General features: G+C 35.5%; 1 protein-coding gene across 1 annotated transcript; it reads left to right on the top strand.

The window, feature by feature from the left end:
- The first annotated feature begins 56346 nt into the window (after positions 1-56346).
- On the top strand, positions 56347-63149 carry LOC107917453 (putative white-brown complex homolog protein 30). Its single transcript, XM_016846807.2, has 14 exons — positions 56347-56913; positions 57039-57115; positions 57418-57690; positions 57859-57922; positions 57997-58143; positions 58301-58335; positions 58862-58935; positions 59203-60104; positions 60559-60855; positions 61126-61563; positions 61810-61958; positions 62039-62328; positions 62411-62544; positions 62802-63149. The coding sequence occupies exons 1-14, from the start codon at positions 56696-56698 to the stop codon at positions 62947-62949; spliced, it is 3246 nt and encodes a 1081-aa protein (XP_016702296.2). The 5' UTR covers positions 56347-56695; the 3' UTR covers positions 62950-63149.
- The last annotated feature ends 8940 nt before the right edge of the window (positions 63150-72089 follow it).

Below are 72089 nucleotides of genomic sequence, written 5' to 3'. Positions count from 1 at the left end.
CTTAATACTTGATTGAAAACTATTGTTGTAAGCGAATTCAATCAAAGGTACATACCGTTCCCATGAACCACTAAACTCAAGGATGCAGCATCTCAGCATATCCTCGAGTATCTGAATTATCCGCTCGGATTGACCATCGGTTTGGGGATGAAAAGCGGTGCTAAAATGCAGCTTGGTACCCAAAGCTTCTTGCAATTTCTTCCAAAATCGCGAGGTGAATCTCGGATCTCTATCCGACACGATAGAAATAGGTACTCCATGTAATCTCACAATCTAAGAAACATACAATTCGGCTAGTTTATCCAATGAAAAATCCGTACGCACGGGGATAAAGTGAGCCGACTTAGTCAGCCTATCAACAACAACCCAAATCGTATCCTTCTTACTTGCGGACAATGGCAGTCCGGACACAAAGTCCATTGTGACTCGGTCCCATTTCCACTCGGGTATCATGATCGGCTGAAGTAACCCTGAAGGCACTTGATGTTCCGCTTTCACTTGTTGACATATTAAACATCTCGAAACAAAGTCGGAGATGTCTCGTTTCATACCATGCCACCAAAACCGACGTTTCAAGTCGTTGTACATTTTCGTGCTCCCCGGGTGAATTGACATTCGGCTACAATGGGCTTCGTTCAGAATCATCGGAATGAGTTCCGAATTCCTTGGAACACACAAACGACTTCTAAACCTCAAACAACCATCATCATCAATCTGAAACTCCGATTTCTTGTTCGGAACACACTCAGCTCGTTTTGCAACCAATTCATCATCGACTTCCTGAGCTTCAAGAATTTGATGAGTCAATAATGGTTTGGCTTTTAATTCAGCTACTAACACATTGTTAGGTAGAACAGACAAGTGTACATTCATCGCTCGCAAAGCAAACAGTGATTTCCGGCTTAAGGCGTCCGCAACCACATTAGCCTTTCCCGGGTGGTAATCAATGACAAGCTCGTAATCTTTCAACAACTCAAGCCAACGTCTTTGTCGCAGATTCAAGTCTCGTTGAGTCATCAAATATTTGAGACTTTTGTGATCCGAAAACACATGGCACTTCTCACCAAACAAATAATGTCGCCATATTTTCAATGCAAACACAATGGCGGCTAGTTCGAGATCATGGGTCGGATAATTTCTCTCGTGTGGCTTCAATTGTCTTGACGCATAGGCCACAACTCGACCTTCTTGCATCAATACGCAACCCAACCCAAGTAGGGATGCGTCACTATAAATGACAAACTCTTTACCCGATTCGGGTTGCACCAAAATTGGAGCTTCAGTCAAATGAGTTTTCAGTTGATCGAAGCTTTTCTGACATTTCTCCGTCCATTCGAACTTAACATCCTTTTGAAGTAGCTTCGTCATTGGTGTGGCTATCATCGAGAAACCTTTGACAAATCGTCGGTAATAACCAGCGAGCCCTAGAAAGCTCCGGACTTCGGTAACATTACTCGGAGGCTTCCAGTTAAGTATGGCTGAAATTTTGCTCGGGTCAACTCGAATACCCGATGCGGATACCACATGACCCAAGAAGCTAACCTCTCTTAACCAGAACTCACACTTACTGAACTTAGCATATAACTGCTTATCCCGCAAAATTTGCAACACTTGCCTCAGATGCTCAGCATGTTCGGTCTCATCTCTTGAATAGACCAAGATGTCATCAATAAACACAACTACGAACCGATCCAAATACGGCCTGAAGATCCGATTCATCAAATCCATAAACACCACAGGGGCATTAGTGAGCCCGAACGGCATCACTAAGAACTCGTAGTGACCGTACCTCGTTCTGAAAGCAGTTTTGGGTACGTCCGAATCTCGAATCCGCAACTGATAATAACCCGATCTCAAATCTATCTTTGAAAACACCGATGCTCCCTTTAATTGATCGAACAGATCATCAATACGCGGTAACGGATACTTATTCTTTATCGTCACTTTATTCAGTTGACGATAGTCAATGCACAACCTCATGGTTCCGTCCTTCTTTTTCACGAACAATACTGGTGCACCCCAAGGTGAGAAACTCGGTCGAGCAAAACCTCTATCCGTCAATTCTTGCAACTGAGCTTTCAACTCTTTTAACTCGGTTAGTGCCATACGATACGGAGCGATCGAAATTGGCGTAGTTCCAGGTACAAGCTCAATACCAAACTCTACCTCTCGAACAGGTGGCAAACCCGGTAACTCTTCAGGAAAAACATCCGGGTATTCACAAACCACCGGCACCGATTCGGGTTTCTTTTCTAACTCCTTGTCATCAAGTACATACATGAGGTATGCTTCGCACCCTTTCCTTACATATTTCTGGGCCAACATTGCTGATATTACAGCTGGCAACCCCCTTAAGTCCGCAGACTCAACTCGGATTATTTCGTTATTTGCGCACCTCAAATCGATAGTCTTGCTTTTGCAATTCACAACCGCATCATGCGCGGTTAACCAATCCAAACCAAGAATAACATCAAACTCGTCGAACGGCAAAAGCATCAAATCGGCCGGAAAACAGGATTCTCGGATTATTAGAGGGCATCTCTTACACACTTTATCAACAAGTACGCATTGACCCAAAGGGTTTGATACTCGAATTACGAGCTCAGTAGACTCAACAGGTAGAGTCTTACTGGTTGCTAAGGTTTCGCATACATATGAATGAGTAGAACCAGGGTCAATCAATGCAATCACATTAGTATCAAAGAGAGTGAAGGTACCAGTGATGACGTCGGGGGAGGATGCCTCCTCTCGTGCGCGAATGGCATATGCTCTAGCAGGAGTACGGTTCTCGGCTCGATCGGCCGTATCAGAGGCCCCCCTCTGACTACCACCCCTGCCTCCTAAAATTCTCGGTGGTCTACCTCTAGATGTCACTCCACTAGGTCTTGCACCTTGAATCTTATTCTTCTCATCCAGCTCCGTGCAATCTCTAATGAAGTGGTCCTTCGAACCGCATCCGTAACAGGCCCTGCTAGTAGACTTGCCCCAACATTCACCTAGGTGTCGTCTTCCACATTGGGGACATTCAGGTTTCTCGTGACGATTATTGCCCACACTAGCTACCGAAGTAGCTCGGGAGCCCATCGATGGTCTTGCCCTGATGGAAATTCCCGCAGTCGCCCTTGACTTATTAATGTCCTCCCTGAACTTCTTTACAGCTGAGAACGGAGCTTTACCCGTCGATCTTTTACGATAATCTCTAGCTTCAAATTCAGCCTTCCTCTTCTCCTTTCCAAGTTCTTCCGCCTTGCAGGCTCGTTCGACTAGTGTTACGAATTCTTTTATTTCCAAAATACCCATTAGTAGCTTTAAATCTTCATTCAATCCTTCCTCGAATCTTTTGCACATAGCAACCTCATCAGGTACACACTCCCGGGCATACCTACTGAGTCTTACGAATTCATGTTCGTATTCAGATACAGTCATACGGCCTTGCTTGAGTTCCAAGAACTCCTTACGCTTCTGATCAATGAACCGTTGGCTAATAAATTTCTTTCAGAATTCCGTTTGAAAGAAGTCCCAAGTTACTCGCTCGTTTGGGACTATGGAAATCAAGGTCCTCCACCAATAGTAGGCTGAGTCTCGCAACAAAGATACAGCACATTTTAGACATTCGTCAGGTGTGCATGACAATTCATCGAACACCCGAATGGTGTTATCAAGCCAGAACTCGGCCCTTTCGGCATCATCAGTTACTATGGCATTGAACTCCTCGGCCCCACGCTTCCTAATCAAGTCTACAGGTGGCTTACTCAGCCTCACAGGATCAGCGACTGATGGCATTACAGGCTCTTGGGGTGGATTATTCAAATTTGGGAATTGTTGGACAGCCGGGTTGGTTCGGGCATATTGCGCGACCCACTCATTCATCATGGTAAAGAAGGCTTGTTTAGCCCCCTCACCTTGATTATTCGCAGATGACTGAGGTTCAACAGGCGGCGTCCCTTGTGCAGGAGCAGCCGCTACGCTCTCAACGTCATCCGCTAGGGTTCTTTCTACACCGGGATCCATTTACTAATCAAAACAAAAACATTTCAACCGTCAGAAGTCATCACCCTTTTAAACATTAACATTAAGGCATGTATAGCTAGACTCATACGTGCTATGGTAGTCCTAGAACCGACTAAACCATAGCTCTGATACCAATCAAATGTAACACCCCGAACCCGAAACCGACACCGGAGTCGAACACGAGGTGTTAACTGACTTTAACCCCTTATAAAATTTATTTTCCAGACACTGCCCAATCTGTGTACTAGTCGTTTTAAAAATCATATCTTGAGTTTCGTAACTCAAAAATCAGTTTCGTAATTTTTCCCAGAAACTAGACTCATTTGCCCATCTATGTATTTTTTTCTAGAATTTTTGGTTGGGCCAATTAGTACAGTTTATTAGTCAAAGTCTCCCATGTTGCAGGGGTCGACTACACTGATCTTTGCCCATTACGACTTGGATATCTCCCTGCACGGGGCTTCAATACTGATGCCGTTTGTTTCTATGAAAACTAGACTCAGACAGGAATCTATACATATATGGTACGACCCCTAATTATCTCTGGTTAATTTATAATGAATTTCCAAAGTCGGAGCAGGGAATCCAGAAACCGTTCTGGCCCTGTCCCACAAAAATCTGATTATCTCTTAATATACTGCCCATATGATCTTTTCGTTACTTCCTCATGAAAACAGACTCATCGAGCTTCGATTACATAATTTATTCATCAATTAATTCCACTCCTACTATTTTTAGTGATTTTTCAATCTCATGACACTGCTGCTGCCAGCATCTGTTACGAAAGTAACTAGGTCCATTTCATGCCTACCCTTGATCCAACTCAATCGAACATTCGTGCCATTTTCGCATGGCTTAAAGTTTACATGCCAAAGTTCAAACACAACGTAATAGCTTATACATGCCAAAATGTTCTTCTAAGCCAACTAAGAAGAAAGTACCAAAACTTGCTATCCGGTGTGATGACTTCGATGACGGCCCGATCACGCAAAAAGAGATGTGTCCAAGAAACCTAGAATAGGTGACAAGGAAACACCGAGTGAGTTTATAACTCAGTAAGTCATAAGCTATGCACTACCATCCATCAATAACATTATCACAAGAGAAAACAAAATGGAACGAGGCTAATTACTCCATCCATTCCGAACCATACCATAGTTCCTCCAACCTATCGATTCAATTTCATATCAATTCATGCATTCACATTCCATATACTCATCAATAGGACATTGAAGCATTTTCATAAATCAATTTATTTTCGTTACAATCAAACGACTAAACGGCCTTTCACCCATCCTACGATAAATTTTATGTACGTGACTTCAAGTATAGTTGTCACATAGGTTCAAACTTACCGAGCTCAACACCAAGTATAAGCATAGCACCTATTAGCCATGTACTCAAGACACTTTCCCGATCCGCTGTCCGCGATCGACTCAATAGTGTCGCACACATAGTGTCCATAATGATTCACGAATGTATATTGAGTCCGCACACTCAGTGCTATATAATCAACTCGCACACTTAGTGCTACGTAATAAAATCGCACACTTAGTGCTACATAGTCAAACTCACACACTTAGTGCCGCATGGTCAATTCGCACACTTAGTGCATCATATTCATTTCGCACACTTAGTGCAACATAGTCAAATCGCACACTTAGTGCTGTACAATTTAATCCCGCGCACTTAGCGCCAATCTCATGGTCATAAATGGTTATACCCGCACGTTTAGTGCCGAGATCAACAACTCAGTACATCTTACCTCTTTTCTTTTCATTCAACAATTTCATCATCACATACGTACATGCATATATATATATGTATATTTATTCATTCCATTCAGCATCAATACATAAACATTATGACCATTTGAAATAATACCAACTACATGCTTAATGACTTACCTTGTGTTGGGTAAGACGGTTCCAACTCGACTACTCAATGATCTTTTCCTTGCCTTTATCGGATCTAGTTCCCTTTTGCTCTTGAGCTTAAGTTCAACAAAATTTAAAATAGTCATTAATTGACTATTCAAGTATTACTTTCAGAATAATATATATATTGATTTGACCTTCACACATATAGATTATAGTAAGCTTTATAATAGTCAATAAATAAGTCATTGGCAAATTTTCATTAATGTTTACAACAAAATCACATATTCACTACGAGCTGTTTTCCTGAGCAGTAGTCGCTAAATTGTTTATAACTGGAGCTACAAAACTCCAAATCACTAGCCGTTAATTTTCCCTGAATATAGACTCGTATATCTTCCATCCATAAAATTTTCAGAATTTTTGGCTTGGCCAATCAATACCAGATTTTTCTTAAAGTTTCCCCTGTTTCACTGTTTGACTATTCTGACCACTCTTCACTACGAATCAAATTTCTCATTTTACAGAATTCAAAATGTGTTGTATTTGATCTCATTTGAAACTAGACTCATTAAGGAGTCTAAGCATATAAATTTTATCTTATAATAATTTTTGTACAATTTATAATGATTTCCTAAAAACAGAACAGGGAATCTAGTAGTCATTTTGACTCATCCCCACAATACTTCAAATATCTCAAGATCGGTAACTCTTTTGTTTTTATAGTTTCTTTTGTAAGAAAATAGACTCTTCAAGATTTAATGGCATAATTCACTCAGCTTCTAATTCAACTCCTACAAATTATGGCGATTTTCCAAAATCACCTTACTGCTGCTGTCCCCAAACAGATTATTACCAAATCAAATACTAACATTAGCATTTCACCTTAATAGCTAGCTTACCAAGCCTTAATTTAACATATTAATCTTTAACATATCTTTCACTTTTCATCAACAACTATCAAAAAGCTCAAGCACTCATCAATGGCAAAACACAAAATCATCATCAATCCACAAAATTGAACCATGGGTTTTTAGAACTCAAGTCAACTACTAAAACATGCATGCATCTCAAGAACAACATCAAACATACCTTAGTCTAGCAAACCACCATAGCCGATTTTCTCAAGCTCTTCCCCTTCCTTTCTTTCCTCTATTCGGCCAAAGGTGTTCAAGAATGAACACTTTTTTTTTTTTGTTTTCTTTCCTCAACTCACGGCAACAAGGGGGGGTATGGATGGGACCATTTTTTTTTCATCACCCTTCCTTTTCATTGTTTAATTAACATGCTCTTTATTTTATTTTTCTTAGCATACATCACTAGCATAACATGTTGGTGACATGTTTCCACCCATAGCATGGCCAGCCACTATGCTTTAATTTGGCTAATTTGACATGCAAGGACAAACACTTTCCCACATATATTAATGGGCCACTTGAACACTTGCCTAGCATATTTCTAAATTGTCTCACATAAGTCCCTACTAATAAATTCCACATACACTGACCAAATTAAAGTATGGAACTATCACACAAGCATTTACGCACATCATAAACACAGAATATAATCTTTAATTATTTATAAGACTCGGTTTTGTGGTCCCGAAACCACTTCCCGACTAGGGTCAATTTTGGGCTGTCACAATCATGTTCAATTTTATTTTTACTTAATCGATTTTCCCGTTGAACTCTTCGGAATAATAATTGATACTAAATTGCCTGCACATATTTTCACACTTGTAACCAAAGCTATCTGGTACGCATAGTAGCCTACACTTAGTACTACACATGCGCAATAACCCGGTATACGTAGTAGCCTGCACTTAGTACTACACACGTGACCTAACCATCTGATACACGTAGTAGCCTGCACTTAGTACTACACATGTGATCGAAGTTATCGGGTACGCATAGTAGCCTGCACTTAGTACTACACATGCGACCTCACAATGGATCATTCGTGTCGTTTTTATTCCTAAGGCTCAATCGGGAAATTCCTCACTGTCCAACATGTTACAAATTTATTCATAGTCTTTTTTTCAATTTTCAATTTATAACAAATAGTCAATCTATAGGTAGCCACATTACATATAATAGCAAAATATAATAAAATAAAAAGAATCGATAAATTATTTACGTACAAACTTGTCGAAATCTCATCAGGTACAACCGTGTAGCAATTCATACAACCCAGGTAATAGTAATTTAACACTCAATTCATGTAACAAAATTTTTTCCATTCAATTTCACATGACACAACAAGCATTACATTTTTTTTTTCTATCATACATACCATCCATCAACTTCTCTTAAACATATGAAATCATACAATTTATGCCATATCAATAGAGAATTACAATTCATGCATGGTATTGCATTATTATTAACACACGAACTTACCTCGATCCAGAAACGGCAATTTACCATTTTAGTCCATAACCTTGTATTTTCTCGATTTAAGCCTGAATCTCGATTTCCTTCATCTATAATATCACATTTAGCCTAATAATTAGTCACACTATTCATACGGGTCCAAAAATCATATTTTTAAAAATTTTCATTTTGACCCCTAAACTTTTGCATATTTGCACTTTTGCCCCAAGGTTCAGAAATTAAACTTAATCCTATTTTATTATGTTTTATGACATACTGATCATTTTTCCCTTCTATGGAAACATCAAATTCTCACTCTAACATGTACTTATGACTATTAGGTATTTTTACCGATTAAGCCCTTTTGCTCGTTTTCACTTAAAACCGAGTAGCACAAGTTGTCTAACATAATTTAAAACCTCATATTCTATCATAAAACACCAAAATACACAAATTTCACCTATGGATATTTTTCCAAATATGAACCCTAGGTTGAATTATTGCTAGCATAAGCTAAATCAATTTACCGAGACTCTAAAAACGTAAAAATCATTAAAAACGAGGCTAGAACAAGCTTACAATCGAGCTAGGAAGCTTGGAAACCCTAGCCATGGAGTCTCCCTTGGTATACACGTCCATGGTGAAGAAGATGAGCAAAATTGGCTTTTAATTTTGTATTTTAATTCATTTTACCCCTAAATGACCAAAATGCCCTTACTACTAAACTTTCCAAAAATTGTATTCATGTCCAATATTTGTCCATAAACTTTGAAATTGCTCAAATTCCTATTTAAGACCTCCTAATTAATTTTTCAAAGCAATTTCATACTAGAAACTTCTAGAATGCAAGTTTTGCAACTTATTCAATTTAGTCCTTAACTTCAAATTAAACACTTTATGCATAGAATTTCTTCACGAAATTTTCACACAATCATACAATCATATCATAGACTTCAAAATAATCATAAAATAATTATTTCTATCTCGAATTTGTGGTCATGAAACCACTATTCCGATTAGGCCCTAATTCGGGATATTACAATTCTCCCCCCTTTAGGGATTTTCGTCCCTGAAAATCTTACCAAAAAGTGGTCTTCACTTAGCTTCCTCAATTTCATATTTAGTGTTGAAGAAATTTCACTCAGGCGGTGCCTCCAATATATCTCTTTAATTTCTCATATATTCTGAAATTCATTATCAGAAGTCGATCCTTACTGTACTCTTTTAGTTTGCTACTCACTATCACATTTTCCTCTTTCCGCTACGGAAATAATTCTAATATAACCTCGAAAATAATCCTTTCTTCTAGTTACAAAACAATTCATCATGCCATCCTTTACTATTCATTCATTACGTTAATCAAAACCGTCTCAATTGCAGTAGCTCAAGTACCAAAATATCTCAATTGAAGACATTAACTATAATTGACTTACTTGAGAGAAGTAATCCACCATACCGATTGAAACTCGCACTTTTATCACTTATACCTTTACTGTTGTCAAACCTTACACAAAAATTAGAAAAATCCCAATACTGAAATCACCACATTACCCAAATCAAATCAGAAGTATAGTCATACTTGACATGATTATCACGAGCAGAAGAATACACTCCAAACATGAGTCATAATTGACAAATTACGGAATAAAGATAACAAGAAAACCGAATAAAGAATTCCAAGATAGAAAAACCCAGAATAAAGAAACCCAAGATACTATACTATGCAGGAAAATTGAAAACCAAACTCATAGGAAAATATAGAAGATCCCGATAATTCCTCAGAGAAAAGAAATCCAGTAGAAAACATCATTTAATCTCACTAGAATCAAATGCAACAAGAACAATGTATCTTCCCGTATATATACATATCAAATGGAGCATCAAGTAGAAGAAACAGAATCATAGTATCATACATATTCTCTCACCAATTTTTTTATCAAGCAGAATATAATGGAATGTCCGAAGGAATAGAGTAATAAAAATTATAAACCAGTCAGGCTACAAATGTTTTCGTCTAACATCAGGATTAGAAAACATCCCCATATAACAAAAATTTCTTCAAAAGATCAATAACCATAGAAATATTTCTGGGAACGGATAAACACATAGAACATCTTAGAAGAAACTACTAAAATCTGTCTAGCCGTAACTGTCACACTCAGATATTACACATTTCAGATATTTTTTTCCCAACTATTCCTGTTATCACAAATTTCATATTACTTTTCACTAAAGAAGACTAGTTCTGAATAAATTTTGATTTGCACTTTTCTCGACCTTGTACCTTACTAATTCGATTTATCAAAATAAATTTCTTCTCTAACTGGAAGAGTGCATAACTCCAATAATTCTTATGCTAATTTGATACTTTTCTAGCTTTGACTTTACTTATCAACTCATTCTTCAATCTCTAATCATATTTATAATTATTCTAGCACTGAACTCTTTGGTTTCTCAACCGGAAACTTATTCAGTGCAAATCTCATGAAATTCCATTATAAAACACCACTTTGGTAAGGGGGAAGGGTCGTAGGGCCTCTGACTCAACTCTCATATACACATACATGTAACACAGTTTTCATCATAGCAATCATATCTCAATCATGTCATTCATTTCGAGTAACTAACATTCATATTGGTTTAATGCCCACTTTCTAGTTATCTCATTTAGTCAAGTATAATTATGCATGCATCCTATGTTTTCTGGATAGCTTGACTTATCCATTCATCTACTCGAACAAATCATACTCATGACATCATATAAGGGTTAAACAAACATAGTTATTTGCATCACAATCGCAACTTTCATTTCGTGCATCATCATATACATATCATTACAATCACATAATTCAGTCCAAACATTTTAACATAGATAAATTCATTTCATTATAATCATTTATCTCATAAAAAATATCATTGACATTCATCAACATTCAACGTTCAATCAAGGCAATGACATTTTCATTCATATCATGATATTAGGAACTTTTACTCATACTTCTACGAATTTCTATTTATCCCGTTCATCTTATCAAGTAAGTCAAGTGCACTACATCATAAGAGAATCAAGCAAGTATGGATATTTATCACAACGTGACCTTTCATTTCACGTGTTATTACTTATATATTTATATATATATCATAAACTTTTATTCATACTTTTCTAAATTGACACTCATCATAATCGTAATTTTATTCAAACACCTTCGCATCAAATTGAACATGGTCAGTGCAGCTCGGTTGGAGAGTACCTCTATCTAAGCAAGACGGTGCTCATACGCGTCGGAAGACATCACACTATCACGGATCAGTGGCATGTATAGCTGGACTTTTACACATGCTAGGTTAGTCCGAGAACTGACTAAACCAGAGCTCTGATACCACTAAATCTAACACCCCTTACCCGTATCCAAGGCCGGAACAGAGTACGAGGCATTACAGACTTAACAATACACATAGACAAAAACGGGGCCATAAAATTTCATTTAATTCAAAACTTTTCGAACACATGCATAACAAACAAAGCTAACTATATCATCACATCAAAAAGTAAGACATAGCATGATTAATTAAACTTATAAACCATAATGGATAAGGACCACATCTCATGATCATATGCGATAACTCAATGCAGACTGATACGTAAGGTCAAAATCATAATAAAAATACATATCACAAACCAACTTCCTATACATGCCACTCACTTGATATTTCTAATATTTGAATTAATATTCCCAAAAATGATAGTTTGATAGTGTGATTTTGCCTCCGACGATCTCCAACCCCGAACCGGCCTGCCAATACTAAGGAAATGGAGAGGATGGGTAAGCTTTACGCTTAATAAGTTCATATGAAAATAATAAGCAATTACTACCATGCTTTTCAAGATAAAACACTATAATTGTACAATTACACATATTCAAGTTAAATGTGTTATCGAGTTACAATTACTAAATCATTCATATCTGAAGCTACAAAACTCCAAATTTAGTTTCATTAATTTTCCTTGAAACTAGATTCATATATATTTCTCCCGTAAAATTTCCAGAGTTTTTTTGGTTTAGACAATTAGTACAATTTATTAGTTAAAGTCTCCCCTATTTCAGAGTAGGACTACTCTGACCTCTATGCACTACAAACCAAATTTCTCCCTGTACAAAATTCCAACGACCATGCCGTTTGTTTCCCATAAAAATAGACTCAATAAGGAATCCATCCATGTAAGGTATGACTTTTAATAATTGTTTTACAATTTATGGTGAATTTATAAAGTCAGAATAGGGAATCTCGAATTCATTCAGACCCTGTTTCACAAGAATTCAAATATCACACAATATAGAATTCTTTTGCTTCCCATGTTTCTTTAATGTGAAAATAGACTCATTAAGCTTTATTTTCATATATTATTTGCATTTTTATTCAACTTCCAAAATTTTTAGTGAATTTTCAAAGTCATGCAACTGCTGCTGTCCAACACTGTTTTACCACTAAAATTCATTCTTACATAATTCCACTTAATCCATTTTGTCTTATCGAAATTCACCCAGTTATCGAGCACATTGCTAATAATTTTTCATAAACATATACCTACACTTATTCATCATATAATCATGTTCAATTGTATTTTTACTTAATCGATTTTCCCGTTGAACTCTTCGGAATAATAATTGATACTCAATTGTCTGCACATATTTTCACACTTGTAGCCAAAGCTATCTGGTACGCATAGTAGCCTGCACTTAGTACTACACACGTGACCGAACCATCTGATACACATAGTAGCCTGCACTTAGTACTACACACGTGATCGAAGTTATCGGGTACGCATAGTAGCCTGCACTTAGTACTACACATGCGACCTCACAATGGATCATTCGTATCGTTTTTATTCCGAAGGCTCAACCGGGAAATTCCTCACTTTCCAACATGTTACAAATTTATTCATAGTCTTTTTTTCAATTTTCAATTTACAACAAATAGTCAATCTATAGGTAGCCACATTTCATATGATAATAAAATATAATAAAATAAAAAGAATCGATAAATTATTTACGTGCAAACTTGTCGAAATCTCATCAGGTACAACCGTGCAGCAATTCATACAACCCAGGTAATAGTAATTTAACACTCAATTCATGTAACAAAAATTTTTCCATTCAATTTCACATGACACAACAAGCATTACAATTTGTTTTTTTCCATATCATACATACCATCCATCAACTATTAAATCATACAATTTATGCCATATCAATAGAGAATTACAATTCATGCATGGTATTGCATTATCATTAACACACGAACTTACCTCGATCCAAAAACGGCAATTTACCATTTTAGTCCATAACCTTGTATTTTCTCGATTTAAGCCTGAATCTCGATTTCCTTCATCTATAATATCACATTTAGCCTAATAATTAGTCACACTATTCATACGGGTCTAAAAATCATATTTTTAAAAATTTTCATTTTGACCCCTATACTTTTGCAGATTTGCACTTTTACCCCAAGGTTCAGAAATTCAACTTCATCCTATTGTCTTATGTTTTATGACATGCTGATCATTTTTCCCTTCTATGGCAACATCAAATTCTCACTCTAACATGTACTTATGACTATTAGGTATTTTTACCGATTAAGCCCTTTTGCTCGTTTTCACTTAAAACCGAGTAGCACAAGTTGTCTAACATAATTTAAAACCTTATATTCTATAATAAAACACCAAAATACACAACCTATGGGTATTTTTCCAAAGATGAACCCTAGGTTGAATTATTGCTAGCATAAGCTAAATCAAGTTACCGGGACTCTAAAAACGTAAAAATCATTAAAAACGAGGCTAGAACGAACTTACAATCGAGCTTGGAAGCTTGGAAACCCTAGCCATGGAGTCTCCCTTGGTATACGCGTCCATGGTGAAGAAGATGAGAAAAATTGGCTTTTAATTTTGTATTTTAATTCATTTTACCCCTAAATGACCAAAATGCCCTTACTACTAAACTTTCGAAAAATTCCATTCATGTCCAATATTTGTCCATAAACTTTGAAATTGCTCAAATTCCTATTTAAGACCTCATAATTAATATTTCAAAGCAATTTCATACTAGAAACTTCTAGAATGCAAGTTTTGCAACTTATTCAATTTAGTCCCTAACTTCAAATTAAGCATTTTATGCATAGAATTTCTTCACAAAATTTTCACACAATCATGCAATCATATCATAGACCTCAAAAAAATCATAAAATAATTATTTCTATCTCAGATTTGTGGTCACTAAACCACTATTCTGATTAGGCCCTAATTCGGGATATTACAGATATTTTAAGATAACTATAATAAAATCCTGTAAACATTAAAATAATAAGAAAATAAGAAAATTTTGCAGATTTGTGGTACTAAAACCACTATTCTGGTATTATTGAAAACGGGCTGTTACAACTCTCCCCCTAAAAGAATTTTCATCTTTGAAAATCTTACCAGGAAATAGGTTCAAGTATTGCACTTTCATAGCGTCTTCTAGTTCCCAGGTAGCCTCTTCTATTCCGTGTCATTTTTAGACAACTTTAACAAAAGCTATACGTTTCTTTCTCAATTCTTTAACTTCTCAAGCTAGAATTCTGATCAGTTCTTCACTATACGACATATCTGGCTGAATCTCAACATCTACAAGTGAAATCATGTGTGACTGATCTGATTGATACTATTGTAACATTGATATGTGAAGAAGATGCACATAGTTTTCAAACTATCACGTATCACAATGACTTTTTCTTTGGTTTCTCGGATCAAATCTATCACGTACCATACATTTTTGACCATAAAAACCCTAAACCCTAAACTTGTTTATTTAGAAAAAAATGGCTCATTATGTACCATTAAACATCAAGAACCATATGAAAACTTTCATGGCATAACCCTCAACCTTTAACAGTTTTACAAATTGAGGCTCGGGCTAGCTAGATTAAGCTAAAACAATCTAAAAAATAGAAAATTCATTAAAAACAGAGCTTAAAAACTCACCATGCAAGCATAGGAACTTGATCGAATGCCCTAGCTTGGTTTAATGGAGTATTTTTGGTGGTGGTAGGAAGAAATGAAGAAGATGAACATAGTTTTCTTTGTTTAATTTAGTTTTAATTACTCATTTGCCTTTTTGCCCTTTAAAAATTATCAAAACTTCAATAAAACCTCGCCATGAATATCCACTAACTATTCATATGGTGTAATTACAATCTGGAAATTAACTTAAAAGTTTCATAGCCATTTGACTGTTTTAACTAATTGAACTTTACTTTTATACTTTTTACGATTTAGTCTTTTTCACTTAATTAATCATGCAAACATCAAAATTTCATAATGAAATTTTAATACGACTCTAATAATATCCCCTAAAGATTAAAATAATAATTTTCTTTTTGGATTTGTGGTACAAAAACCACTATTCCCATACTACTGAAAACGGGCTATTACAACTCTCCCCTTAAAAGAATTTTTGTCCTTAAAAATCTTACTAGAAAATATGTTCAAGTATTGTACTTTCATAGCTTCTTTCAGTTTCTAGGTAGCCACTTCTATTCTGTGTCGTGTCTAGAGAACTATAACTAAAGTTATACTTTTATTTCTCAATTATTTAACTTCTCGGGCTAGAATTTTGATTAGTTCTTTATTATACGTCATATCTAGCTAAATCTCAACATCTACAGGTGAAATCACATATGAATGATACGATAGAAACTGTTGTAACATCGATACGAGAAGTACATTATGAATATGTTCAAACTATGATGGAAAATCCAATCGGTAAGCTACTAGACCAATCCTTTCAATGATCTCGTACGATCCAACAAATCGCGAACTAAGTTTTCCTTTCCGGCCAAATCGAAGAACTTTCTTCCAAGGTGATACTTTTAGAAATACTTTCTCGCCGACTTGAAATTCAATATCTTTTCTTTTCAAATCTACGTAAGAATTCTAACGATTAGAAGTAGCTTTCAAACTATCACGTACCATTTTGACTTTTTCATCAATTTCTCGAATCAAATCTAACACGTACCATACATTTTTTACCATACAAACTCTAAACTCTAATCTTGTTTATTTAGAAAAAATGACTCATAATCTACCATTAAACATCAAGAACCATACAAAAACATTCATGGCATAACCTTTAACCTCGAACAGTTTTACAAATTAACCCCCAGGATAGACAGATTAAGCTAAAACGATCTAAAAAACATAAAAATCATAAAAAAACGGGGCTTAAAAACTCACCATGCAAGCAAAGGAACTTGGCTGAATGTCGTAGCTTGGTTTAATGGAGTAATTTTGGTGGTGGTAGGAAGAAATGAAGAAGATGAACATAGTTTTCTTTTTTTTTTTAATTTAGTTTACCTTTTTACCCATTAAAATTTATCAAAATTGCAATAAAACCTTTCCATGAATATCCAGTAACTATTCAAATGGTCTAATTACCATCTAGACGTTCACTTAAAAGTTTCATAGCCATTTGACCTTTTTAACTAATGGAAATCAACTTTACACTTTTTATGATTTAGTCCTTTTCACTTAATTAATCATGGAGACATCAAAATTTCTTAACGATATTTTAATATGACTATAATAAAATCCTGTAAACATTAAAATAATAATAAAATAATAATTTTCTTATCAAATTTTTGGTACCGAAACCACTATTCCAATATTATTGAAAAACGGGTTGTTACAACTCTCCAGCTAAAAGAATTTTCGTTTCCGAAAATCTACCCAGGAAATAGGTTCAGGTATTGTACTTTCATAGTGTCTTCCAGTTCCTAGGTAGCCTCTTTTATTCCGTGTCATTTTTAGATAACTTTAACAAAAGCTATATGTTTCCTTCTCAACTCTTTAACTTCTCGAGCTAGAATTCTGATCAGTTCTTCACTATACGTCATATCTGGCTAAATCTCCACGTGTGACAGATCTGATCGATACTATCGTAACATCGATACGTGAAGAAGATGAACATAGTTTTCAAACTATCATGTATCACAATGATTTTTCTTCGATTTCTCGGATCAAATCTATCACGTACCATACATTTTTTACCATAAAAACCCTAAACCTTAAACTTGTTTATTTAGAAAAAAATGACTCATTACCTACCATTAAACATCAAGAAATATATGAAAACATTCATGGCATAACCCTCAATCTTTAATAGTTTTACAAATTTAGGCTCGAGCTAGCTAGATTAAGCTAAAACAATAAAAAAAATAGAAAATTCATTAAAAACGGGGCTTAAAAACTCACCATGCAAGCATAAGAAGTTGATCGAATGCCCTAGCTTGGTTTAATGGAGTATTTTGGTTGTGGTAGGAAGAAATGAAGAAGATCAACGTAGTTTTCTTTGTTTAATTTAGTTTTAATTACTCATTTACCTTTTTGCCCATTAAAAATTATCAAAATTTTAATAAAACCTTTCCATGATTATCCACTAACAATTAAAATGGTCTAATTACCATCTGGACATTCACTTAAAAGTTTCATAGCCATTTGACCCTTTTCATTAACGGAACACTACCTATACATTTTTGCGATTTAGTCCCTTTCATTTAATTAATCAAGAAAACATCAAATTTTCATAACAAAATTTTAATACGACTCAAATAATATCTCGTAAACATTAAAATAATAATAAAATAATAATTTTCTCATTGGATTTGTGCTAGCAAAACCACTCTTCCAATATTACTCAAAAGGAGTTGTTATAACTCTCCCCTAAAATAATTTTTTTCCTAGAAAATCTTACTAGAAATAGGTTCGGGTATTGCACTTTAATAGCTTCTTCTAGTTCCCAGGTAACCTCTTCTATTCTGTGTCATTTCCAAAGAACTTTAACTAAAGCTATAGTTTTATTTCTCAATTCTTTAACTTCTCGAGCTAGAATTATGATCAGTTCTTCACTATACGTCATATCTGGCTGAATCTCAACATCTACAAGTCAAATCACGTGTGAATGATCTTATCGATACTATCGTAACATCGATACGTAAAGAAGATGAACATAGTTTTTAAACTATCACGTACCACTTTGACTTTTTTTCGGTTTCTCGAATCAAATCTATCACGTACCATACACTTTCGACCATACAAACTCTAAACACTAAACTTGTTTATTTAGAAAAAAAGACTCATTACCTACCATTAAACATCAAGAACCATACAAAAATATTCATGGCATAACCTTCAATCTTTAGCAGTTTTACAAATTGAACCCTGGGCTAGCTATATTAAGCTAAAACGATCTAAAAAACATAAAATTCATTAAAAACAGTGCTTAAAAACTCACCATACAAACAACAGAACCTAATTGAATGACCTAGCTTGCTTTAATGGAGTATTTTTGGTGGTGGTAGGAAGAAATGAAGAAGATGAACATAGTTTTCTTTTTTTTTAATTTAGTTTTAATTACTCATTTACCTTTTTGCCCTTTAAAAATTATAAAAATTCAGTAAAACCTTTCCATGAATATCCACTAACTATTCAAATGGTCTAATTACCATCTGGGCATTCCCTTAAAAGTTTCATAGCCATTTGACCCTTTTACCTAATGGAACTCTACTTTTACAATTTTTACGGTTTAGTTCTTTTCACTTAATTAATAATGCAAACATCAAAATTTCTTAACAAAATTTTAATACGACTCAAATAATATCCCGTAAAAATTAAAATAATATTAAGTTAATAATTTTCTTATCAAATTTTTGGTATCGAAACCACTATTTTGTTATTACTGAAAATGGGCTATTGCAACTCTCCCCTAAAAGTATTTTCATCCCCAAAAATCTTACCAGAAAATAGGTTCAGGTATTGCACTTTAATAGCTTCTTCTAGTTCCCAGGTAGCCTCTTCTATTCCATGTCATTTCCAGAGAACATTAACTAAAGCTATACGTTTATTTCTCAATTCTTTAACTTCTCGAGCTAGAATTTTTATCAGTTCTTTACTATAGTCATATCTAGCTGAATCTCAGCATCTACAAGTGAAATCATGTTTTAATGATCTGATCGATATGGCCGTAAGATCTATACGTGAAATACATTATGAAACTTTTCTAATTCTGACGACAAATCCAATCGGTAAACTACTGGTCCAATCCTTTCAATGATCTCGTATAGTCTGATAAACCGTGAACTAATCTTTCCTTTCCGACTAAATTGAAGAACTTTCTTCCAAGGTGATACTTTAGAAATACTTTGTCGCTGACTTGAAATTCAATATCTTTTCTTTTGAAATCTGCATAAGATTTCTGACGATCAGAAGTTGCTTTCAAACTATCACGTACCACTTTGACTATTTCTTCGATTTCTCGAATCAAATCTATCATGTACCATACATTTTCAACCATACAAACCCTAAATCCTAAGCCCTAAACTTGTTTATTTAGATAAAATGAATCATAATCTACCATTAAACATCAAGAACCATACAAAAACATTCATGGCATAACCATCAACCTTTAACAGTTTTGCAAATTGAGCCCCATGCTAGCTTAGATTAAGCTAAGACGATCTAAAAAACATAAAAATCACAAAAAGGGGGCTTAAAAACTCACCATGGAAGCAAAGGAACTTGATCAAATGCCCTAGCTTGATTTAATGGAGTATTTCTACTGGTGGTAGGAAGAAATGAAGAAGATGAACATAGTTTCTTTGTTTAATTTAGTTTTAATTACTCATTTACCTTTTTTCCCTTTAAAAATTATCAAAATTTCAATAAAACCTCTCCATGAATATCCACTAACTATTTAAATAGTCTAATTACCATCTAGATATTCACTTAAAAGTTTCATAGCCATTTCACCTTTTATCTAATGGAACTCTACTTTTACACTTTTTTACGATTTACGCCTTTTCACTTAATTAATCATGGGAACAGTAAAATTCTTAACGAAATTTTAATACTACCATAACAATATCCCGTAAACATTAAAATAATAATAAATTTATAATTTTCTCGTCGGGTTTGTGGTACCAAAACCACTATTCCAATATTACTTAAAACCGGCTATTATAACTCTTCCCCTAAATGAATTTTTGTCCCCTAAAATCTTACCAGAAAATAGGTGCAGGTATTGTAATTTCATAACTTCTTCTAGTTCCCAGGTAGCCTCTTTTATCCTGTGTTGTTTCCAGAGAACTTTAACTAAAGCTATATTTTTATTTGTCAATTCTTTAACTTCTCGAGCTAGAATTTTGATCAGTTCTTCACTATACGTCATATATAGCTGAATCTCAACATCTACAGGTGAAATCACGTGTGAATGATCTGATCAATGCTTTCGTAACATCGATACGTGAAATACATTATGAATCTTTCTAACTCTGTCGGCAAAGCCAATCGGTAAGTTACTGGACTAAACCTTTCAATGACCTCGTATGGTCTAATAAACCACGAACTAAGATTTCCTTTCTGGCGAAATCGAAGAACTTTCTTCCATGGTGATACTTTTAGAAATATTGTGTCACCGACTTGAAATTCAATATCTTTTCTTTTCAAATCTGCGTAATATTTCTTACAGTCAGAAGTAGCTTTCAAACTATCACGTGCCACTTTGACTTTTTCTTTGGTTTCTCAAATCAAATATGTAACACCCCCTACCCGTGTCCAACACTGAAATAAGATACGGGCATTACTGGACTTAAACGCAAACAATCATGCAATCCGAGCTATAAAATTTCGTTCCAAATTAAAACCAAACGAATATATTCATAGTGTTTCTATTTTTGGCCTACGAGGCCCATAACATGCATTTAAAATGGTCCAGGACTAAACCGAGAACTCTGGAAAGTTCTGGGAAAACTTAGAAATTTTTCTCATAAAACAAGGTCACACGCCCGTGTGGACATAAGGGCATGCCCGTGTGTCATCAACACACTTGTGTCCTCAGGCCGTGTAACTCTCTGTTTATGATGTCATCTCATAATTTGAACCACACGGCAAGGCCACACGCCCGTGTCACCAAGCCGTGTCCTTCACACGGATGAGACACACAGCCGTGTCTCAGCTCGTGTGGCCAACACTTAGGCTATTTTCCAAGACTTCATGTTACCTACAATCCCTTTCATCTTTATACACTTCATAATCACAATTCATAGAAACATTTAATGATTAAAACACTATTTATTAAGACACTACAAGACGTGTAACATCCCAAAATAGGGCCTAGTCAGAATAGTGGTTTTGAGACCACAAATCCGACATCAAAATATTTATTTTATGATTATTATGAGGCCAATAATATGAGTATATGTATGTGTTAAAGTTTCATGATGAAATTCTAAGTATAAGATGTCCAATTGGAAATTAGGGACTGAATTGAATAATTTGCAAAACTTAGATTCTAGAAGCAATTTGTATGAAATTGCTATAGATTATGAATTATAAGGTCTTGGAGATCAATTTGCCCAATTTCTAAATTTTTTGACAAAAACGGGCTTGCATTGATGAAATTTTAAAGAAAGGGCATGAGGGCATTTTGGTCATTAGGCATTTTAATGAAATAAAAAGGGAAAAATAAAGCAAAAATATGCTCATCTTCTTCTTATAGCTGCCGAAATTTGGAGGACACCATATCTAGGGTTTCTACTAATTTCAAGCTCAATAGTAAGTTCTCCCAAGCCCCGTTTTTCATGTTCTTTATATTTTTGAAATCCTGGTAGTTTGCTTTCTCCATTTACCCATGCATGAGTTATTGGTATTTTGATGGATTATGGAAGAATATGAAAGATAAATGTGTGTTAAACATCTTTTCCAAGTTGGTTTTCATGAGAAACACTTATAGGAACTATTTTGCAAAAGATATAAATGTGTGGTAGAAATGAGGAAAATAATGAAAAATATAGGTTGCCATAAGAGAGAAAAATGTTCGGTTAGGCTTGGGTAAGATAGAAATTGCATGTGTTTCATTATACGAGCCTAGGGACTAAATCGTAAAGATGTGAAAGGTTAGGGGCAAAACGGTCTATGATAGCCCTAATTTGACCTTAGTAAAAAAGTGGTTGCGGGACCACAAAACTGAGTCACAAAATTATTTAAATGCTCTTTTCTATGTTTATTATATGTGAAGTATCTTGTCTTAATTTTGTCATTTGGATGTGAAATTATTAAAAAGGACTTATGTGTGAAACTTTGAAAATGTGATAGGTTAAATTGTAGTGGTCAAATAATGCATGGTTTAAAAAAATGTGGACTTGCATGTCAAATTCCCCACTTTTGAGATAGTGGCCGCCCATGATCATATTTGATACAAAATATATGTATTTTATATTAGTATTATAATAACTAAATGGTTTTATAATATAAAATAAAGATAAGTAAAATAGCTAAAGGGTGAAGAAAAAAATAGTGCTCATCTTTGTTTCTTCTTAGCCGAATTTAAAGAAAGAAACAGGAGCTAAGCCATTCGGTCACCTTTAAGCTTGAATTAAGGTAAGTAATTCATGGTAGTTCTTGAAATTTTAGCATATTTTAAGCTAGTTACTAAGTCCCTTACTTAGCCCATGTCAAAATTTTGAATTTTGTGGTGATATGAGCAATCGACCATAGAAGAATTTGAAGGGAATGGTTGTTGTCTTTATGTTTTAATGAGTAATTTTGGATGGGTGAAGTTTGAGCTAGTTAAATGTTCATATAGGTGGATTAGATGATAAGGGGAAATCGGCTTGTGTGTATGTGTAGTTGCCGAATGTGAATTTAGATAACATTTGAGTAATGTTTGCGTTTTAAAATGATGGAATGGAGATTTAAGCTTGATAAAATTTTGTTAAGAATGAATGAAAGAAATATGTGTATTCGGTTATGGATGATTGGATAATAAATTGGTGTGGATGCTTTGAATAAGATATGCACAATTATAAGTTGAATTTAAGGTTTGTTAATTTGTCCTTATCATTGCCGAATGAGTTTAATGGTTAAAGAAAATTGTTAAGAGCTTAGTTAATGTGCATTCTGTCATTTAGGATGAGTATACATTTGATAATGTTGTGATGCTTTGAAATGGAATTTAATTATTAAATGAGGTCTAAGCTTGTTGAATTTTGAGATGTGATTGGGAGCAAATTTGACATGAGCATATTTTGCTAATGACATGTTGATAAATGTTGAGTTATGGTACCATGATATTAACTTAGTTATCAAGTTGCCGAATGTGCTTATAAGTAAGTGAAGTTATGTTATAATTGAGCTAAGTGTGGCTAGTAAAGCCTATTTAGTTTTCTTGCTATATTTGACCATAAATATGTTTGAGTGATTTCAATTATAGCTTAATATTTAGTTAAGCATGATTGATGCTTTTAATTATATAGTTGTATAACTGAATTTGTTTTGGTTGAGCGTTATTTTGTTAAAGGATTGCTATTATTAAGCTTAAAGGCATTCAGTCATGAGATGGATTAAGGTGAATAAATGTGTAACACCCCAAACCCGGCCTAGATGTTATGACCAGATCCGGTGCGCCACATCGATGCGTTCAAAATGTTTCGTTTTACTTAGTTTGGAAAACTTAGTTGGCGTTGTAAAAGATACCTTTTAAAGCAGGTTAAGGTGAATAGAAGCTGTGCACCAGGTAGGAAACCAGGAAAAAAGAGGAGGTGAGTCTGTCGGACTGCTTAAGTACCAAGCTCCCTTCGGATCCAATCCTAGACATGCACACTACCATTGCCACACCTTAACGACTCGAATAATTTTGAGAAAACCGTCTGGTTATGTCTATCTTAAGAAAATGATTAAGTTTGAAAATGTTTGCTTAGCGGAAGTCTTACTTGTAATCGTGTTATTTTGAAATCCCTTGATGTTTTTGAAAACGCGTCCTAAAGCTAATCCATTTTCCTTAGTTATCGTAGTTTTTTTCATCATAATAAAATAAAATAATAAAAGTAAAACAAAACCATAAAAAATAATTAAAAGGCCTTATTACACCTAAAACCCAAAACCATAAATGAAATTAAAAGGACGTCCAGTTCACCAGAAAGAAACCAGGTTTGTAGAAACATGTGGCCAGTCCGAATCCCTCGCAGCTCCAAGCCCACTATGGTTGTGGATTACCTGCGAGGATGAAAATAAGGGGTGAGTTTTGGGAAACTCAGTGTGTAATTCAAACCCAACCATAGCCTAAATCAGTTCAAACCACAGAGACAGAATAAGTTGGCCTCAGCCCAGAACAGATATCAGAATAAAGCCCGTAGGCCCAGAACAGACCAGAACAGATAATCATGCTTATGCAGAAACCCAACCATATCTAACCACATACACCCCCATACCATCCTTTCACCATGTGGGGAGACTACTCGACCCACCCAACCGCTACACGCCACAGAAATATGCAGCATGGCTGCCAGATACAGAAAATGTGACAGAGTCACCAGATACAGATATTTTGTGGCAGTGCCACCAGAACAGATAATTTGTGGCAGGGCCACCAGAACAGATAATTTGTGGCATAGCCACCAGGACGCTTCCTCCATAATATAACCCATGTCCCCATGCAACAGATATACATTCATGGCATACATCATACAGATTTAATTCATCATGCTTTTCAGACAAAATTAACCCTAGGGGTATAAAGGTTATTTTGCACACATAGGGGTATAATGGTAATTTTGCATACATAGGGGTATTCTAGTAAATCTAAATATTTCTAAGGTATTCATGCATATCGTAGCCATTACGTTTAGCCAGAAACACTTACCGAGCGTTCTTACCGAATTGGGCCTGTTGGCCCATTAACCCAGTTTTGGCCCATTAAGCCCAAAATATCGAAACGCACGAAATCGCGCGTACCACAGTTTTATCACTTCCGATTACCAGTAATAATTACCCATACGTCTTACGAGCATTCGCACACTCGCAAGTGCCGAAAATACCGATTTTTTGGCATTTCAGCTTTTTGGCTTTTGCCGATCTAGCCTATGAAAGGGTGTCAGTTACACACCTATTTTTGGGATTTCCTCGACGAGATCTACACCCGAACTGCCTACAATTGAATCACTTAATATTACTCCAAATATCAAAAATACAATTGAGTATCTAGTCCCTTACCACATTCAGCCAAACATGCCAAAAACCCTTATTGCTCTTACCTTACTGCCGAAAGATGGTTAACTCCAAAGATCCGATCGTTCCACCTGTCCAAGCCCTTGATCAACCGCCTCTAAATCACGCTATTACCAAAACAAAATAGTTATTACGACCCCTCAGGGTTACAAGTCCAAATCGACAACCTCCCTAACTTTTAGGGATTTCGGCTTTTCTTAAAATATGTAAGAAGACTAAGTTTTGGCGAAGACTTACCACTGATTCTTTAGTGACTGATTCCAATGAGTTTCCCACTCGATCCCGATGTAGATCTAAGCCCTCAGATGATAACAAAAGTCGAGCTTTCAGTGACTTTAGTATTCGGCCAAGTCCCTTTTAATGTGGGGTTTTTGGCTTTTCACAACTTGTGTTTAGAAAGGTAAAACGAGAGGGTCTTGCTATGGTCTTGTCGTCAAAACTTGAGGTTTTAAAGGGCTGGTGAATCGGCCACAAATGATGAAGGGAAGAGATGTGGTTTTGGTTATAAGAAATCGGCACAAAAAGAATAAGCTTTCGGGATTTCGGCTTTTTATGATGTTCGGCTTATAAGGCTAAAAATAAAAAGATTAAGGATGTGATAAAGAGTAAAGAGATAAAAGGGTTCGACTATGGAGAAGGAAGAGGAGAAGGTAGATGGAGAAAAATAAATAAAGAAAAGAGGAGAAGAAAAAATGATCAGAATTTCGGCACAACACACCCCAAATGCCGAAATTCCCACTACTACAATACCTAGCCGAATTTCCCATGCTAGAGTCCCTTGGCCGGCCACCTCTTGCTCCTTGATCAGCTCCTAGATTTCCTCCCTTATCTTTATCCTTATTCAATCCCCTTACCTTCTTAAACTCTTCCTGACAGACTTTTATTTCAGTTCCATTACTTCTCTTTCCTGTACATAAAAAATTAATCACTTAATTTGCTGTCATTGTGACTTGAACCTGGGTCCTCCCCAAGCTTCCACACGCCACTAACATCCTTCCCAGTGGCGTCACATGCCACTTAACCACTTGCTTCCTTGTGATCCATTTTTCACAAATAATTCCTAAAAAGCCCAATTTATCAGAACCCCTTTCCCCTACAGATTTAAAATTAATTAAAACTACCGGGTTTTATCCTAAACTTGGGCCTTCTAGAGGCCCACCATCATGATTAATCCTACACATAACAAGCAGAACACAGAATTTTAAATTTTACAACCTTTACAGAATTCCCGGAAATTTGGGGCGTTACAAAATGTTTATTTGTTTGCTTGAATTAAGCTCAAGAGCAAAGGGAGCCAAATTCGGATAAGGGGAAAGCAAAAGTAGTTGATTAATCAACCCGTAATTGTTCAATGACATTCAAGGTAAGTTCTTAAGTGTTTAAGCTTGATTCTTTTTATATGCCTAAGAGTTAATTAATATGGCAAAGAGAATGTTAATTTTATTTAGTTAATGTGCCGAATATGTAATGATTTAAGGCTATAAGCCGATTATGGCTATTATGCTTAAGTTGAATTGGATTTGGAAATTTGATGCACTAAATGAGTGTTACAATGAATAAACTATGCCGTATATGTGCTGGAAGAGATATCACGATTTTTGATTATTAAATATCTAAAGGAAACCATGATGTGTATAAAATTATTATTAGTCATATGTGGTAACCGAATGTGGCTTGGTACTAAAGTGATTAAATGTGAACTTCACTAAGGTAAATGTTAGTGATCGATGATATAAGTTATACATTATAATATATATTCGGGTTTCAAACCTAGCAGGCCTTGTGCCGGTGATGAATTTTGGGCTTTGAGCCTAGCAGGTGTAATACCGGTGAAATGATATCGGACTTAAAGGTCTAGCAGGCTTATTGCCGGTGATGAAATCAGGTTATTACCTAGCAAGCAAGTTGCCGATGAATTATTAAAAGTGTGGTGTTATAAGACTATGGGCTAATACGATATGTGGATTCGTTCCGTAAAGTAAATTATTCAGGTACGAACAACCTAATTATGTACATGTGAATTAAATGAATTTAATGATTGATGTGAACCGAACATATGAGAAATGGTTTCATGTTTATGTTCAACTATAAGACCTTGTGTTAGATCGGCAATTGAATTTGTGTAATATTTTAAGTTGACCAGGTATATGTTATATACCTATATACATGTTAGATTGATCAGAATTGAATCATGGATGTGAAATGAGAAGTTTATGTGAAGATGTTATTTATCTGAAATAGAATTTATGGTGACCTTGTAATCATAGGTTCATGCTTGTGATGAATAAAAATGTGATGAAATTGAATGGTGATATACATGTTTAAATAATATGAATGCAAAGAACGTGTGAAAGAGTAATTTTGTAATAAATCTGCTTGGGATAGCAGCAGTAACGTGATTTTTAAAAATCACCATAAATTGTGGGAGTTTAGTTAGAGGTTGAATAAATTATATAATTAAAGCTTAATGAGTCTAGTTTCTTATAAAAGAAACTATGTAAGCAAAAAAATTGCTGATAATGAGATATTTGAAGTGATGTGGGATAGAGTCAAAATGACTTCTAGATCCCCTGTTTTGTTTTTATAAAATCATTATAAATTGTACAAAAATGGTCATAAGATAAAATTTATATGAATATACTCCTTAATGAGTCTAGTTTCAAATTAAATAAACAAGAACATATTTTGAATTCTGTACAATGAGAAATTTGATTCGTAGTTAATAGTGGTTAGAATAGTCAAACAGTGAAACAGGGGAAACTTTAAGAAAATCTGGTATTGAAAATTCTGAAAATTTTATGGATAGAAGATATATGAATCTATTTTCAGGGAAAATTAATGGCACTTGATTTGGAGTTTTGTATCTCTAGTTATAAATAATTTAGTGACTGTTACTCAGGAAGACAGATTATAGTGAATTTGTGATTATGTTGCAAACATTGATAAAACTTGTTAATGAGTTGCTAATTGTTTTCTTATGAACTTACTAAGCTTTGAAGCTTACTCCCCATTCTCTTTCCCTATTTCTTATAGGTCTGTACAATAGCTCGAGTTGGAAGGGCCGGAGATAACACCACACTATCGAGTTATCATGTGAGGTGAGAAGGATTGTAAATCATTAAGGTTTAAGGCATGTATAGGGGACTCCATTTTTCTGAGTGTGAGTTATGTATAATGATAATGTGTAATCATATGATATAATTTCATTGTTTATGAAGTTTTGAATGTATGAATAATTGTATGAGTGTTTAGGATTGTTCAGGGTGGCAAATGGCTTGTCATATAGCTTAGAAGTGTCCACATGGATAGACACACGGGCGTGTGTCTAGGCAGTGTGTGACACACGGTCACACCATACGGGTGTGTTCTTAGGACGTGTGTCCCTTGCAACTTAACCCCCTATTCTATTTTGGTAACACGGCCGTGTCTAATGTCATACGGACGTGTGACGTAGTTAAATGCTAAATTTCTTAAGTGACTGTAAGGGTCTCGGTTTCTCTCCGAACCCACTTATATGTGCGATATGGGCCCGATACACAACTAAATAAGAAAATTGAAATTAGATGTATTCCGTAAAGGTAATTTTTTGAATGCCACAGCCTGAAATAGTGTAAAAGTGTTCGGTAGCACCTTGAACCCTGTTCCGGCGTCGGGGCCGGGTAGGGGTGTTACACGATCATTTGGACCGGGGGTAGGTATTAAACTTGAAATATATAATGTGGGGTATTAATGAATTAATTTTTCTGTTATAGACCCCGAGGGACAAATTCGAGGAGGTCAATCGTGGTAAACGCAAGGTTTCGGAGTAACCGAAACACAACTCTGAAAAGAGTACCAGGTAAGTTCGGATAACTTAAAGTAAACCCTTGATTTGTATGAATTATGAATGCTTGATGATTGTATTTGTTATTGGTATGAAATATCATAGAAATGCATATTGATGATAACATGTGAAAAATATCTCGGTTGACGTTGACAAAGGGAATTCAATGGATAAACCCTCATTGAAAAGGTAAATTGAGATCCTACATGTGTTGCAGTAAGGATTTAACCCGGACGGGTAATCTGCGATCTCAGGTATGAAAAGGAATCTAGCCTGGACAGGTGTTCCTTGAATGATCAAGCCTCCCGAAGAATATGTGTGCATGAGGGATTCAGCCCGGACGGGTAATCTGATTAGGGTTTGAATTTAGCCTGGATTCTAATTCAGATCCGAGCTTATTAAGGGTGTTTGTTGCTATAAGGGATTTAGCCTAGACTGGTAATCCCGACATCACCTTATGAGTTCATATAATGGGGGATTTAGCCTGGACTGGTAATCCTGCCATATGATGTGAGGTTCGCGGGAGTACATAGATGGAATAATCATTCGTATGAATTGACAGATATTGGGTATTCCATCGAGGTTTCCTAGAAACTCAACGAGATTAACATGGGATATACATATATGAATGAAATGTTGAATGATGAGCTCGTCTAGTTAAATTACATAATACATGACTATATGACTAACTCATTGATTGATTGCATGTGATAGGAAATCATTTCATGATGGATGATTTCATGAAATAAGTATGGATGTTTGCTAATTACTCAGTAAGTTTACTTTCTAGTTATTCGAGCTTACTAAGCATTAAAATGCATACCCCTCTCTTTTTCCCTATCCCACAGAGCTCAAGGACTCATAAGGATTGGAAGACAATTGGGGAGTGAACACACTATCAACTAAACAACCTTTGGTATAAAGACTCAGTTTATTTTGCTCAATGGCATGTATAGTATTTTTGAGTATTTTGTTATATGTTTCAATTGATTTTCTCAATAAAGGCATGTAAAAATATGTTTATCTCTTTGTATATGGGCCATGAAAATTTGCTTAATTTAAGTAGGGTATGACCTATGATTTTATGTATGGTTTTAATTACGAAGGATGTGCTGCTATCAATTGGCAATGAATCACATGAATGAGCCAATTTCAGATGGATTAAAGCAATATGGCAACCCATGACACTAAATAGGAAATAACCATTTATGTATGAAACCAATGATATGAGGTTTCCGTACAACTATTTTCATTAAGATTATTTACAAGTATATAATCATGTTTCTTCTCAAACTTGGTAACCATTAGGCACAAGTAGTATAAAGGGGTGACTAGAGGCTTGGAAAATAGCCTAATAAAGTCCACATGGTTGGACACACGGGCGTGTGTCTAAGCCGTGTGTGACACACGGTTCCCTTCCATAGGCGTCTGCTATGGCCGTGTGTCCCCTGCACTTAAAACCTTAGCTCAAAGTTGTATACGGGTAGGCCACACGGGCGTGCGCCATGGCCGTGTTAAAATGAAAGTTTCATCCACAGGCAGGTCGCACGGGCGTGTTCCATGGCCGTGTTGATAAGTCAGTGTTACTCATGGTTGAAGGGCGTGGGCATGCCCTAAGATACACGGGCGTGTGAGTCCACACGATCCACCTACACGGGCGTGTGTCCCTTTTAGTTAAGGAAAATTTTATAAGGAGCCCAAGGCTAATCGAACGTGCCCGTATTTGTCCCTCATTGCCTTCCGATATGTTATAGGTCTCGAAGGCCTATACAAGGGATGATATGTTTATGATTGAAAAGTTTTAAATTCAAATGAAATTTTGTGACCCTAGTTAGTATACTGAAAGTGTAAAGTTTCGGTAACGCCTCGAGTGCTGTCCCGGAGTTGGATACTGGTTAGGGGTGTTACATTTATTGGTATCAGAGCTACGGTTTAGTTGGTTCTAGGACTACCGTAGAGGATGTTAAGGTTCGTTATACATGCCATTATTTGAATGTTGATAGTGTGACGTCTCCTAATTGTTTAAATTGTTTTGAATATAGTAAATGTCTTCTAATCAAGCACAAGATGAGTCCGAGGGAGCCAAGAGCTATGCTCCAGCTTCCGTATAACGAACCGTATCTAGTAGCAGTAGAAGGCTGATATCAGAAGGTCGAGAAGAGGCCTGAGCTACCTTCTTTGATATGATGGATGAATGGTTTGGGGATTATCTAAGAAATCGCCCCAATATACCAAGACCAGCCCCACCCCCTAACCAATCTGAAGAGGATGTGCCATGAGGTATGGCACCGATAAGAATTGGTAAAGCCTCGGTAGATAAGCTTAGAAAGTATGGGGTTGAGGAATTTAGAGCGAAAGTTGATGATGACGCTGAAAGAGCTGAGTTCTGGCTTGAGAACACTATGCGAGTGTTAAACGATTTGTCATGCACACCCGATGAATGTTTGAAGTGTGTTGTGTCCCTTTTGAAGGACACTGCATACAATTGGTGGAAGACCATATCCTCGATAGTGCCAAAAGAAAATATTACTTGGGATTTCTTCCAAGCAGAGTTTAGGAAGAAATACATTAGCCAACGATTTTTGGACTCGAAGCGAAAGGAGTTCCTGGAACTCAAACAAGGTAACAAGACTGTGGTGGAATACGAGAGAGAGTTCGTACGACTAAGCCAGTACGCAACTAAATGGGTCCAAACTAAATAGGAAATGTGTAAACGCTTTGAAGAAGGTCTGAATAAGGACATCAAGTTGTTGATTGGGATCTTGGAAAACGGGAGTTCGCCGCATTGGTCGATCAAGCCAAGAAGTCCGAGGAACTTAATAATGAAAGAAAACAAGCTAAGAGAGAGGCTCGAGTTGTGAACAAGAGGTCTAGTAGTAAAACACTCTCGTTCTCCATGAAGAAAGCCAGGAGCCTTCATGAATGCTCCACTTCGTCACTGGGATATTCAGTAGATCAAGGAGCTCTAAGCAATGAGGTCAAAAGTCTTCCTCTCGATGGTGACTAGTGTGGGGAGTGTAGATGATCAAAAACTGAAGTGTAAGAGCTACAACAAATTTCACTTCGGAGAGTGCCAAATGAAAAGCGGCGCATGTTTCAGATGTGGTTCTCTTGATCATTTTCTCAGAGACTGCCCGGAACGAGCTGAAAAAGATAATGAATTAGCTCCGAAGTCGAGTGCACCCATTCCACGAGGTAGACCTCGGAGATACCCTGGAAGTGCTAGTGGTAGTCGAGTCATGACTAAAGACGCTGCAAAATCAGAAGTTCGAGCCCCGGCAAGAACATATGTAATACGTGCTCGAGAGGAAGCCTCTGCTCTTGATGTTATTACGAGTACTTTCTCTCTTTTTAATACAAGTTTTGTTGCTTTAATTGACCCGAGGTCAACGCATTCATATATCTGCATGAGATTGGTGTCTAGTATGAACATACTTGTGGAACCTATGGAATTTATTATTAGAGTGTCGAACCCACTAGGCAAGTCAGCTCTAGTTGATAAAGTCTGTAAGAATTTTCCTTTGACAATTCAAGGTTGTTGTTTCTCGGCAAACCTTATGTTGTTACCATTTGATGAATTTGATGTAATACTTGGTATGGATTGGTTAGCCCTTCATGATGTAATTGTGAATTTTGGTGGTAAGTATATTAAGTTGAAATGCCCGGATGATAAGATTCTACGGGTTGAATCAAGAGAATTGGGTTCGCCGTAGGTTGTAATCACAACAATGGTTGCCCAAAGATATATGAGGAAAGGATACGAAGCCTACCTTGCGTTTGTGATGAACACTAAGGAAATTGCATTAAAGATTGAGTCTGTGCCGATAGTATGTGAGTATCCAGATGTGTTTCCAGAAGAATTACGCGAACTACCTCCTAAAAGAGAGATAGAGTTTGGTATTGAGTTGATGCCAGGGACGACTCCCATTTCTATTGCTCCGTACAGAATGGCACCAACTGAGTTGAAAGAGTTGAAGGCACAGTTGCAAGAGCTGATGGATAAAGGATTCGCAAGGCCAAGTTTTTCACCTTGGGGTGCCCCCGTGTTGTTCGTGAAGAAGAAAGATGGGTCATGAGGTTATGTATCGATTATCAGAAACTGAACAAGGTGACTATCAAGAATAAGTATCTTTTGCCAAGGATTGATGATTTGTTTGACCAATTGAGAGGAGCCACCATATTCTCCAAGATAGACTTGAAGTCTGGCTATTATCAGCTGTGAGTTAAAGACTCGGATGTACCCAAGACAATTTTTAGAATGAGGTATGGCCATTATGAATTTCTTGTCATGCCGTTTGGGCTGATGAATGCACCGGTCGTGTTTATGGATCTAAGGAACAGGATCTTTCGACCATATTTGGATAAGTTTGTCATTGTGTTTATTGACGACATTTTAATCTACTCTAGAGATGAGACAGAGCATGCGAAGCATCTGAAAATTATGTTGCAGACCTTGTGGGAAAAGCAACTGTATGCTAAGTTTAGCAAAAGTGAATTTTGGCTCCAGGAAGTTGGATTTTTGGATCATATAGTTTCGGGTGAAGGCATCCGAGTTGATCCAAGTAAAATTTCTGCAATTGTTGAATGGAAATCGCCTAAGAATGTAACCGAGGTTAGAAGCTTTTTGGGCTTAGCCAATTACTATCGAAGGTTTGTAAAAGGATTTTCCATGATAAGGACTTCGATGATGAAGATGCTATAGAAAGACGTTAAGTTTGAATGGACGGAGAAGTGTCAGCAAAGTTTTGAAAAGTTAAAGACATTGCTGACCGAAGCTCCTTTTTAGTGCTACCTGAACCGGGAAAAGAGTTTGTGGTCTACAGTGATGCTTCTTTAAATGGATTGGGTTGTGTACTTATGCAAGATGGCAAGGTGATAGCCTATGCTTCACGGCAATTGAAGCCTCACGAGAAGAATTACCCAACCTACGACCTAGAGCTTGCTGCCATTGTTTTTGCCTTGAAAATTTGAAGGCATTATTTGTATGGCGAGACTTGCCGTATATTCACGGACCACAAGAGTTTGAAATACTTGATGACTCAGAAAGAATTAAATTTGAGACAGCGGAAATGGTTAGAATTAATTAAAGATTATGATTTGATTATCGACTATCACTCGGGAAAGGCGAATCTGGTCGCTGATGCATTGAGTAGAAAATCCCTGTATGCCCTAAAAGCCATGGATACTCGTTTGACATTGCTTGATGATGGTTCAGTTTTGGCCGAGCTGGAGGCTAGGCCAACATTTCTGCAGGAAATTCATGATACTCAGCTTAATGATGATGACTTGCAAGCAAAAAGGGCTCAATGTGAGTTTAGTGTTGAGTCAGATTTCCGAATTAGTCCTAACGGATGTTTAATGATTAGAGATAGGGTTTGTATACCCAAAGAAAATGAACTTATTTAGAAGATTTTGCAAGAAGCACATAATAGTTGTTTGTCAGTTCACCTCTGGAAGTCCCAAGATGTACAATGATTTAAAGAAGATGTACTGGTGGAACGGCATGAAAAGATATGTTTCTGAATTTGTATCGAAATGCCTAGTATGTCAGCAAGTTAAAGCTGAACACCAAGTGCCTTAAGGTCTGTTACAGCCTGTAACAGTTCCCAAATGGAAGTGGGACAAAGTTACCATGGATTTTGTGACAGGATTACCTTTGACTTCGAAAAAGAAAGATGCCATATGGGTTATAGTGGACAAACTGACAAAGTCGACTCATTTTATCCCAGTAAGGACATATTATTCCCTTGATAAATTGGTCGATTTGTACATTTCTAAAATAGTAAGATTGCACGGAGTACCACTGTCCATTATTTCGGATAGAGACCCGAGGTTCACTTCGAGATTCTGGAAGAAGTTACAAGAAGCTTTAGGTACGAAGTTAAATTTTAGCATAGCTTTTCACCCTCAGACCGATGGTCAGTCTGAGCGGATGATTCAGATTCTTGAGGACATATTGCGTTGTTGCATCCTTGAATTTCAGGGTGCCTACAATAATAGTTTCCAAACAAGTTTGAAGATGGCTCCTTATGTGGACTTGTATGGCAGGAAATGTCGAACTCCATTGTACTGGACAGAACTCAAGGAATATCAGATTCATGGAGTTGATCTGATTAAAGAAACCAAAGAAAAAGTTAAAGTGATTTGAGATTGTTTAAAAGCGGCATCAGATAGGCAAAAGCCTTATGCTGATCTGAAAAGAATGGAGATTGAGTTTCAAGTTGGAGATAGAGTATTCTTGAAAGTATCTCCATGGAAAAAGGTATTGAGATTTGGTCGGAAAGGTAAATTGAGTCCATGATTTATCGGACCATAGGAGGTCACTGAAAGAGTTGGACCGTTAGCCTATCATTTGGCGTTGCCACCTAAATTGGAAAAGATTCATGACGTGTTCCATGTATCCATGTTAAGAAGATACCGATCAGACCCCTCTCATGTGATTTCGCCGACTGAGATCGAAATTCTACCGGACATGACCTATGGAGAAGAACCGATTAAGGTATTGGCTCGCGAAGTTAAACAGTTGAGAAATAAAGATGTAACTCTTGTAAAAGTTTTATGGCATCGACAAGGTGTTGAAGAAGCTACATGGGAGCCGAAAGAAACCATGAGAAGCCAATATCTGAATCTGTTTTCTGGTAAGACTTTCGAGGATGAAAGTCCCTAAGGGGGGAGAAATGTAACATCCCGAAATAGGGCCTAGTCAGAATAGTGGTTTCGGGACCACAAATCTGACATCAAAATATTTATTTTATGATTATTATAAGGCTTAGAATATGAGTATATGCATGTGTTAAAGTTTCATAAAGAAATTCTAAGTATAAGATGTTCAATTGGAAATTAGGGACTGAATCGAATAAATTACAAAACTTGGATTCTAGAAGCAATTTGTATGAAATTACTATAGATTATGAATTAGAAGGTCTTGGAGATCAATTTTCCCAAGTTCTAAATTTTTGGACAAAAATAGGCTTGCATGGATGAAATTTTAAAGAAAGGGCATAAGGGCATTTTGGTCATTAGGCATTTTAATGAAACAAAAAGGGAAAAAAAATATACTAATCTTCTTCCCATAGCTGCCGAAATTTGGAGGACACCATAGCTAGGGTTTCTTCAATTTTCAAGCTCAATAGTAAGTGCTCCCAAGCCCCGTTTTTCATGTTCTTTTTATTTTTGAAATCTCAGTAGTTTGCTCTCTCCATTTCTACCCATATTTCATGCTAGGGTTCATGTTCAAAAATTTAACCATGCATGAGTTATTGGTATTTTGATGGATTATGGAAGAATATGAAAGATAAATGTATGTTAAACATCTTTTCCAAGTTGGTTTTCATGAGAAATCCTTATAGGGACTATTTTGCAAAAGATGTAAATCTGTGGTAGAAATGAGGAAAATAATGAAAAATGTGGGTTGCCATAAGAGAGAAAAATGTTCAGTTAGGCTTGGGTAAGATAAAAATTGCATGTTTTTCATTATACGAGCCTAGGGACTAAATCGTAAAGATGTGAAAGGTTAGGGGCAAAACGGTCATTTGGATCGGGGTAGGTATTAAACTTGAAATATATAATGTGGGGTATTAATGAATTAATTTTGCTATTATAGACCCCGAGGGACAAATTCTGGAGGTCAATCATGGTAAACGTAAGGTTTCGAAATAACCGAAACACAACATCGAAAAGAGTACCAGGTAAGTTCGGATAACTTAAAGTAAACCCTTGATATGCATAATTGTATGAATTATGAATGCTTGATGATTGTATTTGTTATTGGTATTAAATATCATAGAAATGCATATTGATGATAACATGTGAAAAATATCTCGGTTGACGTTGACAAAGGGAATTCGATGCATAAACCCTCATTGAAAAGGTAAACTAAGATCCTGCATGTGTTGTAGTAAGGATTTAGCCCGGACGAGTAATCTGAGATCTCAGGTATGAAAAGGAATCTAGCCCGGACGGGTGTTCCTTGAATGATCAAGCCTCCTGAAGAATATGTGTGCATGATGGATTCAGCCCGGACGGGTAATCTGATTAGGGTCTGAATTTAGCCTCGATTGGTAATTTAGATCCGAGCTCATTAAGGGTGTTTGTTCCTATAAGGGATTTAGCCTGGACTAGTAATCTTGACATCACCTTATGAATTCATATAATGGGGATTTAGCTTGGACTGGTAATCCTGCCATATGATGTGAGGTTCGCGGGAGTGCATAGATAGAATAATCATTCGTATGAATTGACAGATATTGGGTATTCCATCGAGGTTTCCTAGAAACTCAACAAGATTAACATGGGATATACATATATGAATGAAATGTTGAATGATGAGCTCATCTAGTTAAATTACATAATACATGATCATATGACTAACTCATTGATTGAGTGCATGTGAAAGGAAATCATTTCATAATGGATGATTTCATGAAATAAGTATGGATGTTTGCTAATTACTCGGTAAGTTTACTTTCTGATTATTCGAGCTTACTAAGCATGTAACGCCCCCACGCCCGAGACCATCGCCGGAGTCGAGTATGAGGTGTTACTAAGCTTAGTTTAACATTTTTAGAACTTTGGATTATTGTTTCTACATTCACAGCTTTTAAGCTACTTGCATCATAGTCACAAGAAAAATCATCTCTCGAGTTACGAAACTCGAAATCAAGATCCGTAAATTTTCCCTGAATCTAGACTCATATATCTATCTACTAAAATTTTTTCTAGAATTTTTTGTTGGGCCAATTAGTACAGTTTATTAGTTAAACTTACCCCTGTTTTAGGACTCGACTGGTCTGACCTCTGTTTACTACGAACAACATTTCTCTCTGTAAAAAATTCATATGACTATGATATTTGTTTCTAATAAAACTAGACTAAATAAGGATTCTGAGGATATAAAATATACCACCTAATTATATCTTTATAATTTATAATGAATTTCTAAAGTTGGAACAGGGGATTCAAAAACTGCTATGACCCTGTTTCACTAAAATTTAAATATCTTCTAACATATAATTCCTTTACCTGTTTCATTTGTTTCATGTGAAACTAGACATAATAAGATTCAATTTTATATGTATTCCATAACCAAATTCAATTTCTATGATTTTTAATAAATTTTCAAACTCGCATCAGTGTTGCTGCAGTATTCTGTTTATGGCAAATTTCATCCTTTTTATGAGTTTTTATGCACTAAGTATCTTAATAGTTTTCCTTAACATCAAACATAATCTACACTAACCATTTTCATAATTTATCATTATCAAGCATTTCCTCAACCATTCCACAATCATACCATAAGATCATTTACACAAAATAGGTATATTGCTATACATGCCATACTTAAATTTACAAGCCATTTACCAAAAGTCTTCCGGATAGTGTGACTGAGCCTTCGACCTAGCCATACTCCTGAGCTGGCTTGTCCAAAACTACAATGAGTAAGAAGGAGGGAGTAAGCATAAATGCTTAGTAAGTTCATATGCAAATAATAAGTAACATAACAAACAGTTATACCAATCAACATTAGCATACATCACTAAAACACATATCACATTTCTGATCATTTTTCATCATCTTATTACCTTATAGTGGTTGTATCAATACTCAACCCGAGGGTTAAATACATACCTGTCCAAAATATCCATTTCACATCACTCACCAATACTTCTCTTTACATCTCGAATATTTCTCCATTGAGTAGAACTTTACCCGTTGAACACATTGGAATATAATTCGGATACATGGATAATTTGCATATAAGTGCCACATATTCAATCAAGCAATCATGTAACCCGCCCATAAGCGAACTCGGACTCAACTCAACGAGCTCGGGCGTTCACATCCATAAGTGAACTCGGACTCAACTCAACGAGTTCGGATGCCTAGTTACATCTCACGAACTCAGACTCAACTCAACGAGTTCGGACATTCGCATCCATAAGTGAACTCGGACTCAACTCAACGAGTTCGGATGCTCAACCATCCTAGTGACATGTCACTTGTATCCTAATCTATTCCTAAGGTTCAAACGGGCTTTTTTCTCGAACACTTATCCTTGCCGTCTTCCGTAGAATGCCGAAATCAATACTCGGTAACAATTATATTTAACAAGTAGTTCACATAATTTACATATTATTTGAAATTAACCACAAAGCATACATTTCATAATAAAATTTAGCATAACATATAATTAACATCAATAACTTAAAAATAACCATTATGCTACATTATTTACACATGAACTTACCTTGGTACCAAAATACAAAGATTTTGCAATTTAGTCCACAATCTTTTCTTTTCCTCGATTGAGGTCGATTCCACGTCTTTCTTGATCTAAAATAACACATCTAGCTTATTTAATACTCACATTATCAAATTAATCCTTAACTCAAATTTTGGCAAAATTACAATTTTACCCCTAAACTTTTGCATATTTACATTTTTGCCCCTAGGCTCGGGATTAAAATTTATTCCTTATTCTTATGTTTTACAACATACTGATCACTTTTCCCTTCTATGGCAACATCAAATTCTCACTCTAACATGTACTTATGACTATTAGGTATTTTTACCGATTAAGCCCTTTTACTCGTTTTCACTCAAAACCGAGTAGCACAAGTTGTCTAACATAATTTAAAACCCCACATTCTATCATAAAACATCAAAATACACAAATTTCACCTATGGGTATTTTTCCAAATATGAACCCTAAGTTGAATTATTGTTAGCATAAGCTTAATCGAGCTACCGTGATCTCAAAAACGTAAAAATCATTAAAAACGGGGCTTGGAATCACTTACTATGGAGCTTGGAAGCTTGAAACAAACCCTAGCTATGGAGAACCCTTGAAATTTCGGCCTAATGAAGAAGATGGACAAAAATTGGCTTTTAATTTTGTTTTTAATTCATTTTAATAACTAAATGACCAAAATACCCTTACTACTAAACTTTCCAAAAATTCCTTCCATGTCCTAATTTTGTCCATGAACTTAAAATTGGTCAAATTGCTATTTAAGACCTCCTCATTAATATTCCAAAACAATTTCATACTAAAAACTTCTAGAATGCAAGTTTTGCAACTTATTCGATTTAGTCCCTACTTTCAATTTAAGCACTTTAGGCATAGAATTTCATCACGAAATTTTCACACAATCATGCAATCATATCATAAACCTCAAAATAATTATAAAATAATTATTTCTATCTCAGATTTGTGGTCACGAAACCACTATTCCGATTAGGCCCTAATTTGGGATATTACAACTCTCCCCCGCTTTAAGGATTTTCGTCCTCGAAAATCTTAACTGTAAACAGATGTGGGTATTGATTTCTCATAGTTTCTTCGGATTCCCATGTAGCTTTTTCTACTCCATGCCTTTGCCACAACACCTTCACAAGTGCAACATTTTTATTCCTTAGTTGTTTGACCTCTCGAGCTAGAATCTTAATCGGTTCTTCTTCGTAGGTCATATCTGGTTGTAGTTCAATTTCTGCCGGTGAAACTACATGTGAAGGATCCGAACGATACCGACGTAACATAGATACGTGGAACACATCATGAATCTTCTCTAATTCAGGTGGTAATGCTAGCCGATATGCTACCGGTCCAACTTTTTCAATTACTTCATACGGCCCAATAAAACGCGGACTTAATTTGCCCTTCCGTCCAAATCTAAGGACTTTCTTCCACGGAGACACCTTTAAAAATACTTTATCACCAACTTGAAATTCAATGTCCTTTCGTTTTAAATCTGCATAAGATTTCTGTCTATCTGAAGCAGCTTTCAAACAATCTCGAATTACCTTCACTTTTTCTTCAGTTTCTTTTATTAGATCAACTCCATAAATCTAATTTTCCTTGAGTTCATTCCAATACAAAGGCGTTCGACACTTACGACCATACAATGCTTCATAAGGTGCCATTTTCAAGCTCGTCTGATAACTATTATTGTAAGCAAATTCCACCAACGGTAAGTATCTTTCCCAACTTCCTTGAAATTCCAATACACAACATCTAAGCATATCTTCAAGAATCTGAATTATTCTTTCTGATTGTCCATCAGTTTGTGGATGAAAAGCAGTACTGAAATTTAACTTCGTACCTAACGCGTCTTGCAACTTTTGCCAAAACCGCGAGGTAAACCTTGGATCTCTATCTGAAATAATCGATAATGGTATTCCGTGTAATCTAACAATTTCTGTAATATACAGTTCAGCCAACTTGTTAAGAGAATAATCCGTACGTACCGGGATAAAATGAGCCGACTTAGTTAATCTGTCAACTATTGCCCAGATGGCATCTTTCTTTCCTGGAGTCAATGGCAATCCTGAAACAAAATCCATAGTAATCCGATCCCATTTCCATTCAGGAACCATAATAGGCTGAAGTAATCCCGAAGGTACTTGGTGTTCAGCTTTCACCTGTTGACAAATTAAGCATTTGGACACAAACTCTGATATATCTCTTTTCATTCCATTCCACCAATACATTTTCTTCAAGTCATTATACATTTTCGTACTACCCGGATGAATCGAGAAATAACCACTATGTGTTTCCTGTAGGATCTTTTGAATCAATTCCTCATTCTTCGGTACACAAATTCGATCTTTAAACATTAAGCACCCATCAACACCAATTCTGAAATCTGATCCCGTATCAGCTTCACACTGTTTTCTTTTGGCTAGCAAATCTTGATCATTTTTCTAAGTTTCAGAAATCTCTTGTAAAAACATCGGTCTTGCTCTTAACTCTGCTAGAATCGAACCATCATCTGACACTTTCAACTGAGTGTTCATAACTCTCAAAGAAAACAACAACTTTCTGCTCAAAGCATCAGCAACCACATTCGCTTTTCCCGGATGATAATCGATAACAAGCTCGTAATCTTTCAATAACTCCAACCATCTTCGCTGTCTCAAATTCAAGTCTTTTTGTGACATCAAGTACTTAAGACTTTTATGGTCGGTATATACCCGACATTTTTCACCATACAAACAATGTCGCCAAATTTTCAAAGCAAACACCACCGCAGCCAATTCCAAATCGTGAGTAGGATAATTCCTCTCATGAGGTTTTAACTGCCTCGAAGCATATGCCACCACTTTTCCTTCCTGCATGAGCACACACCCCAAACCATTTAGAGAAGCATCATTATACACCACAAATTCTTTACCTAATTCGGGTTGTACTAACACTAGTGCCTCTGTTAATAACTTTTTCAATTCTTCAAAACTCTGTTGACATTCTTCCGTCCATTCAAATTTAACATCCTTTCGGAGTAATCTAGTTATAGGAGCAGCAATTATAGAAAATCCATTTACAAACCGCCGATAATACCCAGCTAGCCCCAAGAAACTTCTAACTTCAGTTACATTTTTCGGTGGTTTCCAATCAACAATGGCTGAAATTTTACTAGGATCAACCCGTATACCATCACCTGAAACAATATGACCCAAAAATCCAACTTCCCGGAGCCAAAATTCACTTTTACTAAACTTAGCATACAGCTGCTTATCTCTCAAAGTTTGCAAAACTATCCTCAAATGCTCAGCATGCTCTGTCTCATCTTTTGAATAAATTAAAATATAATCTATAAACACCACAACAAATCTGTCCAAGTATGGCTGAAATATGCGATTCATTAAATCCATAAACACAACAGGAGCATTTGTCAATCCGAATGGCATAACTAAAAATTCATAATGACCATACCTTGTTCTAAAAGCAGTTTTAGGCACATCCGACTCTTTTACCCACAGTTGGTAATACCCAGATCTCAAGTCAATCTTTGAAAACCATGTCGCTCCTTTTAGCTGATCAAACAAATCATCAATTCTTGGCAACGGATACTTGTTTTTGATTGTCACCTTGTTTAACTACCGATAATCAACACACAACCTCATAGAACCATCCTTCTTTTTCACAAATAACACGGGAGCACCCCAAGGTGAAAAACTTGGTCTCACAAAACCTTTATCAGTCAACTCTTGCAACTGCGACTTTAATTCCTTCAACTCTACTGGTGCCATTCTATACGGAGCAATCGAAATCAGAGCTGTTCCCGGTATCAAATCAATACCAAATTCTACTTCCCTGACTGGAGGCAAACCCGGCAATTCTTTTGGAAATACGTCCGCAAATTCACACACAACCGGCACTGATTCAACTTTCTTTTCAACTTCTTTTGTATTAATTACATACGCCAAATAAGCTTCATAACCCTTTCTCAAATATCTCTGAGCCGACATCGAAGAAATCATACTAGATAATGCCTCTGATTTATCTGATTCAACCCGCAGAGTTTCACCATTTCCACATGTTAATTCTATAATCTTTTCTTTGCAATTTATTTTAGCATCATGCAATGTCAACCAATCCATACCCAAAATAACATCAAACTCATCAAACGGCAACAACATCAAGTCGGCCGGAAAGTAATGATCCCGAATCATTAAAGGACATTTCTTGCTTACTTTATCAACTATCACGCATTTGCCAACGGGTTTGACACTCTAATCATAAATTCTGTGTTCTCAACAAGTATATTAATACTAGACACCAGTTTCATGCATACATATGAATGAGTAGAACCGGGATCAATCAAAGCAATAACATTAACATTATAGAGAGAAAATGTACTGGTAATCACATCAGGTGAGGAAGCATCTTCACGTGCCTTTATGGCATAAGTTCTAGCTGGAGCCCTTACTTCAGATTTAGCTGTTGAATCTCTGGCTACATTCTTGCTGCTTGCTTCATTTCTAGCTTTTCTCGAATATCTTCCTCTCGAGTCTGCACCACTAGCTTTTGTATTCTGAAATTTTTCTTTTTCAGCTCTCTCTGGGCAGTCTCTAATAAAATGATCCGGAGAACCACATCGAAAACATTCATTTGCTCTACACGGACCAAAATGATTTCTACCACACCGCTGGCACTCAGGTTTAACAAATCTCGAGTTCCCTACACTGGCTGCCGAAGTAGTCTGGGATTTAGGACCCACATTTTGCTTCCTATAATTCCCATATGATTGCCCAGCTGAAGCTTGGGAACGAGGATTCATATTCCTTGACTTTCTAGGTTGTTGTGAAAATGAACCACTCATCGGTCTTTTCTTCCAATTTCTAGTCTCAACCTCTACCTTTTTCTTTTCTTTAAGTAGTTCTTCAGCCTTGCAAGCTCGATCAACCAGTACTACCATTTCTTTTAGTTCAAGGATCCCGACAAATACTTTAATGTCTTCGTTAAGCCCGTCTTCAAATCGTCGGCACATCTTGGCTTCTGTAGGAACATATTCCCTGGAATACTTACTTAATCGAACAAACTCTCTTTCATATTCTGAGACTGTCATATTACCTTGCTTCAGCTCAAGAAACTCTTTACATTTCTGATCAATAAACCTTTCACTAATATATTTCTTCCGAAACTCTTCTTGAAAGAATTCCCAGGTTACCCTCTCTTTCGGTACCACCGAAATCAAAGTCTTCCACCAATTATAGGCTAAATCTCTCAACAAAGATGTAGCACATTTCAAACATTCTTCAGGTGTACAAGATAATTCATCAAATACCCGGATAGAATTTTCAAGCCAGAACTCTGCTTTCTCTGCATCATCATCAATATTTGCTCTAAACTCTTCAGCCCCTTGTTTACGAATTCTGTCAACAGGGGTTCTGTGAAATTTTATCATATCCATACCTTGAGGCATCGGGGGTACAGGTTGAGGAATTGGGGGAGGTGGGGGAGGTCGTACATTTGGGTTCGTACGAACGAACTCAGTGTACCATGCACTCATCATTTAGAGAAAGGCTTCCCGACCCCTTTCTCCTCCTCCCTGACCAATAGTAGGAGGTGGATTTTCAGTCGACGCTGCTCCTTCAGTCGGAGCTGGCGCATTACTCTCTACTTCATCTGTCACAGCTGGATCGGGATCCATTTACTATATAAAAATATTTTAAAAAGGTCAGAAGTCGTCACACTATCACAATTCATACATTGGCATGTATAGCAAAATCCGTACATACAACACGTAGTCCGAGAACCGACTAAACCTGCTCTGATACCACTAAATGTAACGCCCCCACGCCCGAGACCATCGCCGGAGTCGAGTATGAGGTGTTACTAAGCTTAGTTTAACATTTTTAGAACTTTGGATTATTGTTTCTACATTCACAGCTTTTAAGCTACTTGCTTCATAGTCACAAGAAAAATCATATCTCGAGTTACAAAACTCAAAATCAAGATCCGTAAATTTTCCCTGAATCTAGACTCATATCCTAACTACTAAATTTTTTCTAAAATTTTTTGTTGGGCCAATTAGTACAGTTTATTAGATAAAGTTACCCCTATTTCAGGACTCGACTGGTCTGACCTCTGTTTACTACGAACCACATTTCTCTCTGTACAAAATTCATATGACTATGAGATTTGTTTCTAATAAAACTAGACTCAATAAGGATTCTGAGGATATAAAATATACCACCTAATTATATCTTTATAATTTATAATGAATTTCTAAAGTTGGAACAGGGGATTCAAAAACTGCTATGACCCTGTTTCACTAAAATTCAAATATCTTCTAACATATAATTCCTTTACCTTTACCTGTTTCATTTGTTTCATGTACTAGTATTTATTATAATTTCAAACTCGCATCAGTGTTGCTGCAGTATTCTGTTTATGGCAATTTCATCCTTTTTATGAGTTTTTATGCACTAAGTATCTTAATAGTTTTCCTTAACATCAAACATAATCTACACTAACCATTTTCATAATTTATCATTATCAAGCATTTCCTCAACCATTCCACAACCATACCATAAGATCATTTACACAAAATAGGTATATTGCTATACATGCCATACTTAAATTTACAAGCCATTTACCAAAAGTCTTCCGGATAGTGTGACTGAGCCTTCGACCTATCCCGACTCCTGAGCTGGCTTGTCCAAAACTACAATGAGTAAGAAGGAGGGAGTAAGCATAAATGCTTAGTAAGTTCATATGCAAATAATAAGTAACATAACAAACAGTTATACCAATCAACATTAGCATACATCACTAAAACACATATCACATTTCTGATCATTTTTCATCATCTTATTACCTTATAGTGGTTGTATCAATACTCAACCCGAGGGTTAAATACATACCTGTCCAAAATATCCATTTCACATCACTCACCAATACTTCTCTTTACATCTCGAATATTCCTCCATTGAGTAGAACTTTACCCGTTGAACACATCGGAATATAATTCGGATACATGGATAATTTGCATATAAGTGCCACATATTCAATCAAGCAATCATGTAACCCGCCCATAAGCGAACTCGGACTCAACTCAACGAGCTCGGGCGTTCGCATCCATAAGTGAACTCGGACTCAACTCAACGAGTTCGGATGCCTAGTTACATCTCACGAACTCGGACTCAACTCAACGAGTTCGGACATTCGCATCCATAAGTGAACTCGGACTCAACTCAACGAGTTCGGATGCTCAACCATCCTAGTGACATGTCACTTGTATCCTAATCTATTCCTAAGGTTCAAACTGGCTTTTTCCTCGAACACTTATCCTTGTCGTCTTCCGTAGAATGCCGAAATCAATACTCGGTAACAATTATATTTAACAAGTAGTTCACATAATTTACATATTATTTAAAATTAACCACAAAGCATACATTTCATAATAAAATTTAGCATAACATATAATTAACATCAATAACTTAAAAATAACCATTATGCTACATTATTTACACATGAACTTACCTTGGTACCAAAATACAAAGATTTTGCAATTTAGTCCACAATCTTTTCTTTTCCTCGATTGAGGTCGATTCCAAGTCTTTCTTGATCTAAAATAATACATTTAGCTTATTTAATACTCACATTATCAAATTAATCCTTAACTCAAATTTTGGCAAAATTACAATTTTACCCCTAAACTTTTGCATATTTACATTTTTGCCCCTAGGCTCGGGATTAAACTTTATTCCTTATTCTTATGTTTTACAACATCCTAATCACTTTTCTCTTCTATGGCAACATCAAATTCTCACTCTAACATGTACTTATGACTATTAGGTATTTTTACCGATTAAGCCCTTTTACTCGTTTTCACTCAAAACCGAGTAGCACAAGTTGTCTAACATAATTTAAAACCCCATATTCTATCATAAAACATCAAAATTCACAAATTTCACCTATGGGTATTTTTCCAAATATGAACCCTAAGTTGAATTATTGTTAGCATAAGCTTAATCGAGCTACCGGGATCTCAAAAACGTAAAAATCATTAAAAACGGGGCTTGGAATCACTTACTATGGAGCTTGGAAGCTTGAAACAAACCCTAGCTATGGAGAACCCTTGAAATTTCGGCCTAATGAAGAAGATGGACAAAAATTGGCTTTTAATTTTGTTTTTAATTCATTTTAATTACTAAATGACCAAAATACCCTTACTACTAAACTTTCCAAAAAATCCTTCCATGTCCTAATTTTGTCCATGAACTTAAAATTGGTCAAATTTCTATTTAAGACCTCCTCATTAATATTCCAAAACAATTTCATACTAAAAACTTCTAGAATGCAAGTTTTGCAACTTATTCGATTTAGTCCCTACTTTCAATTTAAGCACTTTAGGCATAGAATTTCATCACGAAATTTTCACACAATCATGCAATCATATCATAAACCTCAAAATAATTATAAAATAATTATTTCTATCTCGAATTTGTGGTCACAAAACCACTATTCCGATTAGGCCCTAATTCGGGATATTACAAAGCATGAAAATGCTTACCCCTATCTTTTTCCTTGTCTTATAGAGCTTAAGGACTCATAAGGATTGGAAGACAATTGGGGTGTGGACACACTATCAACAAAACAAGCTTTGGTATAAAGACTCAGTTTATTTTGTTTAATGGTATGTATAGTATTTTTGAGTATTTTGTTATATGTTTCATTTGATTTGCCCAGTAAAGGCATATAAAAATATGTTTATCTCTTTGTATATGGCCATTAAAAATTGGCTTACTTTAAAAAAGCTATGACCTACGATTTTATGCATGGTTTTAATTACGAAGGATTGGTTGCTATCAATTGGCAATGAATCACATGAATGAGCCAATTTCAGATGGATTAAAGTAATATGGGAACCCATGACACTAAATAGGAAATAACCATTTATGTATGAAACCAATGATATGAGGTTTCCGTACAACTATTTTCATTAAGATTATTTACAAGTATATAATCATGCTTATTCTCAAACTTGGTAACCATTAGGCACAAGTAGTATAAAGGGGTGACTAAAGGCTTGGAAAATAGCTTAATAAATCCCACATGGTTGGACACACGGGCGTATGTCTAGGCCGTGTGTGACACACGTTTCCCTCCCATAGGCGTCTGCTATGGCCGTGTGTCCCCTGCACTTAAAACTTTAGCTCAAAGTTGTACACGGGTAGGCCACACGGGCGTGCGCCATGGCCGTGTTAAAATGAAAGTTTCGTCCACAGGTAGGTAGCACGGGCGTGTTCCATGGCTATGTTGATAAGTCAGTGTTGCCCACGGTTGAAGGGCATGGGCGTGCCCCAAGATACACGGGCGTGTGAGTCTACACAATCCACCTACATGGGCGTGTGTCCCTTTTAGATAAGGAAAATTTTCTGAGGAGCCCAAGGCTAATCAAATGTGCCCGTATTTGTCCCACATTGCCTTCCGATATGTTATAGGTCTCGAAGGCCTATACAAGGGACGAGATGTTCATGATTGAAAAGTTTTAAATTCAAATGGAATTTTCTGACCCGAGTTAGTATACTGAAAGTGTAAAGTTTCGATAATGCCTCGATCCCTGTCCTGGTGTTGGATATGGGTTAGGGGTGTTACATGACGTTTTCGAGGCATCATACACGTTTTACTAATTCTCACATTATATCGATTCTAGGCATACCAAATCTCATTTATTTGACCAAGTCAAATACTTTACCACTTATTCTCTTATACCATGATCATCAACTTATCCATCCAGCATTCACGTTCAAGGCATTATTATATTACTTGCCCTATTATACATTAACCATGGTCATGACCACTTCGAATGGTCATGAAGCATTCATCACACATGCATGTCACAATACCAATTAAGCATTGCCAACCATCATGCTTACATCATTTCATCACAAACATTATAACATAGCATGGATAGATAGATTTACAAACCATACTCAATATGAGCCACACCCTATGGCCATATACAAATAAATCAAAATAAGCCAATACAGTTGGCCAAATCATAGGGTACATATCATAAAAACTAATCCCTATACATGCCACTCACTTGAAACTTCTCAACCTATGTATCAATATCCCAAGGTGATAGCTTAGTAGTGTGATGTTGCCTCCGACATTCTCCAACCCCGATCTGACCTGACAATACTAAAAGAAATGGAAAGGAGGGAGTACGCTTTACACTTAGTAAGCTCGCATGAAAATAATAAGGAAGGAATTAATATGCTATTTCAATTTCTCTTTATTTATTCAAAATCTAGTCAAGCTGTTTTCTTGAGTCACAGTCACTAGATCATTTATATCTGGAGCTACGGAACTCCAAATTAAGATCCATTAATTTTCCCCAAAACTAGACTCATATTCTTATTACCATAAAATTTTAAGAATTTTTTTTCTAGCCAATAAGTACAATTTATTCTTTAAAGTTACCCCCGTTCCCCTGTCTAGCAGTTCCGACCTCTCTTCACTACGAATTAATTATCTCATAGCACGGGACTCGGATATTGCTCCTATATATTTACCTTGAAAATGGACTCATTAAATATTTTAATCATATAATTTATAACTCATAATAATTTTTTTATAATTTTTAATGATTTTCCAAATTTAAGAAAAGGGAGTCCGAGATCACTCTAACCCTATTTCACAAAAATTCAAATATCTCATAATAGGAGATTCCTTTTCTTACACCGTTTCCTTTATAAGAAACTACACTCGATAATCTTTAATTCCATGTTTTATTCAGCCTTTAATTTAGTTTCTAAAATTTTTGAGGGATTTTCAAAACTGGACCACTGCTATTGTCCTAATCTATTTTAGTGCAACATAATGATGACTATCACAAATTTTTCATAGAAATTATTCTTATATGTATCACTCATTTAATTGCATTCTTACCACAAGTCCATTTTATTTCACATGTAAAATACATGCTCAAGGGTTTCGAGTATGTACCTGTGCTATCTCTTTGCACAACCACTCATCCAAACAAGACAATCATATGCATCATACTAGTATCAACTAAACATAGATGAGTTTATCATTTCAGGTATTTCCATTCCATTTCTCATATTAATCCCATTGAATTTATAAAAATTTCGATGGATATCCTATTTACCGTCTAATCATGCAAGTGATCATTATCAAGTATGCACTCCCGCGAACCTCGCTCTTACGGCGGGATTACCAGTCCAGGCTATATCCACCGTAATGTAAACTCACAGAGCAATGTCGGGATCACCAGTCCAGGCTAAATCCCTTACAATGACATGTACTCTAATGAGCTCAAATCTGAATTACCATTCTAGGCTAAATTTAGACCCTAATCGAATTACCCGTCCGGGCTAAATCTAGTTCAGTACACTTATTCTTCGAGAGGCTCGATCAATAAAGGAACACCCGCCCGGGCTATATCTTTTCTACCGTTAATTCATTTTCGAGAAACCCATCGGTTATCCTTTTTATTCAACTGAGATTTTCTCTTTTGATCAAGTATATCAATATGCATAGATGACCATGCAATGTACATTCAAATCAACACATTTCATTCTAATCAACACATTTTCATTTTTATTTGAGCATAAATCCATAAAATCAAAATAACATGTCACCTTGTTTCTATATAAACTTACTCATTTCATTTAAAATATCATATTCCATCAAATTTCCATTTACATCAAATTCAATACAATCATAGCAAGATATATTTCGTGTATAACAATAATAACATGAATAATAGGCTTATTAAATCACGCGAACTTACCTTGAATACGAAAATGGCAAAGTTACCATTTTAATCAATCACCTTGTATTTTCTCGATTTAAGCCCAAATCTCGATTTCCTTGATCTATCATTTCAAATATAGCCTATTTAGGACTCACATTTTTCACATTGACCCAAAAATCATATTTTGGAAAATTTACAATTTTTCCCTAAACTTTCACATATTTTCAATTTAGTCCTTAGGCTCGTCAAAAGAAATATGTTCAATTTCTTGATTACCCAAGCCTAGCTGAAACATAATCAAGCTTATCGCAGCCCACATTTCTCATTAAAATAGATTTTTAGTTACCTATTTTACACCTTTTTCAACTTAGTCCTTATTAGGTTTTTTCATGAAAAATCACTTAGTAAAAGGTGTTAAATACACTCCAATCTTTCATATTCTACCATTAGAAATCAAAATACTAGCATTTCATGTATGGGTCAATTTTTAAACATGAACCCTAGCTCAAAATAATGGTAGAAATGAGTAGAGCATGTTACCGGGATTTCAAAAATACATAGAACGTTAAAAATGGGGCTGGGGATCACTTACTATTGAGCTTGAAAGCTTGGAAACCCTATCCATGGCTTCTCTCTTGATTCACATGGCCATGGGAGGAACATTTGGCTTTTAATTTTTTTCTTTTAATTCATTTACCCCTAAATGACCAAAATGTCATTTTTACCATTCTTTCAAATTTTACCCTTCCAAGCCCATTTTTGTCCAAATTTTTAGAACTCGATCAAATTACTCTTTAAGGACCTCTAATTAATAGTCTAATTCAATTTCATGCAAATTTCTTCTAGAAAACAAGTTTTACAAATTATTCAATTTAGTCCTTAAAGTCTAATTAACCACATTTCGCATAAAATTTCTTCATGAAATTTTCACACAAGCATAGAGACATATCATAGACCTTATAATAATCATAAAATAATTATTACCATATTAGATTTGTGGTCTCAAAACCATTTTTCTGACTAGGCCCTAATTCAGAATGTTACAAAATCTATCATGTACTATACATTTTTGACCATACAAACCCTAAACCCTAAACCCTAAACTTATTTATTTAGAAAAGAAGGACTCATAAGCTACTATTAAACATCAAGAACCATACAAAAACATTCATGGCATAACTCTCAACCTTTAATAGTTTTACAAATTGACCTCTGGGCTAGCTAGTTTAAGCTAAAACGATCTAGAAAACATAAAAATCATTAAAAACGGGGCTTAAAAACTCATCATGCAAGCAAAGGAACTTGATCGTATGCCCTAGCTCAGGTTCAATTGTACAAATTGGTAAAATTGCCACATAAATTCTCACTATTTTGATTATGTTCCAAATTAATTCTTTCTCTAAAATTAGGGGCTTCTAGAACACTTTTTCAAAAATTGACTTGACAACTAAGATGCCATAGTCGAAAAAATAATCGAGTACCAACCTTAAAAATTTTGAGCTCATATAGTCCAAAATTCTTAAAATACCCAAAAACTTCTAGGCCCTATTTTGGGGTGTTACAAAGTGATTTAGGTTTAAACAATTGTAGGTATTGATTGATTTCTATTTTCAAGTTACTTACATAGATACTAAGGGCATAGCTCTCTGGAAGATGTAACTGATTCAATAAGCTCACAAAGACATCATGATATTAATCAAATATACCTTGTCGTTTTAGTGCAACGATCTCTGTCATTAGATCCAAAAATGAACTTGAGCTAAACAATTCTTGTAAGCCTCTGGCATAAACGTCCCATGTAAGCCCATGAAGTCTCTCGTGGCTTTGAGCAAAAATATGGTGCCTATCAAGGGCTTTACCTTCTAGGTGAAAGCATCAAATTCACACCTTGGGCTGATCCATCACTCCTTTAGCCTCGAAATACTACTCTAGTTTAGACCACCACCCCCTAAAGTTGGTTCCCACAAAGTGATGACAGTCGAGCTTGAAAGGTTTGGGAAACACTTTTATGTTGCCAACTTGTGTTGAAGCTCCTACATAGGTCAAATTTTCCATCATGGGAACCATCAATGGTTTCTTGGGAGGAAATCCTAAATGAAGAGTGCCCAAAATTCATTTCCCTTTTCTAAATCCAAATCTAGGAACTGTTACACCATATGGTTGGCCTTAATATTTTTCAAACAAAAAATGCAACTCATTAGTGATTTCACCTTTGAACTCCTCACATAGCCCCTTAAAATGTGAATCAAACCTGCTTTCCAACTAGGAAAATTCAGTTTGCAACTGTGAAACTTCTTTTTAGAGATTGCATATCTCTTTTTCAAGATACATGGTGATGTTGTCACTGGCCATAAAGAATCAAAAGCTTTGATACCTTTGATGCGTGTAACACCCCTAACCCGTATCCGTTGCTAGATTAGGGTTAAGAGGTATTATCGAACATATCAGAGCATTTTGCGACCACTTCACAATCATAAATTATACATCGTCGTGTCATAGTCAAATATCATTATAAAGTCCCCTTCTTAGGTCAACGAGACCTTAAACATGCATTAGGAATAAGTCGGGACTAAACCGGACACATACGAAATTTTTACGAAACTTTGAAAATTTTTCGTCAAACAGGGGCACACGCCTATGTGGCTAGGCCGTGTGCATCACACGGTCGTGCCTTAGACCATGTCTTAGCCTGTGTGCAACACTGACTTGGGTCATACGGCTATCACACACCCGTGTGTCTGGCCCGTGTGCAAGTCTGACTTGATTCGAAACTAAACATTTAAGGACACGGTCGAGACACACGTCTGTGTGCTCAACCGTGTAGGCAATTATAGGCCATTTGTAAGGCTAATTTGCCACCCAATAGGGTCCTCTCTACAAGTCCAAAATCAAGCATCATATATACAACATTTTCAACCAAATTCAACTCCAAACATGCATCAATCAATCCATAATATCATCATCAAATTTCATGTTCATTCTCTATACCAAAACATACCAAAATCACATGCCAAATTCATTCATTCATACATGATCTACATCTCAAAATTATCATATCAATCTCATATCATGATTATACCAAATCCATAACTAAATCATGAAACATACTTCCCAAAATGAGCTTAATCCCTAACCGAATATACACAATATTAGCATCATGATTAAGCCATTTTTGCATGGCTATATAAAAAATACTCAAATCAAAATGAACCAATTCAAAACTAGCCTATACATGCCACATAACCAAAACTCAAAACTTTTATTTACCGAAGCGATAACCGGATAGTGTGATGACGTCTCCTACAACTTCCAACCCGAGTAAGTCTCTAAAACTCTATAGACATAGGAAAAACACACAGAGTAAGCTTTGAAAACTTAGTAAGCCATAAGCAAATAAATCATTTCAATGATATTTTTAAACCAATATCACTAAATCGAATTTAACAAATCTCAATCACATATACATTCATTGTACTCGTAAATTCATATAACCACATTAAATAACTCCACTTATCTTATTTATAAATGAACGTATAACCATGCTTCAAATTCGAATAACAACCGTTAGCTCAATCATATAAATCAAGCTCGCACATATTCATTACATCGCCAACCAAACCATGGTCATTTATTACAAATCATACATAAAGTTATATCAACTTCTTTATAAACACTTCCAAACTCGAACATCCATAATTCCCTTATTCACATAAACCAAATTCACATACATGAATCATATAGCTAGCCAAGATCAACTTTATTTTACTAATTATATATTACATACAAAGCATACGCCAACTCAACCATTTTAATTCCATTATCTGTTCAAGTTTTCGGACCAAGTAATCATACATCAAAGCCATGTTTCATGTTTCATAAATCTCATATCCGAAACATAGGACCACAATTTCATATAACGAGCGTATATAACGCATCATTCATTTATATACATTCATATCATTCGTTGTCATATATTTCACATATGATCATATGGGTTAGGGGTGTTAAATTAGCCGTTAGTGATAGCTGGTTACAATATGCACTATTTCATTTAAATGGAATGGGACCAAAACACAACGTTCTTGTTGCCCCCACACTTCCCAATAGGCACTATTTATTCTTAATAAAAAAAACCATTAAAATTCTGTGTTTCTAGTAAAACTAAAATAGAAACATACATAGAAATTCAAAGGAATCTGGCCGTTGGTAAACAACCCGTATCATCTTGTTCACTAGATCATCGAACCTAACCATTCAATTCACCTCTCTTTCAATTTACTTTTTTTTTATTTCACTTTTCAATTAAAAAAAGAAATCACCAAAATAAGAGTCATCTGCTACTAATCCCTTTCATACAAATCAACACGATTGAGTTCTTTGTCTCCTTGTTCTCTCTCTCTTAAACCGAAGAAAAAAACACAATAAATTCATAAAAATATTAGAAAATTAATAAATTATGAGTTTTTCTCTTAAAAAAATTATAGGTTCAAAATTTCAGATTTAAGATAGAAAATTGAAATTTGATACGAAGAAATAGATAATATTTTTTCAATGAGTGATGTTTTATGAAGAAATTAAAGTTACTTAATAAACTTGAAAGGTTTCTTTATTATTTTATTTTATCTTTAAAATCAAAACTACTATAATTATTTTCATATCCTTAATTTGACCTTTTTAATTACTCCTTGACAATAATGTGAATTGGCAGTTTAAAATTGGTTTACATATCAAAAAATGTCATATTTTAACTTGTTAGTGGGAGATAACACATTAGATAGTTGGAAATAATAAAATCAACCATTTTAAAATTAGAGGTACCACAAATATGTGATTATCCCTCTTTCTTCTTCTTTTTCTTATTATTATTAGTTTTTATTAATATTAGTCTTGAGTTGAATCAATTTCTCCAGAGTTTTTGTGACAGGGAAATAATAAAAAAATTCATAGAAATTGGGTTAAACACATTAAATGTTTAACATAAGTCGTAAATGAAATGTTATGGCATTTTAGGAGTGTTAGTTATTTGACGTGCGGTGCAAGCACCGAAACATAACGGTAGAGCATAGTTTTCACCTTCAAAGTAGCCACCCATTTCTCCCCGCCATTTCTTTCATTCCCAAAACCAAGGGCCTCCTTTCAAACGCAAACACACATTCACTCCACCCTTTCGAGCAAAATTCTATTGTTTTCTCTCAAGGGTCTAACTCTAAAGCTATCCAAATCTTCCCCTGCTTGTTGTCACTCTTCATTTTTGGTCTGCATATTTTCAACCACCCTATTTCAGACTTCCCTATTTATTATTATTTTCTTTTGTTTTGTTTTTTGGTCCATGAATGTTCATGGTCTTGTTTGAAACAAGTATAAAAACTCAAGACCGTGATGTTTTAAAAGACATTTTACCTTTGACAATGCCATGGTTCATTCACGGAATTCAATTATAGTTAATTGTTTTATGTTTTGTATTATAGGATTTGTGATTTGTAGAGCTTCGCCTGTTGATCAATATGAGAGGAGTTATTAGATCCCATTTTTTGCTTTTTCTTCTTGTTTTTTTAAGTTCCTTTCCTTCTTCAAGGTCTTTGGATGGGGATGATTACAGTGAAACACAAAACCCTGCCGTCCTCCCTGGCGTAACGGACCTCATCCACAAACGGCTTTCGAATCTTACTACATTGTTAATCAAAGATATTGGTAGTGATTTAAGCTTCTGCATAAAGAATGCGTATGTATTTCGCAAATTTTCTTCTCTTCTGTCTCTGTATCATGCATGTCACCGTTCTACTTTACCCCAAAAAACACCTTTTATAATATATATATATGTTTAGTGCATCTCTTATTTCTTCTCAGGCAAGAGGATTTAGATGGAGCATTTAATTTTTCAAAAAATATGGATTTTGTGACTAATTGTATCAAGAAAACAAAAGGTATGAAAAGCTTTAGCCTATTGAAATGCTATATTTAATTGAACTTGTTGACATTATGATGATCCAGATGTCTGATTTTATGTCTGCTAAAAATATTGTAAAAATTACCATGGTTCAAGTATCTTTTTCAACACCATGCGTTTTGCAGGCATAAAAAAGGTAAAAAATTGGCCATAAACTAATTAGGCTGATAGATATAGTTACCATGATTCAAGTTTTCTGTTGAAAGTTACTTTTCCATCTTTGCAATGTATTGTCATATCCTTCACCTATGGAGCTTACGATGAATTAAAATTTAACAGGAGATGTCACCCTGAGACTATGTACAGCAGCAGAGATAAAATTTTATTTCGATAGTTTATTTTCAAAGGGGGCCAAAACTGGTTACGTAAAAGTTAACAAGAACTGCAATTTGAAATCTTGGGTCTCTGGATGTGAGCCAGGATGGGGTTGTTTTGCTGACGGGGGGCAACAGATTGATCTAAAAAATACCAGTTACATGCCTTCCAGGACTCAAGATTGTCAACCTTGTTGTGAAGGATTCTTTTGCCCTAGGGGTCTTGCTTGCATGATACGTAAGTACTTTACACAACTGTTTGATAACAATTTCAAAAGAGAATGGTAGTTTGTGATGAAGCGAATAATGACCGATGAAAATTTCAGAAAACTGGAATTATTTGTTGATAGAAGTGGAACTGAATGAAGAACATTCATTGTCTTTTTCATGTTCATGCAAAATGAAGCATGCCCTTTAGGTTCTTATTGTCCGCTTGCAACGCTGAATAAAACAACCGGAGTTTGTGACCCGTAAGTTCGTGTTTCTTTTCTTCTGCTCTCACATCGTGTACTGTAGGCATTAAATCGGTTAAGAAAATTTGCAGGTATAATTACCAAATTCCTCCTGGAAAGCCAAATCACAGTTGCGGCACTGCGGATATTTGGGCTGATGTTGGAAGTAGTAGTGAGATTTTCTGTTCAGCAGGATCATACTGCCCTAATACCCTTAATAAAATTACTTGCAGTAAGGGGTATATTTTTATCCCTGAACTCATAGCATCAATAAAGTTATTTGCTTGCAGAACCTGCATTCTGTATCAAGATAACATACATAATTTGATGATATTCTGAAAATACTCTATTCTTGGAGTTTATGTTTGCTAATAAGTTCTTTTGATTCAATTTTAGGCATTACTGCAGAAAGGGTTCCACTTCCCAAATTTGTAAGTTCTTTTTTCTCTTTTCATCCGGTAGACTTACTGGAAATTTGCTTTGAAACCCAATTTGTTCACCTTGTTTTTCCTTTTTTGCAAAACTCACAATGTCTATATTTTAGAGCTAGAGAACATGAAAGGGTTAACAATGAATTTTATCCACTTGATGAAATTCACCAAATTTATAATCAATCGGCTAGATGAACCAGTTTGATCAGTTTCTGTGTATTACATCCAATGAGTGCAAAAGGTATCCATGCAACCTACATGAAAATATCGAAAGTTGTTTGTGTATGCATTCATTTAGTGAAAGTGCCTCAAAAGTATATCTTTTGAATCACCTGAGGAAGATTTAAAGAGCCCCAGAATTTATTTGCAACTCCATAGCATTTTATTTTACGAACCTTCCTTGTTCCTGGCCTCAGGGTTTCTAACTTATCATTGATGCATACAGCAAAGTTTGGTCAATGCTTTTAGTTCATTCAAAAAGAATGGATATCCATTTTCATGAGATTTTTATGTGAACACTTTGCAGCTTGCTTCAAATTAACTACTTGCAATCCAAATACTTCAAACCAAAATATTCACGGTTATGGAGTCATGCTCTTTGTAAGTGGTTTCTAACTAGTCATTGATTGCTGTTCTTAAGCTGGTTATGTGTCTTATTAATGGTGATATATAGGGCTGTTAATCAGCCATGCCTGTCATAATTCTTTGAAGAATTCCTCATGAAGCTAATCTCCATGAAGGATTTCTTTTGCATGCTCATGCAGAATTAGATTGTGTTTCCTTTTTCTCTGGAATCTGATCTGTTTTAGCTTTGTTGTTGCTCCGAATTCAACGAGTTGACTTTTTTACTTTCTCTTGCATAAGTAGGTTGGACTGAGTCTCCTGCTGCTCATTATTTATAATTTCTCTGATCAAGTTATTAGTACTAAAGAAAGAAGACAGGCTAAATCCCGAGAAGCAGCAGCAAAGCATGCGCGTGAAACTGCGCAAGCACGGGAAAGGTGGAAAGCAGCAAAAGATATTGCTAAGAAAGGGGGTTGGCAGGCACAGCTTTCAAAGACATTTTCTCGAGCTAAATCGCAAAGGAAAACTGAACAGCAGAAGGCATCAGGTGTAGGTAAATCTACTGAAGCTCCGGTACCACCACTGCCAAAGGTAGCCGAGCAAACCTCCAAAGGTTCAAAGGAGAAGAAAAAGGAACCAGGTGACCTCACAAAGATGTTGCATTCCCTTGAAGACGATCCCAAGAGTAATGAGGGTTTTGATTTGAATATTGGAGGGAAAAATGTGAAAAAACAAGCACCAAAGGGTAAACAATTGCATACTCAGAGTCAAATTTTCAAGTATGCCTATGGTCAAATTGAGAAGGAAAAAGCACAACAGAACAAGAACTTGACTTTCTCCGGAATAATTTCAATGGCTACTGATAACGATATCAGGACCAGGCCTATGATTGAGATTTATTTCAAGGATCTAACGCTCACTTTGAAGGGGAAAAACAAAAATTTACTCAGGTCTGTCACTGGGAAACTCATGCCAGGTCGTGTATCCGCAGTTATGGGCCCATCAGGAGCCGGGAAAACTACATTTCTCTCTGCTTTGACAGGGAAAACTGCTGCTGGATGCAGTGTTACAGGTTTGATTCTTGTAAATGGAAAAAACGAACCTATCCAAGCATATAGGAAAATTATTGGATATGTGCCTCAAGATGACATAGTGCATGGAAACTTGACAGTAGAGGAGAACCTTCGGTTCAGTGCGAGATGCAGGTATGTGGTTTCAAACATGTGATATAAATTAACAGTTTTCATCATCTCATCATTTTATACAAAACAGCTCAAATTTAAACAGGATATCTTTCTGTAACTGGTTGATCATTGAATTCAAATATGCCTAACGTTTAATGTTATTTTAGAAACCTTTCCTCAATTATAATCACTAGTTCAGTGGTCTTACTTGTGTTGATATTAGTTGGAATGTTAGACTTGAGGCAGTCATGGTAGACTAATTTGTGAAAATCAGGAAGAATTTTTATGAAAGCATGATATCTATCACCTTTGTAGCTCAAGAAACGTGGTGCACTTCCAACGCACTACTCCGCTAATGGTGAAGTTGTTAAGGAGCATCCATGTAGAACATAATTTATTGTCTCTATGTTGAATAATTTGAATCCTATAAGTTTCATTCTTACTATATCATTTTGTGGATTCCATAACACTGAAGATTATCTGCGGACCTGGCAAAACCCGATAAAGTTTTGGTTATCGAAAGGGTTATTGAGTCCTTGGGTCTACAAGCAGTGAGGGATTCACTTGTAGGAACAGTGGAGAAACGAGGGATCTCTGGAGGCCAAAGAAAACGTGTAAATGTTGGACTAGAGATGGTTATGGAACCTTCTCTATTGATCTTGGATGAGCCTACTACTGGTTTAGACAGTTCTTCATCACAGTTACTCCTTCGAGCACTTAGACGTGAAGCTCTTGAAGGGGTAAACATCTGCATGGTACTTCACCAACCAAGGTATATTTTTTTCTAAACCCAAAAATAAGAGACAAGATAGGTTTTTTATTGGCTGAATCATTGCAAGCCAGGTCCAGAAGGTGCTTATTTGAGTTGATTTTTCTCGTTAGTTACTTCTGCTTGTACAGCAATTTGATTATTTATGATAAGATAGTCCGTATAGTTCTTATATATAAATATAAAAGCTTAAAAGGCTGAAATTACATCAAGAAATGGCTGCTTTTTGGTTTTTCAATTTGTGAAGGTAATCATTAGCTTCTTGTGATTCAGCTATACTTTGTTCAAGATGTTTGATGATTTAATCCTTCTAGCCAAAGGTGGTCTGGTTGCATATCTTGGACCTGTGAAGAAAGTTGAAGAATACTTTTCCAGCATAGGGATCAATGTGCCCGACCGTGTTAATCCTCCGGACCACTTAATCGACATTCTGGAAGGGATTGAGAAGCCGGCTACAGTGACTCGTGAACAACTTCCTGTCCGATGGATGCTACACAATGGCTACCCAGTACCCCTAGATATGCTTGATTTGGCTGAAGGACTTTCAACACCCTCTGGTTCAAATCCAAATAATTCTGGCGGCGCTGCTGGGGGACAAGCATTTGCTGGAGACCTGCCTGATGATTCAAAGACTAATGTCTCGAAATCTAAAGATCTATCCAACAGACGAACACCGGGTATACTTCGCCAGTACAGATACTTTCTTGGCAGGTATAATAAGCCAATAGCAGTATTCCGATCATATGAATATTTGGTTCATATTACAGCCTAATCTACCACTAGTAGGACCAGTTTTTGTCAACTGTTTAAGACACCTTAAGATGATCTAATCTCTGGTTGCCTAACCTTGTTCCATAACAACATATGAATGTTTGTTTTGGACCAAACACCTCCTAGTCAAAAACTGGCCTCCTTGTACATTAAACCTTGATGATTTACCATATGTCAAAATTTCAGGATTCTTAAACAGCGACTAAGAGAAGGTCAGATGCAAGCTGTCGATTTAATGATCCTACTTCTTGCGGGAGCCTGCTTAGGGACTCTTGCGAAAGTGACAGATGAAACACTGGATAACGCTGGCTACACATTTTCAGTCATTGCAGTTTGTAAGTTGAAACAAAAATGCTTGGCCTAAAATGGTCATGTTGCCATTATGTTTATAACTTAAAATCTCCTTCATTCGCAGCACTATTATCTATGATCGCTGCATTGAGAACGTATTCGCTAGATAAATTACAATACAAAAGGGAGACTGAATCCGGGATCAGCAGTCTAGCTCATTTCCTATCGAAAGACACAATTGATTTGTTCAACATCATCATCAAACCAGTGGCATATTTATCAATGTTCTATTTCTTCAACAATCCAAGATCAAGCTTTCAAGATAACTACGTTATATTGATGGCACTTGTTTACTGTGTCACTGGTATGGCTTACGTATTAGCCATTTCCTTTGCACCTAGTCTTGCCCAATTGGTATGTTCTAAAAAGCTTTTATCATTTCATGAACCCATGACTTTTTTTCTAGATGATGAGCTTAATAATTTTGTTGTTTCAGTGGGCAGTGCTTGTTCCCGTTGTTTTGACTCTCGTTGCAAACAAGGGAAAAGATAGTATGATTCAGAAATATTTTGGCAAATTTTGCTACACAAAGTGGGCTTTGGAAGCTTTTGTCATTGCAAATGCTGAAAAGTTAGTAATATTTTTTCTTTCTTCTACTACTGCGATTTATATATGAGAGTATGATCTTAAAACAACTTAAAAAGAAAATTGAATATACATATATGCCACTCATATCATATCATGATTGTGAAAATATCATGTTTCAGGAATCTCCAAATATATATATATAAATACTGATATCAGAAAGATACTCATGTTGTTGGGTATAATTAGAGAGGCATAAACATACCATGCTTGAGCTTCCTCAAAGTGTTGATATTGTTCAGGTACTCTGGAGTTTGGCTATTAACTCGTTGCAAATCATTGGAATCTGGCGGTTATAATCTCCATGACTGGAAACTTTGCTTAATCATCCTTATTGTCAATGGCGTTATCGCTCGCATTCTAGCTTTCATTATACTTGTAACGAGATGAGTTTGGAGAAGAATTCAATTTCTCTGTTTTGCTTTTTTTTTTGTATAAAAAGAAACTCACCATCGAACAGGAAAGAAAAGAAAAGAACGAAAATTCATGGCTAAATGTTTAGAACTCTGTACGCATGATTTTGTGTTGTATTTGTTTTATTGTATTTTTTTTTAAATTTTGATATATTAATTATTCATTTTCATAATATAAAATTTTAATGTACGACATATTTTTGTTTTATATTATTTTTTATACTGTTAATTGCATTAACACCAAACATCTCAAAGATGGTTCAAATTTTAGATTGATGTTTAAACTTCAAAACACTCTAATTAAGTTATCAATTGTATCAATCAGGTTTTTTTTGTTAACCTAGTAATCAATTTAGGTGCTAAATGTCAATTTAAATATAATGTGGGGTTATTTAAATAATGTAAATCAATTTGTAAACAAGTTTGTACTTACTTTATAGACAATTTATGTAACACCTGGATTCTAGAGATCCTAGAAACTTGAAATAATTGGAAGATTAAATCGAAAGAAACTGCAAATTGGCAAACTTTATTGGAAGAAACGAGAAAGCAAGAAATTAAATTGGACATGGTTGACGACCAAACTTGGTTTGGTTAGAATGAAACCAGGTGATTCCTTAGTGGGAGACATAATAATTAGCAATGGATGGATCTCATAAGGTTGAAAATAGTACGAGAAGGGTTATAAATAGCTAGAAAACAACTTTCTAGATATGGTTTTCTACCTGACTTTGTTTCATTTTCTCTTCTTCACCTTCTTCGGTTTATTTGAAGAAGTGGAGGCCGTGTGATCCCTGCAGTATGAAAATTTTTATTTTTTCTATAAAATTCTAAATGTTTCCAATTTAGTCCCGAATCGTTTCTAAAGTGTTTCTAAGGCCTCGAGGGCTTGAAATAGGGATGATATACATGTGTTTGAATGAGTTTAGATATGATTCATGAAATGTATGTGATTGAATGTTTTAAGTAATGTTTTTGCAGTAATGCTTTGTAACCCTATTTCGGTGACAGATATGGGTTAGGGTGTTACATTTAGTGGTATTAGAGCTACAATTTAGTCAATTCTCAGACTGAGCGTAGTGTGTACAAGTCTAGAAGTATATGCCATTATATAACCAGTGATAGTGTGATAACTCTTGACATGTTTTGAACTATGCTTTCATATATAAATGACATCCAACCAAGTTGACTCCGATGAAGTTGAAAGGAATGCGCAAGCCTCCGTACACGAAGCAGTGTCGAGTGGCACTAGGCCCGTTTGAAACACAAAAAATATACACACTTTTTTATGCCCTTTTTAACTTAAATTCATGCAGTTTCGGTAAAGTTCTTGTCGAAAAATATATAATTATTATAAAATAATTTTTTTCACCCAAATTATGAACATGTTGAATTTTAATTAATTTTATATCAAATTTTGATTAATTTGATTATTTTTGACAGATTTGCACAAAGGGCAAAAAACGGCTCAGCAGACACTGCTAGAAGCACAAAACCTAGAAGCAATTTTGAAGTATTAAGGCGAATTAATTTTTTCAGCCTAAGACGGTCCAAATTATCTGTATTAATTCATAATATAATTAATTTCAATTTTAATCCAATTTAATTTGGGTTAAATAAATTATTGTTAATTAATTATGAAAAGGGGCCCAGTTGAGCTGAACCAAGAAAACAGATCCAACCGAGCATTGGGAGCGCAAAAGCGTCCCACATGCTGACCCAATCAGCTTGCTTGGCTGATTATTTGGCTTGCAAAATGGACCTTGAAGAATTCTTCAAAATGCATTCAAACCCCTCCACTATTTATGCCTTTCTAGATTTGCCCCTACCTTAAAATAGCATGTTTGAAATCTTCAAACATGCCACATGTGTGGCCGGGCATGGGGTGAGTCTTTGGCTGTTGATTTTGGATATTTTTAGCATCCTTCTTAACCTAAAAATACCCCTAGGCTGCTCACTTCAAACACATCTCAACTCTTCTCATCTCTTCACCTCTCTCTCATTTTTCTCTTTTCATTCCCTTCTATTGTTCTTCATTTTATTCCTCTATTCCCTTGTCGATTTCACCTCTTGAAAAAGAGTCAATCAACCACCATTTGGAGCAGCATTCAAGTGTTTTTAGAAGCCTCGGATCGAAAAGAACAAGCAGAGAAAGAGAAGTGGAGCAAACTAGGCAAGCCACAGAGAAAAAGACCGGATTTGATTATTGTTCCCTATCATTTTAATTTTGTTGTTGTTATGATGAACATGTCTATGAATATTTTTGATATTGATATGTTTAATTTACTTAATATGGCTTAAATTTAATCGTGTTAGGTTGATTGCATTTCGTCTACTTAATTTATTAAAATTGTGTTTGTGTTGTTATAGGCCTCGATAAGATGTTCGATTAAGTAAGAACATGACTAAGTTATTCTTGCATTACAATTGTAAGGTAACTAATGAATTAATTATTTAAACGGATTGAAATTGTAGTTAATTGACACGATACTTAATCAGTGCATGTTTAATCATCTAAGGTAGCTAAGGGTTAAATTAGCAACAGTATCTAACGATACATTAGCCTTACATAACTTGCAAGATTATTGTGATTAAACTGTTTCAATGTAGAAATACATTGTTACCTCACATAACCTTTTATGTGCTTATGAGATTGAATTAATTGTTTGAATTGGCATAGAGATATGTTCAAGAGATTATTTTAATTTCATAAGTATGTATATGCATTAACACATTTGCTTATTAAAATTTGTTTAATCGGTTGAATTGACGTAGAGATATAGTCAAGAGATAAATGGATTTTGGTAGGTAAGTATGTTCATAAGTTAGCAAATTACCGAGTTGTCGTGAATTTATTGGTAACAACATGAACATGAGTTTAATAATTCTAAGTTAAGAAATGTAATTAATCTAACACAATTATGTCATCTTGATTAAAATCATATTTTGAAATCATGCATTGGAACTTTTATTTATTTTACTTTGTTAAAATCCTAGTTTTTAATCACTTTTTCAAATCAAATACATTTCTTCACCAAAGTGTTTTTTAAAATTGCATTCATAAATAATTCTTTTCACAGTCCCTGTGGGTACGATAATTGACATTTACTTGTCACTTTATTACTTGTTATGATTGTGTACACTTGCATATTTCCGTCGTTCCATCTGTATCTATGGGCCGGGGAGGAGACGCTAAGGAAGCATTCTTTCATATGATGAACAAATGGTTTTCTGAGTTCGTATGAACGAACCCAATGGCTCAACAACCTCCACCCCCACCTGTTCTGCAACCAATCCTCATAATTCCTTAGGGTTTGGAACCAATGTGATATGAACTCAATTGATGTGGTTTCGAGTCGTATGTGTGTGCCCAATCAAGAAATTGAGTAAGTTGTGCTTCATTCTAAGAAAGGTTGAAAACGGTAGAAGATAGGCTCAAACAAAGGTTCAAAGAATGTTTAGGGAATGAATGTATAGGTTTAGCTAAGGCAAAGGCCGAACCAACAATATGAAAGATTGTTGACCCAAGTCTTACAAGCACTTAGATGGATAACAATCGATGGATAGGTTTAGATAAGGCAAAGGCCAAACCAACAATATGAAAGATTGTTGACTCAAGTCTCATAAGCACTTAGATGGATAACGATAAATGAAAACAGCAAATAAACCTTGACCCGTTATCTAGCGAGATACGAACCAAAGGTATAACGAACGCCACACTTTTTAGTGATAAGTTATGAAAACAAAGGAATGATAAGACACCACAAGCCTAGCTTGATAAGTCAAATTAGTCCCAAAGAGAACAATGAGATTTGAACTCTCACAAGTTTCAAATATTTCATAAATTTGGCAAATGTAGTCTAACCCCCAAAACAATGTTTTCTTACAAACTATTTATAGGCATTATTATGACTATTTAAATTCAACATTCATATAAGCTATTAACAAAATATTAAAATTCAGTTACAAATCTTAATAGGCAGCCAAAGAGTCATGTCTTTTCACTTGATTCATGCATAGCTGAAAAGTCATGCCTCTTCACTTGATGAAGGCTTAATGGTCCAATAAATGTGCTGCTTGATGTCCCTTCATTTTCCACTTAACCAAATGCCTTAATGCTTGTGTATTCATCTCTTAATTGGCACCATAACTAGCTTTGAGTGCATAAAACCTATTAGACTTGAAGAGTCACTCTTGGTCCATTTGAAAATTCACCATAATGAGCTTTGAGTTCTTCAATACCTACCAAAAATGTTCCAAATATGCACCAGCAATTAAGTGACCAAATGCACACTTTTTTATGCCAAAATTAGACAACCAATTGAATGTGACATCATTTGATTCTTCTTGGCAAACAAACAACCCTTTTGTAGCTATGTGACCAGCCTTTTGGACTTTCCTACAACAATCACACAATCAATTTATTTAAGAAAAATTAAACACACTATAACTTAAGCATTAAAAAAATAACAGCCAAATTAAATAACATACTTATATAAACAAACTCAAACATATTTAACAACTAAGATGCTTAAATGTTTGGTTTTAATTAAGATGTAAGCTAAATGAATAATGAATTACTTAATGCATGACTTTATTAAAAGATGCAAACTTTAGTTACCATGAGAGTTACTTAATGCATGACTTTATTAAATGCAGAACACAAAATGCATGCCATAGTTAAAAGATATAGATCAATAATGCAAGACATTAATAAAAATGCATTTAATAAACAAGACATAATTAAAGACTCATATTATAATAACTAAAGTAACTAAGATAAATAAATCAAAGTCTTTATTCTAGCAACCAAATTAACAAACTGGAATTAAAAGCTTCATTTTGCACTTGGGCCACCTCGATTTGACAATTTGCTTCAAAACATGGCAATCGCAAACAGAAAATCCATTCCGAAATCGTCACGAACACTTTTGTTCATGAACCTGACAGAATTGCTTCCAAAAACTTGAGAACCACAAATGGTTCGAAAAGGAAACATGTTATTTTTATGCCTTTCCTCTTTAGGGGGAAGTCATTCCAATTTGTCACCTACACAATAATGGAATAAATTAGTGACACTTTGAATTTTAAACAGAAATAACTTTTCGACAACCCATCCAAACTTGGAATGCTTAAACCGATACCGGGATAAAAAATAGAAGTACCTTCTCATAATGAATCAAAATGTTCTTCAATGAAAACAAAGCAGAACCACAAAGTACTATGAAGATAGAATCTTGGAAATCAAAAGTGCATCGCTTAAACACCTTGAACAATAAATTAGAGAGATAAACTCTGGAATCAAGAACATAGTTTTTCCTTACCATTTCAATCTGAATTGAACATTTCATTGCCGGCAACATGGTAAGAACATGAAGTAATAGAAAGTCATAACCATGAAAACTACGTTCAAATCCTTTAAACCATAATATAGAATAACCTCTGGAATCAAAGATTTGATTTTGACTTTGCAAGACATCAGAATTCACATGTTTTGTTTTCAAGCATAATGATAAAACATCAAACAAGCAAAGATTGTTCACACTTCTATTCACATAAAATTTATGATACTCACCTTCACTTAATGATAATTTAGGAAAACTTTCTCCCGGTTTAAACACATGGTTTTGATCACTTGTTCCAGCATGTAACAAAAATTTAGTTTTCACAAGTAAATCACACATGCCAAGCAAACAAGATTTAGACACACAAAATTTCAAACAATCAAACCTCTCAAATCTCATGCAAATATACGAAGATTTCGCACTAAGAGTTAAAGAATTCTCATTACCATCACGATCAAACAGATTGAGCATTTCACATGAAAACTTTTTATCAAACACAACCAAATTTTGTAGACATCGAGTTAATCTCACTTCACCAACAGACTTGCCAACACAATACAAATCATGGGAAAAATCTTCATGCCACTAGTTGGAACAAAATCATTAACAATTAGAAAATGACAGTTAATCAAATCAAGGTGAGGAGTTCTTTCAAAAACCAAGTCTTCAACAATTTTCTCAACAATATTCAAATGTGATTGTCATGATTCAATGGCTATAAACTCTTTACCTTGCTTACCTTTAGGCACTTGTGGTTTGATTTCTTTTTTTCTTTTCTCAATTTTATTCCATATTCTCTCATTTTCTTTTATTAGCATTTCTTGTCTTTCCTTTCTTTTTATTTCTTTTTCTCTCAACCTTTCATTACAAGATGGAGATAATACAAAAGAATTAGAACGATAGACTTTTCGTTGGAAAGAACTGGAAGAATCTTTGTAACACCCCACACCCATGCCTTATGCCAGGACAAAATATGAGGTGTTACCTAACTTAAACTTATGCATATAAACATTTTCATAACACCAAAAGATGGTCAAATTAAAACTTATTCAATTTTATTTATAAACTCCTTAATAAGAGCCTACTAAGCCCAAAACATCCATTGGAACCTATTTGGAGACAATACGAGTCCTTTAAAGAACTCTGAAAAATAACTCTTAACACAAGGGCACAAGCCCGTATGGGAGGGGTAACATGCCCGTGTGACATTCAAACATGGTCGTGCTATTAGCCCGTGTAGCTCACATGGCCTAAGCAATATAGGGACACGCCCATGTCCTATACCAGTATGGAATTTATTTCTAAATGTGCACCTATAGGGGTTTTCACACAGCCTAGAACATGCCCTCTAGCCCGTGTCCTTCACATGGCCATGACACGCCCATGTCCTAGCCCGTGTGCAAAAACTTGGACATTCTATTTCTGACGTCAACAATCCTTAAGGGCCACACGGCCAAGACACACGCCCGTGTGCTAGGTCGTGCCCTTCATACGGCTGAGACACATGGCCATGTCTCTGCCTGTGTGTTTACTTCCATGCATACTAACTTACAATTCTTGTAACAGCCCGATTTTGGGCCTAGTCGAAACAGTGGTTTTGGAACAACTATTCTGAGGCTAGAGAAAATTATTTTATTATTATTTTATGTGTTATAATATAATTTTATAAGTGCATGTAAATTTTGGTAAGTTAATTTTAGCGATTTCTAGTCCAATTTCGAAAAAGGACTAAATCCCGTAAAAGGTAAAAGTTGTGTATTAATGCCTAAATGTGTTAATAGACTAGAGAACTAAAATTGGAGGCATTTAAAGGGCAATTAGACCCTTTTTAAGTGTGTGGCCGGCCAAGGGGAGACCAATTGGTCAAATAGCCAAAATTTGTGACTTTTAAGTGTTTTAATTGACTAATTTGTAATAAAGTAAGGAAAAAGAAATAAAATTTCATTTCTCTTTCATTTCTTCTTCTTCCTCACGAAAATGGTAGCAAAGAATGGGGGTTTGGATTTTTAAACTTTCAGCCAGTTTAATCCCTAACAAGTAAGTGATCTTTGGTTGTTTCTTGATGATTTTTACATTTTTGGAACCCTTAAAGCATGAGCTTTCATATGAGGGGTCTAGTTTGCAAAATGATGAAGAGTATAGGGTTTTGCTATGAGAGTAAATGTGTTGCTTGCTGTGTTTTTATGGAAGATTATGAGTCCTAGTTGTCTAATAAACAACTTTTGTGAAAGAAATTGCATGAAAACACCTTAAAAGGTCTAGTTTGCCAAGTTGTAAGATAAGATGTTAGTGTGTGTAATAATGATTTTTGTGAGTTGCCATAGTTATGAAAATGGTTTATCTAGTCTTAAGGAATAAAGAAATTGAATAAAAAAAAATTTCGAGCCTAGGGGCAATTTGGTAAATTTGGCAAAATAGAGGGGCAAAATTGTAATTTTTTCCAAAGTGTGTCAATGGACTAATTTGATTAGTGCATTGTTTTAATAAGCTAAATATGATGTTTTAGATGTTGAAAATCGAGATTTGGACTTAGAACGGAAAGAAATCGATTAAGGGATGATTACGTCATTTTCACCTTTGTGGTATCAAGGTAAGTTCGTATGGTAACAATAATGCAATATCATGCTTGAATTAAAATTCTTTATTGTATGGCATTAAGTGTATGGCCTAAAATATTAGAAGTTTTTATGAAAGTAATGCTCAATTTCATTATGATGTGCTTAATACTTGATATTGTACAAAATGTGGATGTATGCCTCTATTGGAATTGACTTGTGAGGATTCAATGAAAATGTGATGATATGTGTGCTAGTATAAGACCATGTCTGGGACATGGCATCGACACTAACATGAAACCTCGTATAAGACCATATCTGGGATATGCAACGATATGTGGATCCATGTAAGACCATGTGAGGGACATGGCCTTGGGCATTCTATTCGGCGTATGATAAATCCGAATATCCTTTAGCATCCCGAGTATTCAACGGGTAATGAAATGGATGATATGATGAAAGTCCTAAGGAGGGCATGTTAAAGAAGGTATGATTATATACTTTAATACGAGTTGGTACATGTATATACTTGAGTTATGTTACAAGTTGTACAAGTATGTACACTAAGCTTATGAGTAACTTAGCCTTGACAGATTTGAGTTACTGCAGTAGTGTAACTTTGAAAATACACTAAAAATAGTGGAAAATGAGTTAGAAGCTGCATAAAATATGAGAATCAATATTATTGAGAATGAGATATTCAAAGTTGCATGGGACAGAGTTAGAATGACTTCGAGATCCCCTGTTCTGATTTTAGAAGATCATTATAAATTGTACAAAAAATGGTTATGAGTTATGATTTATATGTTTAGAATACTTAATGAGTCTAGTTTCAAAAGAAATAGATTAGAACATTATTTGAGTCCTGTGCTATGAGATAATTGAACTTTAATGAAGAAAGGTATGAACTGCCAGATAGTGAATCAGGGGTAAATTTGAGGAATAAACTGTACTAATTGGCTAAACCAAAAATTTTGGAAAATTTATCGTAGAAAGGTACATTAGTCTAGTTTCAAGGAAAATTATTAGAACTTAATTTGGAGTTTCGTAGCTCCATATATAAATAATTTAGTGACTGTTGCTCAGGAAGACAGCTTGTCTTGAACTTGAGTATATGTTGTAAACATTGATAAAACACGTAAATGAGCTGCTAATTGTTTCCATATGAACTTACTAAGTGTAAAGCTTACCCCCCTTCTTTCCTATGTTCTCTTGGG

The sequence above is a fragment of the Gossypium hirsutum genome, chromosome A01, assembly GCF_007990345.1.
Source record: "Gossypium hirsutum isolate 1008001.06 chromosome A01, Gossypium_hirsutum_v2.1, whole genome shotgun sequence".
Lineage (NCBI taxonomy): Eukaryota > Viridiplantae > Streptophyta > Magnoliopsida > Malvales > Malvaceae > Gossypium > Gossypium hirsutum.
This window is presented reverse-complemented; position numbering and strand designations above follow the sequence as displayed.

Bases quoted from the DNA above. Each gene is read 5' to 3' on its own strand.
- LOC107917453 (XM_016846807.2), top strand. From the start codon at position 56,696: ATGAGAGGAGTTATTAGATCCCATTTTTTGCTTTTTCTTCTTGTTTTT. The intron at 57,116-57,417 runs GTATGAAAAGCT...AAAATTTAACAG, and splicing joins TTGTATCAAGAAAACAAAAG to GAGATGTCACCCTGAGACTA. The intron at 60,856-61,125 runs GTATATTTTTTT...CTTGTGATTCAG, and splicing joins ATGGTACTTCACCAACCAAG to CTATACTTTGTTCAAGATGT.